This window comes from Neophocaena asiaeorientalis, unplaced genomic scaffold (assembly GCF_003031525.2).
Source record: "Neophocaena asiaeorientalis asiaeorientalis breed wild unplaced genomic scaffold, Neophocaena_asiaeorientalis_V1.1 scaffold293, whole genome shotgun sequence".
Taxonomy (NCBI): domain Eukaryota; kingdom Metazoa; phylum Chordata; class Mammalia; order Artiodactyla; family Phocoenidae; genus Neophocaena; species Neophocaena asiaeorientalis.
Window position 1 is genome coordinate 2,518,021 of NW_020173920.1, and position 61,273 is coordinate 2,579,293.

Below are 61,273 nucleotides of genomic sequence, written 5' to 3' on the forward strand. Positions count from 1 at the left end.
CTTATCCCCCCACCCCCCCATCACTGGCCCTCTTCCCCTTCCTCAGCCTCTCATAGTGTTTTATGTTTCAAGGCAGGGCAACGTGATCCTTTTTCATATGCACCTGCATGCACACAGAGTCGCCCGTCCTAGACTGGAGGCCGAAGGCAGGCACTGTGCCCGGCCAGTGCTAGAATCTGCACGGAGCCCGGCACAGAGCGGAACCGGCACAAGCTTGGTGAATGTATTATGAGTGGGCACGCTGGTGCCAAGGCACCAAAGCTGTGAGTAGGATAAGCATCGTCTTTGAAAGTCTCCTTGAAATAGAAGACAGATCCGCCTCTGAACAATTCCGAAAAGAACATTCCTCCTCTGGGCAGCCTCGAGCAGCTGAGAGCATCTTACATCACCCCTGATGCAAGCATTTCCCTTTGGGACAAGGGTCCGAGCACACTGTTGCCCCTTCTCAGGCAAGTCCCAGTCCCACATACTTAAGGCTACTCAACCCATCTCAGTTACTTCCAGCGCCTGCTCGGCCTGAGGCAGCCCAGGTGCTTCTCTTGGAGCCCCTGGACTGGCACACTGAGTATCACTGTCCATCCCCAAAGCCCCGCCCCCTCCCCTCCCTGACCTCGGCCCATGCTGCCCTTTCACCTGGAATGCCCTTCCTTGCGGTCCCAGTTCCGACGTCACATCCTTCTCTGACACCTGCAGCCCCTCCCCTCCTCTGGTTGCCCATTGTGTGCCCACACCCCCTTACTAGCAGCGCTAACTACCTTTTAGGCCCCTGACTCCCCGCTCTGGGTGAAACCAAGGAGCTCGCCCATTCGTCTGTATTTGGCAGGGTCCAGGCTCGGGCGTGACAGGGAGAGGCACTCAGCACACTGATGGATGAAATGAGTGGATGGGTGAAGACAGGAACAGATGGCAGCACACTTACCTGAACTGGACTTGACTTTGGAGCTGCAGACTGGGAAGAGAATGGACACGAAGCTCACCAGGTCAACAGCTGCTAGGTAGACACCAGTGAAGACCTGGGAGCAAAGGAAAGAGGGTCTTGGTGTTCAAACACCTTTCAGCAACTGTAGCACCGCTCATTCTGGCTCTCCTCTACCACGTGTGTTCCACTGATGTAGGGCTTCCAGGGACACCTCCGACCCCAGGAAAGGTTGGTTATCACCTCCATTTGACTAACGAGGAGATGGGGTGCTTAAGTAACCAATCCCATTATGCAGACGCCCATCAGAGAGATGGGATAAGAACTCAGCCCGCCCCACTTTCCACTGGACAGCATGGTCTCTGCTGTGCAACTTTGGCCCAGCCACTGAACTTCCCTGGGCCTCGGTTTCCTCATCTAGAAAGCAGGGATAATAACAGTGCCTCCCTCATTGTTAAGTAGATTGTATGGGCCGATACATGGGAAGTTGCTTAGGCCAGCGACTGGACGAAAGTAAAATGCACCCACCCATACATGCACTAGCTACTGACAGTATAGTTGACACTTGATTTGAACTCAGGGGTTGGGGCACCAACTCCTCTGAAGTGGAGATTCCAAGTATAATTTTACAGTCAGCCCTCTGTATCCGAGGTTCTGCATCCATGGATTCAACCAGCTGTGGATCCTGTAGTGCCGTAGTGTGTATTTATTGAAAAAAATCCATGTATACGTGGACACACACAGTTCAAACCCATGTTGTTCAAGGGTCCACTGTACTTAGTGCTTACGAGCATGCATTCTGGGGTTTGAATCCTGACTCTGTACTTACTAGAGGGTGACTTTAGCAAGGTTATTTAACCTCGCTATGCCTCAGTTTCCCCATGTATAAAACAGGGATAATGAGAGCACCCACGTCATAGGTCGATTTGAGGATGAAATGAGTTAATACATGAAAAGCCCTTAATGTCAAGTACATAGTTAAGTATTTAATAAATACCAGCTATTATTATTGGACTTGAGCTAGGCCTCATTATAGTCTATCGGCTAATGACAATGGGCTCCCAGAAGGAAAGGTGATTTGTTTCTGATAGAATGCTGCTCACAGCAGGGTCTAGAACTCTCCAAACCTGTGTCCAACCACTAGGCTCCCCTCCTTCACATCTACCTGGATGGCAAAAGGCCAGGATCAGCCCGCTGAAGTGGGACCCACAGGTCCTCCTTGGGATATGTGTTTTGGGATAAGCCCCTTCTACACAGATATGTTTGAGGGCCTAGACTTTGGAAAAACTTGAAACTGCTTCTCCCTTGCTCCAAAGCCCACATCACTACCTGGGAAAGGATTCAGACACCCCTGCCTGAGCTGCGGCTGGGCCCTGGGCTCTAAAAACAATAACAGCAACAATCCCTTTTTACTGGATATCTACTATGTGTCAGCTGGTGTTTTAAGTGATGGGGATATGGTAGCGAATAAAAATTTTTGCCCTTATGGAGCTGACATTCTAGTAGGGGTTAACATACAATAAGCCATAAACATAATGAATAAGTAAAGTCGATGGTATATTAGGGAAAACTAGAGCAAGATAAGGTTGTCTGGAGCACCTGTGGTAGAGGCAGGGCACACTTTTAAACAGGTGATCAGGGAGGCCTTATTGAGAAGGAGATAATCTGAGCAAAGACTTAAAGGAGGTGAGCAGCGAGCCACGTGGGTATTGGAGGAGCAGGAAGGCCAGCAGGGGCACAAGCCCTGAGGCGAAACTGCCTCCCATGGGGAAGGAACGAGACAGAAACCACTGTCACCTGTGGGCCCAACACACCTGGATGGTGAGCTGTTTGGCCAGAATCGCCCCGATGGTGTCACACAGGCTGGTCAGGAGGCAGCAGGCAGCACACAGCGCCGACTGGTCCCGTCCGGATTTCTTCCCACATCTCAGATAGAGAAGCCTGCGGGGACAGACAGGCGTGTGGGCAGAACACGGAGACGTGAGTTTGGGTTCCCAAAGCAGGTGTCTGAAAAGGGCAATTGTGACTTTAGGTCCCTCGGAATCACTTTCTTCCCGATATTCAGCAGGTGGTTTTGACCTTAGTTCACAGGTGGTTAAAGAAAGGATGGAAAGCCTCTGAGCCGCTGACCAACAAGCCCATGGCAGGAGGCAGACCTCGTGAAAGGATGAAAGAAATTCCTCCTACAGATCTGGCTGCCTCAAGTTCATGACCCACCCCTCAGTGCTGACAAATGAGCTGTCAGCTTTTATGTTTTGAAAGGAAACAGGAGGGTTATAAAAGTAACCCAATCATTGCAGTTTAACTGCAGAGCAGAGTTAATTGCCTGGATTAAAAAGGCAACTTGCTTCTTTGAAATTAAAATGAAATCCTTCTAATCCATCTGTGCAGTGAAATGGCCTGGCTTCTGCCAGCTGCATCCAAACTGATTTCATTTTGGGTGCATGTTCCTCACACACCGGGGGAGACTCCTCTAAGCTGCGATGGCACTTTGGGCTGACCTCCCCCTAGGGGCCCCACTGCTGGCTTCTCTCCCTTACTGCCCGCTTTCCACCCCCAGGAACAAGCGCGGGAAGGCAGGACAGACCGGAAGGGGCCAGGTGTCTCTCTGTCAGCATCATTGATCGGATCTTGGAAATACTTTATTCTAGATGTTTCCCTGCTCCATTTCTGTGGAGAAACTGAGGCATGATTGCAGCTCTGTTTTCACTTCATTTAACCACAGGGTGGTACTCACTCTACATCATTAGGACCATATGGCTGGTTCTGAGCATCAGCCCTTGGGACTAATGAATGAGGACAGAAGGCCATTGGGCTCCCAAACATTCCCCAACCAGCCTGCCGAAGCCCAAAGCTCACAGTGGGAATACCAACTGTTAATTTGGGTCCTGAAACTGTTTCAAGGTCCAGGAGTGAAGACTCCTACATTAGAGACTCTCTGAGTTGGACCCAAATTAGAAATAATTCATTTAGGGCTTCCCTGGTGGCGCAGTGGTTAAGAATCCGCCTGCCAATGCAGGGGACACGGGCTCGAGCCCTGGTCTGGGAAGATCCCACATGCCGCGGAGCGACTAAGCCCATGCGCCACAACTACTAAGCCAGAGCTCTAGAGCCCGCGAGTCACAACTACTGAGCCCGTGTGCCACAACTACTGAGGCCTGCGCGCCTGGAGTCCGTGCTCTGCAACAAGAGAAGCCACCGCCATGAGAAGCCTGTGCACCGCAACAACGAAGAGTAGCCCCCGCTCGCCGCAACCAGAGAAAGCCCGCACGCAGCAACCAAGACCCAACACAGCCAAAAAAATAAAACAAACAAATAAATAAATAAATTGATTTTAAAAAAGAAACAATTCATTTCAACCCTCCCATTTGAGAAAGGAGAAAACTGAGGCCTATGGTGAAAGGTGAGTTAACGGCAGGCCTCTGCTTCACGTGTGGCGGCTCTGCGTGTGCCCTGCGGCTCTCCGGCCACTTCCCCAGCTCTTAGGGGTCAGGTATCCCGGGCTGACTCTGACCCAGTCCCCACACAGCTGAGGCAAGGCGAAAAGGCAGAGGCTGTGCTCTCAGCCTGGCCACTGGGCATTCTCGAGGGAGCACCTTAACCTCTCCAAGCCTTAGTTCCTAGAGGGTAAGACGTCTAATAATACTGGCTTTAGAGGGTAGCGGTGAGGGACAAGTGAGATAATGCACAAAAAGTGCCTTGTTAGTTCCCATCCTCTGATCTGGGTAGTTTACCTCACAAGCCTGGCCCTTTCTAGTAGGTTCTGGGATTTCGGTTCTCCCTATTTACTCAGGCAAGTTAGTTAACCTCTCAGCAGCTCAGGCTTCTCATCTAAGCGGGGTCAATGACAGTCCCTACCCCATGGGGCTGTGGCAGGGATCAGTGAGTTAACGCAGCACTAGGCCCTCAGTAACTGTTCTAAGTGTCTTCTTATTCATATTCCAGGGACTGGGCAGGGGGGCTGCAGAATCTCTCCACCAGCGTCAAATGCCTGAGGGGAACACGATTGCCTGTCAAAGGTGAGCCGGTGTCAGCCTCCCTCAGGGGTGGTCCTTCTCCCCTGCCAGGGAATACGTGGGTGGCACCATCCTCCAGAGCTTGGGACAGGGTGGCAGAAGATCTGGAGACCATCTTTAGCCAGACTTCACCCTTAGAACCCAGGTTATGGGGACCACTTGGCCAAAACACTCCAGGTGTCGGACAGACCAGGGCAAAGTCTGTGGCCAGAGTCGGATACTAGCCTCCCCTCTTCTCAGCTAAGAGGGCCAGTAAATTGAGGCCAGAAACATTGAGAGACTTGTCCAAGGCCCTTGCCCTCCGCCAAGGGTTGATGGCAGTGTTGGAGCAATAATAATGCTGTTTAATGAGCATTTAGTAAGAGCTTTACCAGTACTATTTGATCCTCCCAGCCGTCCTATGTGCTATCATCCCCATTTACGTGAGTAAAACGAGCCCCAGGGATCTTATAGCTCGCCCAGCTCACACGGCCAGTGAACGGGGAAAGGCTGACACTAGAACCCAGGACTGGCTGCTTCCAGTCCACGGCCCCGTCCACTGCACCACCCAGCCTCCTCCTGCTGGCTCCCAGCCCAGCCTCCTGTGCGTGGAATCCGGAAAGAAGTATCTGATTTCAGTCTACAGCAAAATGCTCCTCTCGATCCTGCAATTGTGCTGCCTCCTGCATCCTCCCTTTCTGCCCCCTTCCCTCTAGGTTTCCAAGCGCGAGTTGGCAGGGGGCAGCGCCCCATTTCCCCCCGCGGCCGCCCCGGTCCCCGCCCTGGCGCCGCCCGGCCCCAGTCCCCATTACAGCGCGTGGACGGCGATCCAGCAGGAGAAGGCGCAGATCCACAGGCCGAAGGAGATGCAGACACGGTGGCGGGCGAAGCAGTGGTCCAGGTAGTCCCAGTCCCAGAGCGCGGGCGCGGGGCTGGGCGCCTCCCCCATGGCTGTCTCGGCTCCGCCTGGCCCGGTGCCCGCGCCTCCGCCTGGCCGGGGACCCGCGCGCAGCCTCCCCCCGCTGCCCGCCGCCCCGAGCGCTGCCTCCCCGCGCGTCTCCTTCTCCGGTTCTGTTCCTTCGCAGCGGCCCCAGCCGAGCGCGCCGACCGCAGGCCGAGATAGGCGCGCCCAGCTCCGCGCTCCAGGGGGCGGGCGGCGGCGGTCAAGACTCGAGGGAAAAGTTTCCGGGAACGCGCGGCTCCCCACCCCTCGCGCTATTGTCGGGGGTCGGCGGGCGGGAGGCCGCCCCCCAGTGGCGGAAGCCGGGAGCAGCCTCTGAACAAAGGCTGCGCCCCACGCCCCCCAGACAGCGGCAGCACGGCTCCCGCGGACCCCTTCGCTGTCACGCACCCCCAAACCCGGCCGCCAGAGCGGAATACAGTGACCTGCCGGCGCACTGTGAGGCACCTCGTCCGTTCATTAACCCACCATATTTCCTGAGTCAAACAATACATACTTGGTGCCTGGGGAGCTTGCTTGGGCGCTGGGGATCCCGCGATGAGTGGGGCTTGGTCCAGATCATTAAAATGGCACAATACAAAGTGTGCTATGGGAGGCCAAGAAAGAGGAATCAAACGCGCCCCTCTGCATCCTCCCTCACTCTTTTCTGAGGCTGGAGCCGCACCCTGTGTCCCTGTTCCGTTGCCCAAGCGGGGCTCTGGAGGCGAAGTCCTCTTACCCCGCGACCCGCCGCAGCCAGGGAGCCCTGTGATTTTTGCAATCTGTCCCCTCCCATCCAGCCACACTGCCGTCAGTTCAAGTACACAGGGCTATTGTTCTTGAAAACAAACTATTATTATGATTTTAAATTTTCATTGTTGATTTTAATAACTTTTCTTAAAGGACATGACTATATCATTTCTTTTTTTTTATTTTTAAAAATAGCTTTACTGAGATCCCATTCATATATCATAAAATTCACCCATTTAAAGTGTACAATTCAGTGGTTTTTAATATATCCGCAGAGTTGTGCGACCACCACCATTATCTAATTTTAGAACATTTTCATTACCTGCCAAAAAACCTAGTGCCTACTGGCAGTTACTCTCCACCCCTCTCAAGCACTCCCAGCCCTAGGCAACCACACATCTACCTCTGTCTCTATGGAGCTGCCTATGCTGGACATTCCTTATAAATGGAATCATCCAATAGTGACTTTTTGTGACTGACTTAGCGTAATGTTTTTAAGCGTCATCCATGTTGTAGCATGTATCCGTATGTTACTTCTTTTTATGGCTGAAAAATAATCCATTGTATGATTGTACCAGATTTATTTATCTTTTCATCAGTTGATGGACATTTGGGTTGTTTCCACTTTTTGGCTGTTATGAATAATGCACTGTGAACATTTGTCTACAAGTTTTTGTGTGGACATAGGTTTTCAGTCCTCTTGGTCACATACCTAGGAGTAGAATTGCTGGGTCCCATGGTAACTCTGTGTTTCAAGTTTCGAGGAACTACTGGACTGTTTTCCAAAGTGGCTACACTATTTTATTGGTTCATTCATTTTAAAAAAAGTTATGACCACACACGGGAGAAATAAAACACTGTCAGGCATTGTGCTAGGAGCAGGGGACACATTGTTGAGAAAAACAGATGTTTTTCTACCTCAGTGGAATTTACAGTCCAGTAGAAAAGATAGAGATAGTAAACAGGCAATCGAGCAAATAAAGATAAAATTAAAATATGTTATTAAGCAAAAGGGGCCAAAATTCAAATAGTAACATGATTAAGATGAATTGATATAAAATTCATGCCAACTAAGACAAGATTAAAGGGTTAAATTTAAAATATATGTAACCCAAGTTTCTCATAGTGTATAAACAAAAAATGCTCCTAGTCTGAAACCTCTGCCTTCTGATTCTTTTTTTTTTTTTTCTTCTTCATCTTTTTTTTTCTTCTTTGTTTTTGCCTTCTTGTTCTTTTCGGGCTCTTCCGGTGTTTGTTCTCTGTGCTTACAAATGGTCATCTCTACCTTGCTCTCCTGTGGGTGCTGACCAGTGACTGCCTAGATCCTGGGTTCCTCTAGTGATGCTGTCTACTTACTGCTCCCAAAGGCAGATCTATCCAAAGATAATCTATTCCACTAATTATCTCACTGAAGTGAGGACACAGCCCACAGTTTTGTGTCACTCTCTCACCAGGCCCTAAGGTTGCCTTATGCTCTCAGTTTTGTTTTGACTTGAAGATACCACTATTTAATTTGATTCAATCTTTGTTATGGTTTCCTTCTCTCTCAGGCTCAGCATAGACCCCGGGGAGGTGGGCCTAATTTAAAAGTTGCGGGGACTTCCCTGGCTGTCCAGTGGTTAAGGCCCCGTGCTTCCAATGCTGGGGGCACGGGTTCGATCCCTGGTCGGGGAACTGAGATCCCACAAGCTGCATGGTGCGGCCAAAAAATAAAAAATAAAAGTTGCTTCAGGGAATCCCCTGGTGGTCCAGTGGTTAGAACTCGGCGCCTTCACTGCCGTGGCCCCGGTTTGATCCCTGGTCGGGGAACTAAGAACCCTGCTTGGCCAATCCTCCTCACCCACGTTGGACCAGGTTTACACACATTAACGTCTTTTTCTTAAATTAGTAGTTAATTCTCCACCTTTTCTGTGACTCCTCTGAGAATCTGAAGAAAACCTCATCCCTGAAAAATATGAACTTGTGTGCATACCCACACACAGTTTGTCGTATAATCTTAAGGAATTTATGGAACGCCTGAAATTCAACTATGGATTCCATAGCAGAATAGACGCAGACTAAACGTCCCTAGTTGAAGGGTTTAAGTCCTACAGGTACCCTGCCCTGAGCAGCCGAGGCAGTGTGGCCCACAGATTGTCGGTATCAGAATCACTCTGGCTGCCGGTCAAAAAGCAGACCTACTAAATCCAACTCCCTGGGCATGTGTCCTTGGAATCTGCATGGATTCGTTTCCTGGAATTGCTGAAACAAATCACCACAAACGCAGTGGTTTAAAGAAACAAAAATGTATTCCCTCAGTTCTGGAGGCCAAAAGTCTGAAATCAGTTTTCACTGGACCAAAATCAAGGTGTTGGCTGGGCTGCCTCTCCATGGCAGCTCTACGGGGAAGCTGTTTCTTGTCCTGCCTCTTCCAGCTTCTGGTGGTTGCCAGCGTTCCTTGCCTTATGGCTGCATTCCTCTGATCAGTCTCAGCCTCCTGCCTCCGTGGCTATATTGCCTTCTCCTCTTCTGTGTGTTAAATCTCCCTCTGCCTTTCTCTTATAAAGACACTGTGATTACATTTGTGGCCTACTCAGGTAATCCACGATAATCTTCTTGTCTCAAGTTCTTTAACTTAATCACGTCTGCAAAGACCCATTTTCCACATAAGGTAACATTTACAGGTTCCAAGGATTAGGACTTGAAATCTTTGGGGACCATTATTTAGTCAACTACACTGCTTTGCACAAGCTTCTTAGGAGATTCTTTTTTTTTTTTTTAATTTATTTATTTTTGGCTGCGTTGGATCTTCATTGCTGCATGCGGGCTTTCTCTAGTTGTGGCGAACGGGGGCTACTCTTCGTTGCAGCGTGCGGGCTTCTTATTGCGGTGGCTTCTCTTGTTGCGGAGCACAGGCTCTAGGCGCGCAGGCTTCAGTAGTTGTGGCATGCGGGCTCAGGAGTTGTGGCTCGCGGGCTCTAGGGCGTAGGCTCAGTAGTTGTGGTGCACGGGTTTAGTTGCTCCACGGCATGTGGGATCTTCCTGGACCAGGGCTCGAACCCATGTGCCCTGCATTAGCAGGCAGATTCTTAACCACTGTGCCACCAGGGAAGTCCCTTCTTAGGAGATTCTTATGAGACACACTAGGTTATGAGATGGCCCTCAGTGGGGCTGGAGAGGCTGCGGGGAGCTGTTCCCAGTCTCTGGATATCTTGGCTCATTGGATGTTGCAGTGGGAAGACGTGGGCTTTGGAGAATCTTGACTGGAATTCTCACTCTGCATCCTTGCAGGTGTGATTGGGGTGAAGCACTGATTCTCTCTGCACGGGAGTATTTTTACCTGTAAACTGAGAATAGGAGTACCTATCATAGAGTTACTGTGATTATTAGACATCCTGCAGATAAAGCATCTGGCACATGTCAACAGTGGCAATTATTATTGTTATTGTCCTTCCTAGGAAGAACCTCAGATCCACTAAAAAAAAAGAGGTATAGGGCTTCCCTTGTGGCGCAGTGGTTGAGAGTCCCCCTGCCGATGCAGGGGACGTGGGTTCATACCCCGGTCCGGGAAGATCCCACATGCCGCGGAGCGGCTGGGCCCGTGAGCCATGGCCGCTGAGCCTGCGCGTCCGGAGTCTGCTCTGCAACGGCAGAGGCCACAACAGTGAGAGGCCCGCGTACCGCCAAAAAAAAAAAAAAAAAAAAAGATATAAAGAATATGTGAAAAGGAAGATCAACAATGGAGGGAGACACAGAGCTCAGTTCTTCCCTTCCCCACCACGTTCCAGGAGCATCTGTCTTCTGTGCTTGTGCCTCCCAAGTGAGTTATCCGCAGCTCGGAGCTCCCAAACTTTAGACTCACACATGCAACTGCCTATGCGTGACCTGTCTTGCATGTCTTAATTGAGCGCGTCTAAAACCAAACCGGGTGGTTTTCCTTCCCAAAGCTGCTCCACCGGTGGTCTTCCCTACAAAGGTGATTGGGCGTCCTGGTCCTGAGGGGGTAGGTGCCTGCTCTCCTCCTCTGTTAGGGTGCCTCTCAAGCACGATGAGTGTTGTCTTTCTACCAGGCTGTGAGCACCTTGCAGCTGGGGTTGATTAGTTCCTACCTGTCTCCCCAGCTCAGTGCCTGGCACATACTTAGAAAAATATTTACGGAGTGAAAATATTGATTTTTAAACAGGCCAGAGAAATGTGATATGTACTTAAGAACATATTGAAAATGCTTTGGGTAGTATAGTCACTTTCACAATGTTGATTCTTCCAATCCAAAATGGTTCTGATGAACCTAGGGGCAGGACAGGAATAAAGACACAGATGTAGAGAATGGACTTGAGGACACGGGGAAAGAGAAGGGTAAGCTGGGATGAAGTGAGAGAGTGGCATGGACATATATACTCTACCAAATGTAAAATAGATAACTAGTGGGAAGCAGCCGCATGGCACAGGGAGATCAGCTCGGTGCATTGTGACCACCTAGAGGCGTGGAATAGGGAGGGTGGGAGGGTGGGAGGGAGGGAGACGCAAGAGGGATGAGATAATGGGAACATATGTATATATATATAACTGATTCATTTCGTTATAAAGCAGAAACTAACACACCATTATAAAGCAATTATACTCCAATAAAGATGTTAAAAAAAAAAAAAAGAATGCTTAGGTGATACCTAACATTGCATGTGTGGGTACATTGGGGAAGGCTTTCAAGAAACGCATGAGCTGGGCTCTGGAGAATGTTTGCTTTTGATGGCAAGGTCATAGCACCAGTCCTGCAAATGTGCTCCTGGAGGTGGTAAGAGCTTGTCCATGGGAACAGGAAACAGCAGAGGTTCTGCAGCGAGGGGAGATGGGCGAGAGGGGCAGATGGTCCGGTCCTGAAGGAGCCAGGACTTCATCTTGTAGGGAACACTTAGGATGCTGCATTCTAACCAACTCCCTCCCTGCCATTAGGACCCCTCCCAAATTCTTCCAGTACCTTCCATAGGGCTCTCTACCTGATCCGCCCTCAGGAAGTGTCTCAGTTCCTTTACCAGGCTTCCCCAAGGCCCAGAAGCGAGTGTTTTTCTGGCCATGGTCCAGAGTTTGCCAGAAAGAAAAACTAACAAGAGGACCATAGCACACGTCCTCCCTCACAGCTCGTAAACTTGTCCTGTTGGTAGAGGCACTGTGCCCATCGGCATTATCCTGACGCAGGAAGGGCTGCAGTGCGCTGAGCATTTCTGAGGAATGGGTGGCCAATCGGGCTGTAAATCCCAGCAGCTTGTGGTGGTGGGTGGGACAGGCTAGCCGCTCAACAGCTTTTCTCTTCTGAGGATACATTGCCTCCTGCCAGTGTTCTTTAAAATGCATTATTGAGAGGAAGGGCTTGGGGCTACTCCTCAAACAACATTTAAAAAAAATTCTGCATCGGTTTGTTTTACCTGCTATAAATACAGAGAAGCTAATTCTAAGAGAATGCAATACTGACCCTTCCAAATCTTTTAAAAAATTTTTATTGAAATAGAGTTGATTTACAACGTTGTGTTAATTTCTACTGTACAGCAAAGTGATTCAGTTGTACATATATATTCTTTTTCATATTCTTTTCCATTGTGGTTTCACAGGATATTGAATCTAGTTCCCTGTGCTAGACAGTAGGACCTTGTTGTTTATCCTGGCCTTTCCAAATCTTAATCAGTCCCGTTGTGGACAAGTTGGAGTGCTGTGATTGAAGCAGGTGGTAGGACTGTTGGGGTCCTGGGTTCTATTTAAAACTCTGTCATCAACACACTGTAGGATCTTGTGAGGGTTTCTTCACCTTTTTCCCCTCAAGTTCCTTGTAACATCTGATTGTTGAAAGTCACTTTCTGCATGTCACTCAGAAGCTAGGCAAGGGCTAATGGAACGGACAGATGTTGAGACGTTACATCAAGGAAAGTCCTTTTTTAAAGGGACGTTAAAGCAAGGCAACTCACCTTTTTTAAAAGAATTAATTAATTAATGTATTTATTTTTGGCTGCGTTGGGTCTTCGTTGCTGCAAGGGCTTTCTCTAGTTGCAGTGAGCAGGGCCTACACTTTGTTGCGGTGTGCTGGCTTCTCACTGCAGTGGCTTCTCTTTCTGTGGAATGTGGGCTCTAGGGGCGCGGGATCAGTAGTTGTGGCGCACAGGCTTAGCTGCTCAGCGGCATGTGGGATCTTCCCGGGCCAGGGCTGGAACCCGTGTCCCCTGCACTGGCAGGTGGATTCTTAACCACTGCGCCATGAGGGAAGTCCGGCAACTCACCTCTTAAAGCGAATTGAGTACTTGAATATTTGCATTGAGATAATTATTTAAAAGAAATGTAAGTTCTCACTGCCGTTTGCAATTCAGAAAGCAACCAGCATCCAGCTAAGTTCCTACATGCCAGTATGGGAGCTGGATAACCAGCCTGCCTAAAAGCCAGCAAAGGCCAAGAGTAAAGACAGAAGCTCTGCGTGTATCTGTTAATCGTGGTAACTGTTTGATTCTGTAGTCTTCTGGTACAATTTTGTCTGTGCTTCTGAATGGCTCCTGAGCCCTTATGGTATTTAACTGTCAACTCTTACAACACCTCACTCCCCGATTTTTTATTTTGAAAAATTTCAAAACTACAGAAAGGTGAAAGAATACCTACCTAGGGGGCTTCCCTGGTGGCACAGTGGTTGGGAGTCCGCCTGCCGATGCAGGGGACGCGGGTTCTGTGCCCTGGTCCGGGAAGATCCCACATGCGGCCGAGTGGCTGGGCCCGTGAGCCATGGCCGCTGAGCCTGCGTGTCTGGAGCCTGTGCTCTGCAACGGGAGAGGCCACAACAGTGAGAGGCCCGCGTACTGCAAAAAAAAAACAAAAACAAAAAGAATACCTACCTAGATTCACCAACTGTTAACATTTTGCCACATTTGTTTTGTCTCTCTGTCTCCACTCGGAACCATTTGAAATTGCAGGTATCGTGACATTTTACCCTTAACATGCATCAGCATGTTTCTCCAAGGACAGTCTCCTCAGAACCACACTTCTATTGCACTGATACAATAATCTTATCTAATATGTAATCCGGGGATGGGGCGGGGGAGGGGAAGTGGATGAAGGTGGTCGAAAAGTACCAACTTCCTGTTATAAGATACATAAGTACTAGGGGTGTGATGTACAACACGATGAATATAGTGAACACTGCTGTGTGTTATATATGAAAATTGTTAAGAGTAAATCATAAGAATTCTCATCACAAGGAAAACAATTTTTTCTATTTCTTTAATTTTTTCTATTTAATTTTATAGCTATATGAGGTGATGGATGTTCACTAAACTTACTGTGAGAACCACTTCGTGATGCATGTAAATCAGATCATTATGCTGTACACCTTAAACTTACATAGTGCTGTATGTCAATTATATCTCAATAAAACTGGAAGAAAAAAATGTAATCCATATTAAAATTTGCTCAGTTGTTCCGATAACGTCCAGTAATGTAGTTGATTTTTTTTTTTTTCGGTTTAGGATTCACTCATTTAGCTGTGTGTCTCTTTAGCCCAGGTCCCTTGTTTTATAGATTGTCCCAAATGTGGGATTCATCTAGTTGTTTCCTCGTGATTATATTGAGGTTAAGTGCTTTTGCAAAAGCAGTACAAGGTGATGTCATGCTGGCGACATGCCAGGCTGGCGTTCCACGGGTGATGCTGAGTTTGATCACTTGTTTAACGTAGTGGCTGCCAGGTTGCTCCCTTGTAGAAAGCACTTTCCCTTTGAATTTAATAAGTAAGGGTGGGTGATACTTAGAGGGGTGTGACTATCCAGTTCCACGACGACCTTTCACTCAGTGCTTTCAGTATCCGTTGGTGATCTTGCCTGAATCCTTGATTTCGTTGATGGTTACAAAATGACGATCCTATCATTCCTTCTACATTTTCTCCCTGGGGTTCTTTTGTAAAAAAAGTTTCCCTTCCTCTCCCTTTTTTGAAAATTACTATGGATTCAAAAATCCTTTTTAAAAAAGCTCAATGGTTTATAATCCAAAAGATTATAAGTGTTTTAATACTGTGTTGCCTACTTTAGAAGTAGACAAGATGTATAAATTATAAATGTGAAATTTACCCCTATTCTCCCCCAACCCTGAAAAAAAATCTCATCATACTGACCTTTGATTGTTGGGTCAGGCAGGAGTTAACAGTCATTGCCTTTAGCAGTTAACTTCTGATGATGTCACTAGCCACATTTTAAGTGCTGAATAGTCACATATGGCTGTAGTTACGTACTGGAGAGCACCGATCATGGAACATTTCCATTATACCAGAAAGTTCTGTTGAACAGCACTGTGTTACAACATCCACGGCAGCACTATTTTAAAAAACCAAAACCCATTGGGTGATAAGGATGTGTTACTGTAGCTTCCTCCGTTGTAACGAACGAGCCACATGGTAGGGGATGTTGACAGTAGGGGAGGCTCTGTGTGTGTGGGGACTGGGGATAAATGGGAACTCTCTGAACTTTCTGCATAATTTTGCTGTGAGCCTAAAACTGGTCTAAATAATAAAGTTTATTAATTGAAAAACTTAAAAAAAACCCCAAACCTGAGAAACCTCTACAAGTCCACCAATAATAAAACAGATAAATTGTGATATATTCACACCACAGAATACTATTTGGCAATGAGAATGAACAATGTACGATTACACGTGAGAATATGGACGAATCTCACAGACCCTGATTAAAAAAGTGAGATACGTAAGGGTACACACCGTTGATTCTGTTTCTACATAATATAAAGTGAGGCGAAAAGGTTAGAACAGCGGTTAGGTGGGCGCTGCTCATGCTCTGTGCCTGCATCGGGGTGCTGGCTGCATCAGTGTGTTGCTTGTGGAAATTCAGCTATCTGTACACTTACGCTCGTGCACTTTCTGTATACATATTGCACTTCAATAAAACATTAAAAAATCTTATTGAGGGTCTACGTTTTGCTAACATAATGCCTTTTGTTTTTAAATTGTTCAAAATGGTTGTTGTTTCCTCTTTATACTGGAGATTTTTTAAAAAAAATAGTTATTTGGCCGCATCGTTGCAGCGCATGGGCTCTAGAGCACGCAAGCTTAGCTGCAGCATGCATGTGGGATCTTCGTTCCCCGAACAGGGATCGAACCTGCGTCCCCTGCGTTGGAAGGCGGATTCTCAACCACTGGACCACCAGGGAAGTCCCTATACTGGAAACTTTTGAAAGCACCATTTTTCCTTTCTGTAGGGCCTCTCACCTTCACCTGGTATACAGTACGTTGAACACAACAGACAACAAATGGTTGTTAAGGGTGGAAATTTAAAACGATTTTCCTCACTTCTCCACAAAGACCGAAGTGAAAAGGCTGGTAAAACAAGGTGGGAGTTAAGTAGATTTCTGGCTTGCTGCCAAATTTTTCCTGGTTCCCCACCAAGAAAACATATGCTGCTATTGGTTTCTTGAGAGAAACCACACTTCCTACTAATTTCCTGAAAAGTAAACAGATGACAGATGTATAGCAGGTTCTACTTGAAAAGGGTGGCATAGTCCTTGTATTTAAATATTGGAAAAAAATTTCGAAACAAAAAATTTGATAGTGGGATAATGACTGCACTTCGTAAATTGAAGTACTAACCTGTAAAACAAGGGTGAGAATACTTAAAAAAAAAAAAAATTGCGAGGATGCTTAACGAGACATGTTCTGGGCAGAAGCAAAGGTGAAAACAGAAATTCCCTTTTCGTGGTGTCCTAGTTTGGGTTCCTCAGACTGTAAGCAAAGACTTAGGTTCAGTTAGTTTATTTGGGTGGCACTTCCGTGAAGCAGAAATGAGGAAGAGGGGAGTGAGACCGGGAAGGGAGAAAAGGAAAGGTGAGTTAATGAGACAGTTTTAGCCGTGGGCAAGTGGGGCTCAGTTCCACTGAGGAAGAACATGTAGAATGTACACACTGGGTGAAAGGGAAGCTGGGGTGCTTACCAACTGGCCCCCATTCCTTACTGGTTGGGGGTTACCCCAGGGAGTGTTGAGCCCCCAGCCCTTCTAGACTGCCCTGTGTGCAGGCTGAGCAAGCTCCTGGGGTGCAGGAAAAGCCCTCAGGTGGGAAAGCAGAAAACACAGGGCTTGTGGAAAGCTGTGGGCCTGCACAGGAACCGTGTATTGGGCTGCAGGCGAACTCCAATTAGTCTAAGGGATGTGGAGTGGGTGGGGCATCTGCACAGACATCATCTCTTACCAGCAGTACATGCTAGGAAATCGAGTCAGATACTCTTCACAATTGTTACACACCCATGAATGTTAAATATCAAAGGCATACATCAAGAAATAAGCCCTCACATTTACGTTCGACTTTTTTTTTTTTTTTTTTTTATTTATTTATATTTTTGGCTGCACTGGGTCTTTGTTGTGGTGCGTGGGCCTCTCACTGCGGTGGCTTCTCTTGTTGTGGAGCACGGGCTCTTGACGCATGGGCTTCAGTAGTTGTGGCTCACGGGGTCTAGAGCGCAGGCTCAGTAGTTGTGGCACACGGGCTTAGTAGCTCGACGGCATGTGGGATCCTCCCAGACTAGGGCTCGAACCCGAGTCCCCCACATTGGCAGGTGGACTCCCAACAACTGCGCCACCAGGGAAGTCCCCTACGTTCGACTTTTGACAGGGGTATCAAAATAGTTCAATGGGGAAAGGCTAGTCTTTTCAACAAATGGTGTTGGGACTACTGGATATCCACATGCAAAAGAATGAAGTTGGTTTGTCCCCTACCTCACACCATATACAAAAATCAACTCTGGCCCAAAGACCTAAATTTAAGACCTAAAACCCTAAAACTCTTGGGAAAAAACACAGGAGTAAATCTTAGTAACCTTTTATTTGCCAATACTTTCTTAATTATAATACCAAAAGCACAAGCAACCACGGCAAAAAAAGATAAATTTGGACTTCATGAAAATTAAAATTTGGTCAATGAATACTTATTAATGAACAAAAATTTTTAATTTCCCATATATAACAATTTTCAAATATACCAAATACATTATGGTCAGTTAAAGGCAAGCCTTCTTTTAAAGAAAAATTTTTTTAAATAAGAAATATTTTTTTAACACCTTTTTTTTTGGCCACACCTCATGGCTTGTGGGATCTTAGTTCCCCCACCAGGGATAGAACCCAGGCCCTTGGCAGTGAAAGCAGAGTCCTAACCACTGGACCACCAGGGAATTCCCAAGGCAAGGCTTCTTAACAGTGAATTCATGAACTCTGGGGACCTGTGAATGTTCTGATACATTTTTCAAAACTGTGTAGGTGGGAACGTGCATTTTTCTGGAGAAAGCATTTATAACTTCCATTAGATTTCCAAAAATATCTGACACAGAACAAGGTAAGGATCTGAATTAAGGGAATAATGAGGCTCAGAGAAAAAGAGAGACAAAAATAAAGAAGTGAGAGGCTGAAGCAGCCATAGTGTATTACAAAGGTGATTGTAAAAGGTCAACTGCCCTTGTAGGTCAACTACTCCTGATGGTCCTAAGTGCTAAGGACGTCAAGGATCCCTACACCTAAAACAAGAACCAGCTGCTTAGCTGCCACTCTCCTCACTCGCTGTGGGTCTGGCTATAGAAAAATCCACGCTCCCCTCTGGGGAAGAGACTCACGGCGACTTTCAACAGAGGATTATGCTCTTCAAGGGCTTTTAAAAATCACCTGTGCTAGCCCCATTCCAAGATCTGATATGCCTTCTGCCATATTAGGGGTGTGTGTTGGGTATATGTGTGAGATGGAGAAGCACAAATCTCATAATGTACTCAAAAATCCATCTAAAATCCCACCATGTTTTAGCAGATTAAAATTGTCTAAATAATGTGAAATATCCAAATTGCAGTGTAGCTACACGAACAAATAAAAAATCCACGTGGCAATTTAATTTTAGTATCTCTTCAAAAAATTCCCAGATTACAAATTACTATGCATTTGTATATATGTTTACACAAATAAACATACATCATTGATTCCCTCATCTCAGATTCAGCCTCCTACAGGAACAGGTTTCTGGGGCTCCAAGACGACCCTGTTAACTGGAGTTGGTGCTCTGAGGAGCCCCTCGGTCTGGATATCAGCTGTTGGGTGTGGATCACAAGGGCAGGGTCCACCCTATAGCACCACAGATGCACAGTGCGGATATGCTACTTCTGCTGTAGCCCAAGTTCATGTATCCAGGTGCTTATAGAGTCTACGACTTTTCTCTTTTTTATTTCTGTTGCCATGTTTTTTCCAGGGCTTCCCAGCCCCCATCTCAGAGCTGCTCACAGTAGCTGCCGTCACCAGGCCACTCCCAGGCTTGTAGCCCATCACAGCCTGGACGCCTTTGGTCAAAGCTCTCAAATTTTCCTGGGAAATAAGAGAAAATATCATTGGCGATGTCAGCAGTCTCCTTTACAGGATATGCACAGGATTGCTTATGGAGAACTCCAAGAGAGTGGACTTCCATCTCTCACTGGTCCTCTTTCTCTCCCCATTCCTTAAATAAGTTTCTCAGTGTTTTGTCTTCACTCCATTCTCTTTGTCCTCAACTTTGTTTAGTCCGTGGCTTCAAACAACATCTATAACTAGGCTCAATACCAGCTATTTTCTGGACATCTCTATCTTGATACCAAACTTCAACCGGCCGCAACCCAAAGTTAGTTAGAAGCTGACTCTCCATTCTTTATTTCGGCCAGTGGTGTAAGAATCTGCCCAGCCCCGAAGATGGCACACGCTCTGTCCTCCTTATCTATCACACACAGCCAGGCACTAAGTTCTGTGGATTCCACTCTCAAGGACTTTGTTCATCTTTCTCCCTCTTCTCCGTCCCCACTGCTCTAACCCAGGTGTTCATCGGCTTTCACTGAACTTTCACTTTCACTGCAAGACTCCTCAAATCCCGTGTGCACATTTCTATCAGAGTGCTCTATTCTGTATCTCTCTAGTCCTGTCCTCACAGATCTCTGATGGCCGCCTGTGGCCTGGGGAATCAAGTTCATATTCCCTCACGTGGCACACAAGGCCACCTACAAACATAGGCTCTTTACTGAAAAAATCCACACTCTCACATCTTTTTGCCTTTGTTCATGCTACTCCTTCTGCATGGAAATCTGGCCCTCACCGCTTCTTCCAACTGACACATTTTTATCTGTTCCTCAAAGTTCAGCTTAAATATCACTTCTTTTCTGTAGTTTAGCAAGGATGTGGAGAAAGTAGAAACCTCATAGTTGCTGCTGGGGATGGAAAATGGTGCAGCCACTTTTGGGAAGTTTGGCAGTACCTCAACTGTTAAACTTAGAGTTTCCACATGACCCAGCAATCCCGCTCCTAATGTATATACCCAAGAGAAATGAAATATATGTCCACACAAACACGTGCACATGAATGTTCATAGCAGCATTATTCATAATAGACAAAAGTGGAAACAACCCAAATGTCCAACAACTGATAAATGGATAAACAGTGTGGTCTATCCATTCAATGGAATATTATTTGGCAGTAAAAAGGAATACAGCACTGATACATGGGTGAACCTTGAAGCCATCAGGCTAAAGAAGCCAGTCACAAAGGACCACAGAGCATATGATTCCATTTACATGAAACGTCCAGAATAGACAAATCTTTATATAGAGAAAGTAGCTTAGTGGTGGGCAGGGGCTGGGGGGAAGAGGGGAGTGGAGAGTGAATGCTAATGGGTACAGGGTTTCTTTTCGGAGTGAGTGGTGATGGTTACATAACTCTGCAGATATCCTATAACCTACTGAACCGTATATTTTAGAAGTGTGAATTTTATGGTATGTGAATGTTATTTCAATAAAGCTGTTACACAAAATGTACTGGATCAGAAGTTAAAAAGAAACTTTAAAACTTACCTGATGGAAAAAAGTTTTGTCCACTACATTTTCAATCTGATTTGCTTTTTTATTTCTGCGTGGCTGCATTTTTATCTCCCCACCATTCGCTTTCTTCTCTAGGAGTCGCTGGTGTTGATACTGAAAGGTCAGAGGATCTCTTCCAGGAGGAGGATGACAGTACAGGAGTTTACCCTGCAAAGACAACATGCATGGCAACAGCACATCCTCAGGGCCATCCGTGTGAGAGCCCACACAGGAGGCCTCTCCACGGTGCACACTCTGATGGAACTTTCGGCCATTTGACAGCTGAGCTGAGTTTTGGTCACTGCAACCGGAGAGTCCCAACTTACACCCTGATGATGATCCTTAGTGTTCTAGAGGCCTACCTCTTCCCACAGCTCCCACACAAGAACGAAATCTTCCCTGTGCCCCCTTTTCACCTTGTTTACCGTACTCTTCAGTACATGTATATGAGTATACTTAAGAGAATATTTTCCAGAACAAAAGCCAGGACGTAGGTGGACAGTGTGGCTGTACTGATGGGGACACTGGGCCTGCTGCTGTTGTCCACTGGGTGCCAAGTTTCCTCTTTCCACCATAAACACTCTAAAAACTGTGGTTGTTTTTAACTCATCTCCCCCACCCTCCATAGTTTTACAAATGGTAAATGAATGAATAATTCATCTATACAAGTATTCTATTAACTGTTTTCCTACCGAATTAAAAAAAAAGAGAATATGGCTGCCCTCTTTTATTTCTATGCTCCAAGCTCCGCTGATGGTCTATTGAGAAGAGGAGGGAATAAAGTGAAATCCTCACAACCAATTAAGCCCCTGGAATGCTTTTTTGTGGAAAGAAGTAGCTTAATAAATAAAAACTATTGGGCCTAATTAAGTGCCAGGCACTGAGCTTAGTGATGTGCGTGTGTGTGTGTGTGTGTGTGTGTATGTCTCCACACACATACACTGTTCTCATTTATTTCCCATAATAATCTCATGGGATAGGTACTATTAATTCCTATTTTACTGATGAAGAAAACCCAAAACTTAGCATGTCCTCACTTGTGATTGGAGAATAATACCTCACAGACTTACATTTTTTTTTTTTTTGGCAGTACGCGGGCCTCTCACTGTTGTGGCCTCTCCCGTTGCAGAGCACAGGCTCCGGACACACAGGCTCAGTGGCCATGGCTCACGGGCCCAGCTGCTCTCGGGCATGTGGGATCTTCCCGGACCGGGGCACGAACCCATGTCCCCTGCATCGGCAGGCGGACTCTCAACCACTGCGCCACCAGGGAAGCCCCTTACGTATTTTTAATGAGATGACAAACATAAAATATTTAGAACTATTCCTAGCAGGGCTAGCTTTGAATAAATGTTAGCTATGATTATTACTGTTACTGGACAAGTGTTGGAAGACAGGTATATAAACAGCTACACTACAAGGAATACTGGGATATAGCTGCAGTAGAAACACCCAAGGGCTGGAGGAGATGGAAAAACTGGAGACATAAATTTATCACCTTCACTGCAAATAGGTATTCAGAGATCTTCCTCTCTTTCATATTATGTCAGTCACTTCTATGATTTATATGATGCTAGCTCTCCTGGATCAAGAATATAATTCCAGTTATGGCACAATATCAATGAGAAGATATCTCCTTTATAACCCAGCTGGTTGCCATTACCCTAAACATACGCTGTGGAGAAAGAAGACCTACTTATTCCAGAGGAACGAGAAGCAGGGTTCACTTACATTGACATAATCCTTCAGGATGTAGCGTGCAGATCGAGGTTGGTCTGGCTGTCCATGTGCTGTCATGAATCCTCGCATACCTGTGAGGAGAAATGAATTTTGCAAAAACGTTAGAAAACATCACAACAAAAGACAACTGAGGTGATGGAAATCTAGCTTTTTCTGTTATTACACTGTGCATTCTTACTTAACCTTAAAAAAAAACAAATCAATTAATAATGTAGAAAATATTTTGGTTAGCATTACAAAAACATCTGATAATCCAGGAGAACAGACTATATTGTTACATCTGATCTTCTGACAACCACCTAGCAACATGCTGTGACACATTCAATCTCTCTCTACTCCAGTCATTTCTTCTATCTCTGATTTTAATTATTGATTCAAGGAGGCTACTTGTACAATGCTATGTTGTCAATATTATTAGCAAAACCCAAAGCAACAGAGCAAGTTTTCTTATTTAATGATATGTCTACACCTTTTTCAGTTTCCCAAACATACAACGAAGATCCCTTTAATACTAACTCAATTAGAAGGGAGTAGCAGAGCACAGTGGGAAAGAACACAAGCTTTGGCTGACAGGTTCAAAACTCAGTTCCCTCCCATACTAGCTGTATGTTGGCTCCTTCAGTTTAGAAGAAAGTATCAATACTTAGAACCGTACAAAAAAAAACATTTAGGAAAAGAAAAAAAAAATCTAAAGATTAAAAAAAAAAGGATTACAGTAAAATGGTTTTTCCCAAGTAAAACACCGAACCCAACAAAACTAAGAAGGAAAAACATTGTTGGGCTTCCCTGGTGGCACAGTGGTTAAGAATCCACCTGCCAATGCAGGGTACATGGGTTTGAGCCCTGGTCCCAGAAGATCCCACATGCCGTGGAGCAACTAAGACCGTGCGCCACAACTACTGAGCCTGCACTCTAGAGCCCACGAGCCACAACTACTGAGCCCGCGCGCTGCAGCTACTGAAGACCGTGCCCGTGTTCCACAAGAGAAGCCACCACAACAAGAAGCCCGCGCACTGCAATGAAGAGTAGCCCGCGCTCGCCTCAACCACAGAAAAGCCTGCGCGCAGCAGCAAAGACCCAATGCAGCCAAAGACACCCCCCCAAAAAACAAAAAAAAACAACATTGTTTATTCAAGTCGTTAACTTCTACAGGGCTAAAGAAACCATAAATAGACACTGGGAAAAACATTTGCAGCACAGGTAGCAAAGAACTCCTACAGATCATTATGACAAAAACAAATGATGCACAGAAAAAAGTGATTCTCAGAAGACAAAATGGCTAACAAATATATGGACAGATGTTGAATTTCACTAATATTTTAAGAATGTTCAGTCATCTGTTTTTACAAACTGGTTTTGTCCTCACTCTCTTTGATTTCATCAGAGAGAATCAGATGAAAAATCATAAAAGACTGACATTTCTTTCAGTTTTATCTGGAAATCAAACCAGATGCAAAGTTTAGTGCAAAGTCTACCTTTCCCCATCTTTCAGGTTAGCACACTGGAGAGGTCTAGATTAGGAAATCTGGGTTCTCACTGAGGCTATGCCCCTGACCAGACACCACCTTGGGCAAGTCATTTCATGCTCTGATTTCAGGTTACTTGTCTTAAGAAAAGGGGGATGAGAGGTGGGGGAATCTTTAAGGCCCCTTCTTGTCCTATGATTTTGTGACTATAGCAGTCTTGCAACAAGTGCTTAGTATTCATCCTCTTTAAAGTCGCTCAATTAAAGTAAATTCAAGGTCTGATTTTAACCATATAAGTGTGGTTTATATCAAATCACCTTTCTCTGCCAGTAAATACTCAAATAACCTGAACTCCTTCCCGGCTGGGGGCAATTCCTTACAAGGCAAGCCACACATGCATGGAAATTTTTTTAACACCGCTTTTTCTTTAGGTAGATACGCGTCTTTCCAGATTACCTTTAAAGCTTGTGTTTAAGGTAAATAAATCACAGTGAATTGGAGAAATGACAGACAAAGATAATTCCCATACAGAAAAGGAAAAAGCCAACATAGCCTTAGATCAGAAGCCCTGTGTCTACGCTTGGGTCCTAGGCCTCCCATAGGAAAGGGCCTGAGAGAGCCTGGGAAGATGTGTCTCCCAGGCACTTGATGTCTATGATGAAGACCTGGGGAAGAGGCAAAGGATACAGAGCAGCTCCTTCTCTAACTCTAAAAAGCACTTAACACTGAAGTAAAATACCACTCAGGTAGTGGCCGGCTCTCCCTCCTTTACTGCTGGACCAAGTCAGCTACCTGGAGGCCACCTGGTGGGCAAGACCAACAGGACAACAAAAATATCAAGCCTGAAAGGTGACATGACAAATGCTAAGGAAAACTTCTGAACTTGTACCTTTGCAGAGTATTCCTCTTAGTAGCTATACTATTATTTTTTGTTCATGTTTTAAAATAAATCACAACTCACATCCATAAGCCGTCAATAGTTCTTCTGACGTTGGAGGTCGCTGGGGATCTTCATCTTCTCTAGGTTTTATGATGTCAATGCCATACGTAGCTTCTAAAACATGTCTTGGAATATTCTGGCAAATGTAAGATTGTCAAGGAATCCATTTCTTTGAACTGACCCCTTCCTCCTCCCCACGGTGTCTTCCAAGAACATGGTATTTCAGCACCTCTGTGACAAAAAAACTTTTCACCTCTCCAAAGAAGTACGGTTATTCGTTAATTTAAAAGACTTTTCTCCCCTCTTTTATTTTGTATTATTATTATTATTATTTTGCGGTACACGGGCCTCTCACTGTTGTGGCCTCTCCCGTTGCAGAGCACAGGCTCCGGACGCGCAGGTTCAGCGGCCACGGCTCACGGGCCCAGCCGCTCCGCGGCATGTGGGATCTTCCCGGACCGGGGCACAAACCCGTGTCCCCTGCATCGGCAGGCGGACTCTCAACCACTGCGCCACCAGGAAAGCCCCTCTCCCCTCTTTTAAACAAAGCCTTATGCACAATGATCACTTCCAAATGTATCCTTTAAAAATATTATCTCTGAAAACAGACCTTAAAGATGACACATTTTTATGTAAATACACTATAGATTTGTGAGATGACCCTAATTCAGACATAAAGCACCGAGTCTTTGTTTCTAATCCTTACAACTATGTAAGGAGTGATTATTTTTTCCTCCCCTGTCTATTGCCCAGATTTTTCTTAAGCCCTAATATACGCATAACAACCAAAATTTTGGCACAGCATAGAGGATATTAGTGATATAGGTGGGAGGTGATCTCTCATCTGGTCAATCGGGAGGATTCCACTGCAAATCATCTCAGCTTTGGTAGAGACAAAGGACGGCATCACCAGGCCTGGGCAGTCACATAAGCAGAGGCCAGGTTCCACATAGAGAGTCTGAAAGACACGTAAGAGGTTTATGCTGGGCATACAGCACAGGAAGGGAAAGGAGAGCAGCAGCACACGAGTGGCAAAGAACTTCAGAAAACACCCAGAGGGAGGAACTGGCGGAGAAGGAAACACAGAGGCCGATGCTGTAGAAATACCTGAAAATGCTTGGTGTGACCGGGCGTGGCAGACACAGACACCTTCTTGTTGCCCATGATGGTGTTGATTGTTGAACTCTTACCAACGTTTGGGTAGCCCACCTAGAAGGGTGTCAGAAGGAACGTTTACAGTATAAGTTGGCAAGGATCACAGGATGCCGAAAGCCTACCCTATGTAAAAAGCCTATCTAAAGCTAAGAACATTGGACTGGAAGTCTGAAGACAACCCTGAAAGCTCCCATTCTAGTATCTCTTGTAAGTGACGTGACAGGTAGGGATGAACTGGGAGATTGTAGAAGATAATTAATATGAACAGTGGTGTGACCAATATAAGCCTTGAGAAAGTTCATTCTTTGAGTTGGGCTTTGCCTGTCACCCAGTCTGCTCCCAAGATGCCCGTGGGCAAGAAGAGGGCATCGATGTTCCCTATGACGCCGGGGCCTGATCTCTAGAGTTCCAGTGTAGCTACTAAAGGATGGGGAATACAGACCCTCACGGAACAACTTTATGATATATTTCATCTTACCAGTCCGACAGTAAGTTGTCCGTTCTTCACCTTCTTTCCAGAGTGTAGCTGTTTAAAGATCTCCAGTAATTCCTGCTTTGACACCAGGTGGCTAAAATTGTGTATCTGCCTCTGCTGGGGGGTCTTCCTTCCTTGCGCCTCAGAACGCACAGTACAGCGCTCCTTCCAATCCTGGCCGCAGGCCTGCTCGTCGGGGCCGCTGCCCTCTTCCGAACACGTCTGCCAGTCCTCCTCCTCCTGCCAGCAGTCCTCATACTCACTGTCATCTTCATCACTCCTGGCAACTTCATTAACTGAAAGATGTTCAGTCTCTTTGTGTAGAGTTTCAGCTTCGTCACAACTGGAGTTTTCAAACTCAGCTGTGATGGCTTCTGCACTGTCTCCATTTACTTCTTCCTGATGAAATAACAGAAACCACAAAAGTTCAGAAGTGTGTAACAACTGCACTCTTCACTCTGGTGAACAACATTCAGAGCTGGTTACCTAAGATGAACAGAGGACAAGGAAAGTTACGAAGGAGAAAGAGAAAGGTGAATAGAGGGAGAAGATAGCATGAGGATATAACCAAACTATCAGCAGTGGTGTCCTCTGGAGGGGTGGACCTTCACTTTACACAGTTTTGTATTATTTGAACTCTGTACAAATAACATGCATTACTTTTCTAGTAGATAACTCTTTTACCTATTAAAAGAAAGCAAGGGTTTAGAAAAACCTGTATCAAGCTGAACTCCTCGGCAGTACACTGTTTTTGCAATGGGCTGTAGAATAAAACAAAGCATTTCTCATGAACGATAAAACATTTAACATTCTCTTCGCTGCACAAAGCAAGAAGGGTATAATTTGTAATCTGAGCTTCACTGTATATTTGCATTTTCAAAGACAGTGGTTTGCATAGTTAAGGAGACTGCTATTCTTTTATAACTGCCTTTAATAAATCATAGCACCATGGAGCACAGGTCCCTGTGTGTGAAGTATGAGAGCAATAAAACTCAACTCTGCGCGTGGAAATTATTCACCAACCAACGATTTCCTTTGGAAAGAGAAAGGTAAAAATCATTTACGATTCATGGGTGTGTTAATCCTTCTGAATTCCTATGGATAGCAAAGCAGAAATATGACAAATTTATAGCATTACCAAGCAGTATCAACAAGGGAGAATTGATTCAGATTTAGAAGTGATGGAAACCTATCATTTCCAAATAGTCTAGCATTACAATGAGTAGCCACCACAGGAGAGGGCATGATGAACTCAGTTAAACAGGCATCCTACATTTTAGGAAAGAGATATTAAAAAAAATGTCAGGGAAAAAAGGTACGATTTCATTGTCATTCCTGGCAACTCAAAAAGAAATATGGAATTGGAAGCAATTTCTATGATAAATGAGCAATAAATGTAAAGAAGTCACTGTGTGCTCTTCTGCAGACACAAGAATGTAAACTGAGCATGAATGTGTATTAGGAAAACTAAGGCTAGAAGCAGTTTTGGTTCAGGAAAAATGATAAAGGCAACAAAAGGACTTTGCAGTGGTTACATCAAAAATAGAAAGAAAGAAGGGAAAAGTCAGTCTTTTGGGGGAACACAGTGCAATTTAAGAGATGGCCAAGAGAAAACCAAAGTACTCAATTCAAAAATATGTCCTATTTTTTTAAAATAAGAAAGGTTAAGCAACCATAGAGAAAGAACCAAACTTCAGATAGGTGAGAAAACAGTGAATATCTATTTTTAGTAAGTTCATGTTTGACACTCAAATGACAGATGTGATTAGATATATCACAATGGTAGCTGGCTACTTGACTTGGAAAATCATGAATAACAGATTTCAGAAGACCTGGAAGGAATAAATAGGGTTCAACTTTTAAAAAGGAAGAAAGAATGTCTTCCATAAATCATGCACTGTTAATCCAGAGTCTGACAGGGAAGCAATTCCTCAAGTTAGGAAATTCCTCCAAACAATTCCTCCCCTGACAGTAATGGGAGGCAACAACGGTTCCCTGAGAACAGATGGTGCAAACAAATCCCACTTCCCTTTGCAACTTGGATACTGAGCGCTTATTAAGTCCACAAAAGTTCACAGAGCTCTATCCTTGGCTCCGGTCTACTCAACAGCGTTATCGATGACCAGAGAGAATACACAGAAGGGCCAATACAAAAGCTGCAGATGACTCAAAGCTGGAAGAAGAGAAAAGCAAATGACACATGCAAAATGAATTCTACCTTGTTCCCAAATCACTAATATTTAAGAGGAACAGCATGATCCTAAGCTGAGCTAAAACCAAAACGAAGACCTTTTCCCACATGTAAAGACAGGATGAGATCTGCTTAGTAAGTTTTGTCTTTTAAATATGTGAGGGATGTGGCTGTTCACAGGTTCAATGAGCCAAGAGCATAAGCTCCTTTGAAAGGGCGTGAATTAAAAAAAACTCTGAATTACTGGGAGTACCCTGATCCCAAGAAATAAGAGTACATGTCCTGGGCAAACCACACCTGGAATACTGTACTCAACCAGCTGCCACCCACTTTAGGTGTCTGACACAGGCAGACAGGCGCTCAGGGTGAGGAGTGCTCTGGAGGTCATGTCAATATAAGGAGCAGGAAAGCAGACAACGTCTCTTCTGCAGAAGAGGGAACACGGGGAGAGAGGAAGAGGCCTCAGATCAAAGGTAGGGAAGCTGACTGAGCTTCACTGGACTAAACAACTTTCTAACCTTGGAGATAAAAAGGAATGAGACACCTGGTGTCTGCCATTTAAAGGAGTCACAGAGACAGCATGTGACTGCCAGCGAGGTGAAGGGAAGAACTCCTTCACAGAGTTAGAGCTCACTAGCTTGTGAGCTCACCAAGGGAGGGTGCTGTATTCATAGCACCCTAACCAGTTAGCAAATAGTTGATAAATAGAGGTGAGAGGAAAGGAGGTGGATAGGAAAAGATATGACTTTAAGTCTCTTCCAGCTCTAAGATTCTATTACTAATTTCTTTTCATAGCTGGTTACCATTAATTTTTACTAGAAAATAACTCCTAAACTGTTTCTGCAAAAAGTGGATTAAAAGATACAGAAAATAACATGGTATATCTTAATTTAGGACTATTTCATTTCTTTGTTTTCAAAACAAAGTCAAAAGAGAGTCTAATCAAGTCCAGAGAAGTTACTACATTCAGTTGTATCTGACTTTTTGTTCTGACTTCTCTTAAAAGCAATTACATACAAGGGCTGTATGAAACTTCCTATACAATTTTCTGCCTAAAATTTTTAAAAATTAAAAATTATAGCTACTATCAGTGTGTATCATAGACCCCTGGGATAGCAGACTATTTAAAAACCAGAGAAAGCAACCTCGTGGCTTACTTTTCTATAGATCACCCGACTATCTCAGCACTTAGGGAAAAAAGAAACAAATAAAACCCCACACATCAACAATAAACAAACAAACAAACAAAAAAAAACAGAGCACACTTAACAGAAGCCAAAATCCTCCTCCTTGAAACCCAACCTGAAAAAGTCCCCCAGGTTACCTTAGAGTCATCAATCAGTTGAATGGCTTCCGACAAAGCCGACCAGAAAATGACCTTCACATTTTCCTTTTCGAAGAACTCAGCCCAGGCACTCCGCTGCTCGGCAGTCATCAAGTCAGCCTTATTTATCAGAATAACATTCTCCTTGTTGTCATCAACTGTTTTCACATAACATTCCTATGCAAGATAAAGATATTTAGATATTTCTCCAAAAGGGGGGAAATTAGGCTAATTATACTGAAGATCCCCAGCTATGACTAAAAGTTTTTACTGCCCCCAGTTTTAAATCATTCCTAATTTAAAGATTTTTAATCGTGATACATTCTATGGATCCTTTCAGCAAGCTCTGAAAAGAAGTTAGGTCATCTATACTTAGAAAAAATACTCTTCACATAAGAAACTGGAAAGGGTAAAAAGAAAGGGTAAAAAGAAATGCTTTCCTGCCCAGTTTAAGTAAAACAGGTTCTTATTTCTTTAAATTATATAGTTCCTCTCTTTAATCATCTTGAATTCTTTCTTTTAAGCAAAGTTAAAGAACTGTATAACTAGATTTGTCGGCCAGCAGGGACTATCTTCAATCCAAGTGACGATAGCTAATAATAATCTTACCTATTAATATAAAAAAATATTTTTGAAGGCTAAAAGGAAAACAAGACCCAGTGATTAAATTAATTCCCAAGCACAGGTCTCCATTAGGAAATAGACCAGAAGTATGAAAGCTGAATTAATAAGAGTTTCCCCATTAAGACTGTTATTCACCAGTGGATTTTAAAATAATCAGTACTATTCCTACTCTGGTCCTCAAACAAATATAGGAATACTTCATGTGTGTTCAGTGTCTTATTAATTGAAAGCCTGTATCACATTATTTCTTGTGATCCTCACACCTTAATGATTACCCCCTGTGGTGTTTTACAAACTTAGTTCATTTGTAAAATACCACAGGAGGTAATAAGTACGGTGTGAGAAGAGAAAGCTTAGTGGGATGGGTAAGTGAAGGGACTAGGCATATGCTAAAGTAAGCAAAATGCTATTTCAACTAGAGTCTCTTAAAAAATGAGAAACACTGGCAAATGCCTATTAACAAAGTGGCTTCGAAACTAAAAGTAGGAAGTTCAAGTGTTTGTGCCTTCCTGCAGATGCAAACAACTGTTTGAAGAAAACACCTATCTAAACAGTCCCAAAATGCAAACTCCTGACCTTGGGAGGAGCAGGACGCCAGATTAAACAAAGCTAGAGGAGGGTGCAAAGGCCTGCCTAGGCTCACTGCTATCGGTGATGCTGTCCTCCCACTGCTGCCCAAGGACTTAAAGTTTGAATCATATCACATTTTACTTACCAAATCCTCACACCTAAATAGGAGTGGATTTCGAGCATCTACTATCTGGACCACGATATCACTGAAAAACAAATGTGAGACACACCAATCACTGTGAAGCGAAAGGAAATAGTAGCAAACACTTTCGACATATTAAGCACTGGTATATTTAACTTTTTAAGGTGCAATTATCCCCAGTTTATATACGAAGAGACTGAAGTTTAGAACAGCTAAGTGGCTTGTTCAAGGTCACCAGCTACTAAGTGAAGGAGCTGGAATGAGAACTCAAGCACTCTGGACCAGAGCTTGTAGTCTCTGATGATGTTTCATTGTTAAAACTTTTACTTGTATCTTCTAGTAAACTCTCCTGGAGAGATCAAAGAGTATTCCGAAGACTTCAATCCAAGGTGAGGTCTACTGTATACTCAGTGCCTAGTTTACACTTGTGTTAAGTAAGGCCTCAAAAACCCCTCAAAAATCACCTGCTCACAGCTGCCACCATCAAAGCGTATATCTTATTTAAAGACATGTGTACATGTAGCAAATCATCACCCACCAGTTCCAAGAATGTGTTTAAATGGCAAAAATACAAAACAGCAAAATATCAACTTAAGTTGCCATAATGAAGCAGGAATGATGAGTCCGACGCCTTCCATCACATGTAAGATGACGTAGCAATACGAAAACTTTCTGCAGCTGACAGCAAGGCCCTCGCATCCCTCACAATGTAGTGGGGAACGACAGCAGCTGAGCACTGTAGGAGTAAATACTGCACTTCTCCGGCAGAGTCCTCCCTCCCTTCAGACCCTGTGGCTAGGAAAGCTGCTGTAAGGGCCAGCTGTGACTGCCACTGGAGGGAAACAAGCTGTGGATGTGCTACCACCTTCCACCAGCCTCCCGCAAATCCGTATCTGGTCAGCTTTTCCTCAGGTAACTCCTATGCAACTGAAGGAAATGTATTACATCAAGGTTACCATTTAGGGCAGAGCTTTTGACAAAGTGCATTTTCCTTCAGAAGAGTTAAATTTCCAGCATGATCTTGTGAGTCAAAGAAACTCACAGAGCTGATAATTTATGACAAATTGCTTCTAAGTTCTCTAGTTAAGTGGGTCCTAGTATTTCCTTCTTTAAGGTAATATCTACCACTTTCCAACTGTGAGGATTTAACAGTAAATGCAAAAATGACTGCAAAACATGGACAAAGCCTAATGAACTAAAATTACAAGATCCACACACATTATGTCTACCTACCAAACAGGTAGAAAGAATAACCAGCTTAGACACACCAGGAAGAAAAGAAGAAAAGTTTAAGGCAGCTTGCTTCGTGTGCTGAATTAGGATGCCTAGAAAAGTGCCAGCTATGTACTGGGAAGGCTGATGCAACACAGTGGAAGCGCCTCGTCTTCCTGGGATATGGCGTTCTGCCCTCCGTGCCTCGGCAGTGTCCGCCATTTCAATGACATAGTATACATCAAATCTTTGCTCATAGCTACTCTTGAAATTAAAGAGGCAGATGGCGTAGCTAGCCTGTTACCAAACAGGAGACATCTGCTGTACAGAACATGTCAATAAATATTTCCTATTAAAAGACACAGCAGTAGTCACTTTATTGATGTTTCTATGTGACTCAGATCCACTTCTGTGCGACATAAACTATATTCCCTGAGTCAGGAACATGTTCTCTCTTGTAAAAACACAGAGAAATATCACAAAAAAGTAAAAGAGCAAGTAATGCTGTAATGCAATAGAAGCTAGAAGTTTCAATAGTACAGGCTCACTCTGGGGAAACAAATTGCTTATTTAGGGGCATGAAAAGCAAGGGAAGGGCCTTGCTGTTGCTGAACCTGGAGGAACACATATGGCTACCTCTGTTCCCTCTCAAAGCCTGCAAAACATGAAAGCAAAGACTGGGACTCATCAGGACAAAGAGAAAGAAAGAACAGCAACTAAGAAATGTCAGCCCAATGAGAAATGAGCCTGTTCATGCCCCAGAGCCCCGAGAAAGCTCAGGATTAGAAGCATCACGTCTAGCTTTCATGGTAAGAGTGAGGTATAGGACTGAAATCATTCTCAGCAGGGAGCAATTAGGTCCACGGCCCTGTTCCATTCAGCCAGGCAGCCACACGTCACCCCACAGCCCCTGTGGAGAAAATGAACCCTGGAGAAAATGAACTTGAGAGGCTCCTGAACTGGGACCTCAAGCACAGGAGAAGGTGGGAAAGAGGTGCTATACTGAAGAGAGGAGGATTAAACATAAGTCTATACCCCAAATGATGGAAATGCCCAGCTCCCTTGTATTACACCACCACCTTTAGCCCCGCTCCTGGCAGGAGATAGTCCTCCTCTTTAAGAAACTGACCGATCCTAGGGAAAACACCCATAGATACTGTAAAATAAAATTGACCCCTGCTCAGTTACTGTACAGTCAAGTTCACCAGTGGGCAAACTCCACCCAAACAAAAGTCCTGTCAATCAGCTTTGTAATGCTTTGATCTTAAATATGAACAGACAACAAACATCATTTGACATTGGAGGAAGGCCTCTTACATAAAAGTCAGAAACCAGAATAAGTAGGAAAAAAAAGAAGAATGCAGAGGGAAGACAGACAATAAAGGAAGTAGGAGAAAATCTAGAATTAAATAGTAAACTATAAGCGTGCAAATGGGGGCATTCCCTCAAGGGTGAGGTTTCAATATTTCACATTGTTACCACTTATCTTTGGAAATTCGAAAACAGACATTTTCAGCAGTATACATCCCAAATGCTAATGAGGCCCTGATGGAGAAATTAGCTCACTCTGTTCCCTGGGAGAACCATACTGGGTCTTCCCAAGCCCCATTCAAGCCTGCATGGAGCCCGCGATCAGGAGCTAGCTTCCCCTTTCTTCAGGCTTAGCGATTTGCCTAGCTACTCTGGCCTCCTCACATCCCAGGCCAACAGCCCTCTCTGCCCCTGAGGAAGCAAGAAGCGGGGGTGGGGGGGGAGTATATAAGTGACTTAAAAAAAGAGAGAGAGAGATAATTCACATATCATAAGTTCCATCTCTTAAAAAATGTACAGTTCAGTGGTTTTTCGTATATTCACAAAGTGGTGCAACCATCACCACTATCTAATTCCAGATCATTTTCATCACTCTAAAAAGAAATGTAAATAACTTCTACAAATTTAATCCAAGCCCTTTTTCTTAGTAACAGTGCTAAATGCGCTAATATTCTTTCCTGAGAATCCCAGTTAAAGCACCCTGTTTCCTAATGTTCTTATTGGGTATATTCTATGGACTAAACAAACAAACAAACCCACATCCTAAGGGCTCCTTGTTAAAAGCATCATTTCAAATATAAGGTTCATTTATGATCTCCAAAATTTACAAGCTGCTCATGCAGCTCAGTATCAAAAAAACAAACAACCCAGTCCAAACATGGGCAGAAGACCTAAATGGACATTTCTCCAAAGAAGATATACAGATTGCCAACAAACACATGAAAGGATGCTCAACATCATTAATCATTAGAGAAATGCAAATCAAAACTACAATGAGATATCATCTCATACCAGTCAGAATGGCCATCATCAAAACATCTACAAACAATAAATGCTGGAGAGGGTGTGGAGAAAAGGGAACCCTCTTGCACTGTTGGTGAGAATGTAAATTGATACAGATACTATGGAGAACAGCATGGAGGTTCCTTAAAAAACTAAAAATAGAACTACCATATGACCCGGCAATCCCACTACTGGGCATATACCCTGAGAAAACCATAATTCAAAAAGAGTCATGTACCACAATGTTCATTGCGGCTCTATTTACAATAGCCAGGACATGGAAGCCACCTAAGTGTCCATCAACAGACGAATGGATAAAGAAGATGTGGCACATATATACAATGGAATATTACTCAGCCATAAAAAGAAACGAAATTGAGTTATTTGTAGTGAGGTGGATGGACCTAGAGTCTGTCATACAGAGTGAATTCAGAAAGAGAAAAACAAATACTGTATGCTAATACATATACATGGAATCTAAAGAAAAAAAAAAAAAGGCAATGAAAAACCTAGGGGCAGGATGGGAATAAAGACGCAGACCTACTAGAGAATGGACTTGAGGACACAGGGAGGGGGAAGGGTAAGCTGGGACAAAGTGAGAGAGTGGCATGGACATATATACACTACCAAATGTAAAATAGCTAGCTAGTGGGAAGCAGCCACATAGCACAGGGAGATCAGCATGGTGCCTTGTGACCACCTAGAGGGGTGGGATAGGGAGGGTGGGAGGGAGAAGCAAGAGGGAGGAGATATGGGGATATGTGTATATGTATAACTGATTCACTTTGTTATAAGGCAGAAACTAACACACCATTGTAAAGCAATTATACTCCGATAAAGATGTTTTAAAAAAAAGGTTTATTTATGGAATCCTTATAAATAATTCATACACTCTTTGACAAAAATAAAAACCTTTTAGCTATCAGGATATGGAAAAGACTTAAAACATCTCCCAGTCTCAACTTATCAAAGGCATTCTCTTCTTTTCAAAGCCCAATTAAAACAAATCACTCCTTAATTTCCCCCAATACTACTAACTGCTCCTTCCTCTGCTCTGACTCAGCCCACTACCCTCTCTCTAATACAATAGGAATCACACTCCAGTTTGTATTTTACTAATACCTTAGTGCAACGATCGCGTTTCATCCATCTGTGTGCCCCCGGTGCTTGGCCCTTTGCTTGGCCTCCCCCATAACATATTTGCTCTTTGCAAGCAGACACCTCCCAGCCGTATTTTCCGTATTACCGGTAGGAACTCATATACATTTGCTGAAACAACTACAGGTGCTTCAGAACTCATCTTACAGAAAATAGTCACCACTCTTGCAAGTTTATCAATGTGTTTATCTAATAACAAAAAACCCTTATATTTAAAAAGAAATATAGTATCCTACTTTCAGGTTTTATAATAATTCTCAGTAGCACTGTGCCTGATTTGATCCTGTCCCCTCAGCCCCTCCCTGGGCTCACAAACATATATAACTTCCCAGTCTAAGATACCGCCACCACCACATACTCCTTACACAAAGAGAAAACGGTAACCTACCTTCTTTCAATCACCCTCCAGAGCTGGCGCCAAAAATCCAAATTTCTTTCAAATGGAGTCAATATCAGGTTTTGTTCCTCTTCCAGCCTGATTTTAGAATGAGAAGTTTATACCTCTGCCCGATTATAATAGTAGGGTTCAAGTAGTATAAACACCCAAATTCACTGCATTAAAAAAAAATAAGTACACAACTATTAACTGTCAAATGATTTTTATATACTTTCTGCTGAGTCAATATGCAAATCAAATGCAAATTTTATACTTAAGCTTTTTAAGGCCTGAAAGTTTATTTAACACACAAAGTGACATTTCTCCCGGACATCTCTTCTTGGAAGAATGCTCCAGAGAGCAGTGATCAACTCCGGGGTTACTAATGGCTAGAGAAGGGTATGAAAAGGAGAAAAGGCCAGGAATGGAGCAATCAACTCACCATCTTTGTGCAAGGACACACGTGCACAAAGCAATGCGGTTTGCACACACACCAATTTCCACTTATAAGATGAAATCTACCATTTCCCTTTTAAAAGAACAAAGCCTTCAAAATGCAAATAGCAATGCAAGCACACTAAAATGCCTAACTCAGAATTTCAAGGCAAATCTTCCTGTAGACTAACACTCACCGGACAAGTTGACGTCTCCATTCTAGAAAGTTATCTTTCTCTGCCTGTTTGAGTTCTTCTGCACTAGTTTTTTGGTCCCACTTTGGTCTGCAACAATCATGAAGGAAAAAAAAATTCCACACGAGTTACCAAAATAATATAGGAGATTGGGATTTAATAATAGCAGCTGAGAAAAGAAAGCAGAAAAACGTGAACACCAAATAAAAAATTTTATATTTAGTTGCCTTGTTACGCCTTTTAATGTCCTATATTTTTATTCAACTCACCTCCTTGGGATACACAAGAACTGTTTGTTTTCTTCATGGAGTTTCTTAATTCTCTGGTTCTCCTCAAAAGACAGTAGTCCAGTTCTAGCCTCAGGAGGCACAAATTTTATATTAAGCTTCTCTGTTTGTAGGAAAACAAAAGTACTGTTATTTAAGAGGAAGTATAGAGAGTGAATGTTGGTCATTACTTAGAAAACTAAAAATAGGAGCACTTAAAACAGAATTTAAGCTTTCCCGATTTAGATAGATTCCCCTAGCCTTGAATTAATTATAATTTCTAAAGAAAGTTTTCTAGCCACCCCACAAAAAAGAATACAAGAACAGATCTTTACTAAAACTTTCAAAAGGTCAACCACTTTTTCAAGTACTGATTTTATAAAACTCCACATGCTAAATGCATTTCATGGAAACAGAAGCAATAAGAGTGGGAAGGGATTGTAAACATTCATTACAACCAATCTCCTCATTTTACATGTGGAGAATAATTGTAAGCCAATGGGAGTGAGGGGGGAAGCAAAGATTCAGCAAGGAGACTCACTCCAGTTAGAACTGGTAAATTACTACACAGCTATAATTTATATGAAATGTTTATGAACATCCACAATTAAGCTATATAAGAATTCAAAGGAATAAAAAAACGCCCAGTCTATGTATGAACCAGAGACCTCTGCTCTAGGGCTCTATCCCCCTCAAGTTGCTCCAGGCCCCTCCACTGTACCACACATGGCCACCTAGTCTCCTGGGCAGGTGACTCCACCGAGATAAGCACCTGAGAAGCCAGCTAAGCTTCTTACCAAAATGCCAAGGGGAGGTCCTATCCAAGGATAACAGGACATCTTCAGCAATGTGCCTCTTAACCTTTAGGCAAAGGCCGCAATCTGCTACCCCCGTTGGACCACCAATACTGCATGGTCCAGTCACCTAGAGCAGCAGTCCCCAGCCTTTCTGGCACCAGGGACCAGTTTCACGGAAGACAATTTTTCCACGGACTGGCGGGGGGTGGGGGTGGGTGGGATGCTTCAGGTGGTAATGCGAGCCATGGGGAGCGGCAGATGAAGCTTAGCTCGCTGGCCCACCGTTCACCTCCTGCTGTGCGGCCCGGTTCCTAACAGGCCGTGGACTGGTATCTAGGTTGGGGACCCCTGACCTAGAGTACAGCCAATTCAGTCACCATTCTCATTCATGTCATCCTCAACCAACAGTCAGAATACACATCCCTTTAGCCCCATACTGGATAATTCTTTCACATTAATTCCTCCTTCCAATGGTGATCTCCCACCCAGTGTTCCCACTTTGTTTGGGCCAACCTGTGTAAACGTCTCCCGCCCCTTGATTCTTTCCTCTTCTCCCAGTGTACCACCCAGCCTGTAGCTTCACTTCTTCCCTATTTGGCTAAAACCATATGGTCCATCCACTCCCCCACTCTCCGACCACACATCAAATTCCTTAGCCCACTGCACCGAGCCAACTGTCCATTCTCGTTCTCATTTCAGTAACGATGCTGAGCTCTGCTGCAGGTGATCACACAATAACGCAGCCACCCATCTCTGGACTGCTTTTACTACCAACACTTCTGACACCGAAGGCGTGGGTTTTCCCACACCAACAGCCGGTTCTCCAACTCTCCAGACACCAACTGGGTGTCCTACAATTCAATTCTATTCTGACACTAATTATCAAGTGACTTCCCCACTTCAGATGCCAAATCTCTGAATGTATTTTTATGGAGGCCCCACAGATTAAATCATTGGCCACTGGTGATTAACTCAATCTCCAGGACAACTCCGCTCCCCGGTGGTTGAGGGAGGAGTTTCTGAAAGTCCCAACCCTCAAATCCCAGGGTTGGTTTCTGTGGCAATCAGCCCCCAGAAAGAAGTTACCTAGGGGCCCACCGGTCACCTCATTAGCATAAACTCTAGTAAGGTTGCAAGGGGCTTATTATGAACAACAAAAGACACTCCTCTCACCCCTACCACTCAAGAAATTACAAGGGTTTTAGAAGCTCTTGTATCAAGGAACCAGAGATGAAGACCAAATATAAATGTATTTCTTATTATATCACAATATCACATCTTCCTCTTACTTGCTGAACATAAGAAGTGAGTACGGCCTGTGCCATCTTTTAAAGGTAAAGAGTTCCCAGTGAACACCTAGCATTTCTCATTGTTTTGCTCTCCTTTGCAAGGTCAGGGATCCATGTGAGAACCGGCTTAAAAACCATGGACCTAATTTGATTCAAAACGCACTATGTACACACACACACACACACGTCCAATTTTGCCTGCAATCTGAGGGGCTCACAGCTGAAACTTGTAGCCTCCAGGTTTAATCCCTGTCCCTGTGTATCCAGGAGACAAGTGCTGTCTGAAGGTCATAGAGAGTTGAGACAAAATTCTATCACTTCTACATTATTAAGGAAAAGGGAAAAAGGCATGAAATTAATTTCAATGAGGAATTCTTACCGATTTTTGAAAGGCTTATGGAAACTTCATTATGTAGGTATGACTGCTCAAGTCATTGGTCATTAGTGATTAATCTCCAGCTCCTCTCCTCTCCCCAGTGGGGCTAAAAATTCCAACCTTCTAATTATCCTTACAATGCTCACAAGACCAACCCCCATCCTGAAGCTATTTAGGGGTCCTCATTAAAATGCAAAAAGACACTCCTCACTCTTCACTTACTCCACCCCCTCCACAAAGTCTGCTTTATTCTAGCTCACTAAAAATCTTGTTCCTATTCTTTTCTCCATTCTTCTACTCCTACTATTTCAGTTCTAGCCTGATTCTTTTGCTGTACTAAAGCAATAGTTTCCTGACTACTCTTTCTTCCTCAAAATCCATCAGTGATCTTTCAAAAAATGTTTCCTACTTGCTTACATCCCTCTAAAGACTCCTTTCAAGCCCTTATTCTCTCCTGGCCCTGGCCCTCCTCCCTAGTGTTTGTGCATCACATCCTGCCCCCATGTACTTTAAGCACCAACAGGGCGAAGCTCCTAACCGTTTTCTTTTTTTTTGCACATTATTTTATTTTTGTTTTATTTTTTGGGGGGGGATTTTGTTTTTAATCAAACTGAAAGTCACAAAAGTTATAATCATCCTCATCGGTTCACTCAGTCCGTTTTCTGAACAAAGTAGACTGCTGCTCAGATCTTAGCTTGAAGTGCTCTGCCTGCCTGTGCATAATGTCCTGGGTCATCTCACCTGTCCTGCTAACATCTACTCATCTTTTAAGACTCAGCCCCAGGGTAAAGCTTGCCCTGACTGGCCCTAGTTTTCCTTCAGATAGAAATGAACACCAACTCCATCTTTTATGACCCTATTCTCTGCTACAGAATTCTTTTATAGCACCTTAGACAAAATTCTGCAGAGACAAAATTTGTCTTAGTCAACACCATACTTTCAGGAGCCAGTACAATACCTGAGAGTAGCTGGGGCTCAATAAAAGCATTTTGAACAAATGAATGAATTTGCTAAACAACATAATAACACTTATAATAAGAGAAGAGCAATAGAAATGGTAGTTTATCATGCTGTCTCTGTGCCAGGTAGTTTTCTAAGTGCTTAGAAAAAACAAAAAACAAAAAAAGGGAAAGCAGTGACTAAAACAAATTACATGCATGGAAAAATTCACTATAATGTGTTAACAAGTGCTTTAAAATACAATTCAAATTGCCTACGTTACAGCAGCAGGCCCAGGATTTTGCTTCTAACCACGGTATCAGAAAATATTTTCTGGAAAATGCTGGTATTGTCCACTGTAATGTTGACTGGTCTCTTTCCTTGTGAGAGACTGAGGTTCTTGAATTTGATATGAGTATGGATAACCTGAAGTGTTTTTTAGAGCTGAATTTGAAAACTGTGGCACATTCTGTACCTCCCAGTTGAGTTCATCTCGACCTTCCCACACTGCTTCTGGGATATCTGCCTTTGGATTAAAGACAGCTCCTTTATGAGTTTGGTAGGATTGGCAAAACATTTCCGAGCAGACTTATTTGTATATAGTCAGCAAAGACACAAATGTGCTGTAGGCACTCAGCAACAACTTACCAGCTACAAACTCTGTTCCTGCAAGTTCTGCAGTGGCAAGGAAGTCATCCAGGGAGCTCTGTTCAGTCACAGACTGAAGATTAAGACGACCCCAATCATAGCCATCATTGAGTTCACTTGTGTGCAACTATGAATAAAACACAAGGTGGTAATACAGCTGCTCTCTTCTGTTCTTAACATCCAAACTAACTCCCAAGTAACAATTCTATGGTCTTAAGAGTGGTATCAGCCCCTTTAGAGTCAATATTAATAACAGTTAACATTTAAATGAGCACTTTCTTACCTCACTTTCTCATCCATCTTACAGATGGATAGTTACTCTCCATTTATTTTCTCATTTTATTTTCAAAATCTTTTAAGATAAATTTTATTGTATCTCTATTTTACTGATGAGGAAACAGGATTAAATTAGATAAAACAGCTTGCCTACAGTGGCAAGCTAATACGTGGTAGAGGTAAGAACCTGAACCCATATACCATATACTCTGGTCCTGGCAGCCACTGTTAGTCAAATTTTTTTGACGGAGACCCACAGTAAGAAATACATTTCACATAGTGACCCAAATGCTGTGAGAAACTTAGTGATACAACTGTGTACCATTCAGTATAGTAAAATGGAAACAAAAGAATCCTGAAACAAAGTTACTTTATTACATGCCACACAGACTGGTATTTTCTTGAATTCTATTCTGTAGGTTGAAAAACCTGGCTAGTCGAGAGTTACTGAACTGATTTCCAGACACAACCCATAGTTTGAAAAGATAAACACCATCCTAAGCTCTACACTCTGTACAGGTGCAAGTAAATGAAAAAATTAAAGGTTAAAAGGCTAGGTGGTTTGCCCAAGGCCACAGAATCAGCAAAAATCAGCATAAGGATTAGAATCCAGTTCTTTAGAGCTCATAATCGAATCTTCCCACTACTTCCTAATGGGTACATTAAAAACAGGTTGCTTCAAAATCAATTAAAATTACTGGTAATCTAATGTCCAGAGTAACTCTGACCTGATGAATATTGATGAGCTCTGTATGCTGTTTACTCTGCAGATTACACAGATGGAAGTTAGATGGTGTGAAGTGCACATGGATAATCAGAGACACCTTTGACTTTGCACAGATTCTTCCAGAGAACTTCGTGAGTTCTCAAATACATGAGGGAATGAATGTCAAAATGACAAACACAAGTCAAACTACTTAATCCGCTTTTCAAGGATCCTAAAAATTATGATCGTTCCCAGGCCCAGGGAACTATTAGGCCCGCCAAACTTTGGAGATAAGTTGTTCATCTTTGAGTGAAACCACTAGGGAATAAAAAGGGTGAAGCAGGAATCTGAGTTATTTTGTACTTCTAGAACCAACCAGCGGCTCTTGGAGGGTCAATTCTTTGAACAAATGAATACGAAAAGTCGTTTTTATGTCTTTCCTGTACAGAAACTTCCAAACGCTTCCATGGCTTACAGGGCAAAGACCAAACTTTTATCCTGGCACTCAAGATCTCACTGCAACTTCATCACCACATTAGCCTCCACCTCTGGGCCCTGTGCCTTGCTAGAAGGAGGGCCTGTTTATCTGCCTGGTAGGCTCTACTGCATTGTGGTATCCGCGGGGAGTTGGGGGGCCCCAAACCGATCCCCGCGGTTAACGGGGGACGACTGTACTCATCCTTAGAAACCCTATTTTGGCATCATTTCCTCTGGAAAATTTCCCTGTGACCTCTTACCCCAAGCTTCGCAGCTTTCAGAATCTCATAACTAGACAGACTGGGAAAGATGACAAGGTCTTACCCAGGAGTCGGTGTGACGATGGCTACGGCTCCGCTGAACTTGCTGGCGGATAAGAGCCCGACCGAGGGTCCCAGCCTCCGGCGCTCTCCTCCGACCCATATCTGCCCCGTCTGCACACGAATCTTGCTTGCCGTACCCGCTCCTGTTTTTTGGATAGTTAGCCGATAGATCTCCGGAAGTGACGTATGAGCTAGCCCAAGTAGTTAAGGCCCGAGGTTGAAGGGAAACACAATAATTGTTTCAAATCACCACTTATATATCTCATATTTGCCACTATGATGGGAAATAAATGTAAAGTGGTCTGAGGACTTAAGTTTCAATATATTTCCTATGAATATCTCAAATTTTGATAAGTTGATTAAATTAAAAGAATGGTACCTTCCAAACTTGTGCGTCGGTCTTTAGCGTCCGGTGTAGAACTAGGAGACGTGGAAAACGTGGCCGTTCATATTGATACTAGCCCCGCCTCCCGGCTACTTTCGTCAGAAGGAGGCGGAGACCCGGGTGAAGGGTGTTCCTGCAGCGCTAGGTGGCGTTGCTTCCTGGCGCTAGTTTTCGGCCGGTGTTCTAAGGTGTGGCCTCGCTGCTGTCACGCCCGGCAACTAAACAGCTTTTTGTATACTTGTTCATCCGGAGCTGTGAATTGGTGAGAAGAGTCCCAGCCTTGATGGTAGTTGGGAATGGAAAGAGCTTGGCAAGGTTGCAAGGAAAGCCAAATGGATCTGACTTAAATGCTTTTGTTTTCAAATAATTTTTAAAAAAACGTTTAAAAGTTCCACCTAGAATTGTATTTAAATTTTCCTATAAATTAAAATGAAGTGAAAAACAGTGACCCCGCTCCACTCTTTTCGGCCTGGATTTTGTTTCTCACTTTATCGTTAGAAAAGTCGGGTCAGAATTGTGTGGGTGTTGGGCGTTTAAGCTCCATTCTCCTTAATCAGGAGAAACACCCCAATGTTGTGATGCTCCGGAGAGGAAGCAGCTTGTCCAAGTCAGAGATGAACTATATTCGGAGTCAGGCATCAAACCCAGGTCTCCTCACTATTTTATTCGTTCCTGGGGCAAGGGGAGAATGACGGTTGTTAGTGTATATTTCAGAATCCAGTTCTCAAACTTTGATGTGCATGTGAACCCCCTGGGAATCTTGTTAACGTGCAGATTCTGATTGATAAGGTCTGGGGGGGCCGGCACTCTGTACTTCCAGGAGATGCTGCTGATGCTGGTCTGGGCCACAGGCCACTCTGAGTAGCAAGAGAAGTCCACTCCCTCCTAGTGAAGATACTGAAGTGGACTGGCTAAAAGTCAGTCACAGCAAGTTTGGGTCAGGAAAAGCTGGGACCTTGACCGTTCTGTGCTACACCTCACTGCTGACTCTTACTGAATTGGAGTGAACTTTGGGAAATACCCAAAGGGCTGCTGACAAGCCATGTAGTAGCTGGCAAGGCTTTGGGAAGGCAGTGCTCACAGATCAGTAAAGGAATACATTAGAACATGGTTTCTCCCATTTCTCAACTTAGAAACAGTGTATCTTTAAAAAACCTGAACATCATTTCCAGAAGTAAGATATGGAGAAGACCCATGGAAGAGAATTAGCAGTTTCTGGCATTCTCTTGGAGCTGAGTGGTTAAAGATAAAACTAACTCATACAGTAAGAGTCAATGAACTTTATGTTCTAGTGACAATAATAACAATATATGACATATATACATACCAAACGTAAAATAGATAGCTAGTGGGAAGCAGCCACATAGCGCAGGGAGATCAGCTCAGTGCTTTGTGACCACCTAGAGGGGTGGGATAGGGAGGGTGGGAGGGAGGGAGATGCAAGAGGGAAGAGATATAGGGACATATGTATATGTATAACTGATTCGCTTTGTTATAAAGCAGAAACTGACACACCATTGTAAAGCAATTATACTCTAATAAAGATGTTAAAATAATAATAGATGATATAAAGAAACCTGCCACCTCATTCCTAGAGCTCAATCAGAAACTCGGGACTTCACCCTCATTTCCTCTTCCAGATTTTGTCACCTTCAGAGATTTAAGGAAAGCAAACACTTTTGGTTTCTATTGTCATTCCTCTTATGGGCTCCAAAAAATCTTGACCAAATAAAGTGATAATTTAATCAAGATGGGTGGGGCGTCAAAGACACTGACATTATAAAATTAAAATAGCAGCAACTATTCCTGGCTGACCAATAAGTAAGTCAAAAATAAAAATAATTCTATCGCCCCAAGATGCTCCTCAAATCTACCATTGAAAAAGAACTAACCGAGCCTCAGTTTTCTTATGTGGTTCATGGGGATAATAATAATTCCTGTCAGGCAGAGGTAGCAAATGAGATAATACTGCAAGTTCGTTGCCTGGTATTTTGTGGGGTACCCATTTTCACAACTGAACAACTTTTTCCCCAGAAGTGGACAATGCAGGTGAGAATCCAGATGTATAATTGGTCCATGTTGAGGGATTATGACGCTAGTTCAGTGAGAAGGGCAAGGAGGGAGGGGACCTGAGGATGCTGATGAGACATGATTATGGGATCCAGATTCAGAGAAACCAAGTGAGATGAGGAGGGAGTGATGATGGTGGTGGTGAAGGGTGGGGAAGGTGTTGGCTGCTGCTCCCGAGTGAGGGGGTTGCAAAGATGAATCAGCCCGGTCCCTGCCCTCTAACTACAGAAGCCATTCCACCCACACACTTAAGGGAACAACACAACCCAGCCAAACTGCCCTCATCCCTTTGTCACGACAGTGGAACTGTTTCTGTCTGGAAGACTGGTCAGATCCTCCTGAATGCCCATAAAGCTTAGACTTTCTGTTGAAGCCAAGACTTTCTGAATAGCTGACCCTTGGAGAAAGTTGCATTGATTTTGAGATTGGAAGCCTCGTATCCAGTTTCCAAATAGCAATACGGAGTGTTCCTCATTCATGATGTTGCATACTACTCGATTTACTGTGATTCAACAAATGTAGTTCCAAGCGCCGCAAACCCACACCCAGGAACAAACCTTGGTGTAGCTTTCTGCTCTCCAACTCTGCACTGTTCTGCCTCTGGGCTCCACCTCTCTCTGGGAATGGAGAGGGGTGAGTAGGTGGGTTTCTGTTTTGGTTTTCTTTTCACCCCTTGGCCAACAATGTGTCACTGGTAGAAAAATTGTTCCCAGGCAAGCTTGCAAGCCTGCCCCTCCCTCTCTCCCATTCTCTACACCAACTACTTCCACAAGGACATTAAAGCAGTTTGCATAAGGCTGAGAGTTGTGAAAATAGAAGTCTGGCAGTCTCTGCAGAGTCACTGAATCAGTAGGGAAACTCCTTTCGGTTATCTGCGATTCTCAATTTATCCCTGTTGAAAATGAGTGGATTCTTACACATAATCAAGTTTCAGTAGTTCAGCAACCCTTTGTGGTTATTATAAATGATTAATTTGAGTCACTTCAAACATCGATTTCCTGCTTGTGCAAGTCATTGTGTGTGCAACGAAACGTGTAAATGACCTCTCGTTTTGGTGTGTAGGCTACAAGATCCTACGTGTACTGTATTTGAACCTGTGGACTTTTTCCCCAACTCTTGTAGTTACATGTGGAATTTCTGGGGTCTTTTATTCACAGATGACTTTGTCATTCTTTTTTCCCTCACAACAGACAAGTGAGAAAGGGCACTGTTGTTTTTCTGAACTTTTAGTTGTAGAAATTGAGACCCAGTAAAGTTCAGTGAAGTAATACGAAGTAAAGAAGGCTCCAAGTAGAATGAATAATCACCAACTCTAGGGCTTCCCTGGTGGTGCAGTGGTTGAGAGCCCGCCTGCAGGGTACACAGGTGCGTGCCCCGGTCAGGGAAGATCCCGCATGCCGTGGAGCGGCTGGGCCCGTGAGCCATGGCCGCTGAGCCTGTGTGTCCGGAGCCTGTGCTCCGCAACGGAAGAGGCCACAACAGTGAGAGGCCCGCGTACCATCAAAAGAAAAAAGAAAAAAAAAAAGAAAAAGAATCACCAACTCTAAAATCTGCAGATGGAAAGTGCCAGGTTTCTCTTGTTCATTCATTCATTCATTCATCTCTAGGCTCTGGGGATTCAGCATTGGACAAACTCCTTGCCCCTATGAGCTTGTATTTTAGTGGTGATCAGCCTGACAGAGGGACTCATCCAAGGTTAAATAGCTCAAGTCGCTGGTGGAGCCACAAACTATACCACCAGGTAGACCCTAATCCACTGGGACAACGGGAGAGGCCACAACAGTGAGAGGCCCGCATACCACCAAAAGAAAAAAGAAAAAAAAAAAAGAAAAAGAATCACCAACTCTAAAATCTGCAGATGGAAAGTGCCAGGTTTCTCTTGTTCATTCATTCATTCATTCATCTCTAGGCTCTGGGGGAGAAGCATTGGACAAACTCCTTGCCCCTATGAGCTTGTATTTTAGTGGTGATCAGCCTGACAGAGGGACTCATCCAAGGTTAAATAGCTCAAGTCGCTGGTGGAGCCACAAACTATACCACCAGGTAGACCCTAATCCACTGGGAAAGTCTTCTGACTACTGGGATTTTACTTTTTGTGTCTAACTGTGGGGCCTCCCCTAAGTCACTTTAATAGATTAATAGATACATTGATAATGTTAGCAGGTACACTTGCATGGTGAGGGAATGAGGAAAAGGTGGAGGAAGTATGGCTAGTCTCAGGAGAAGGTATAATGGGCCATTTCTCTTTATGTGAAGGACTACCCTAGGACAGGAGAGAAGAGTGTTCTGAGTAGACATGAGGCAAGCAGAACTAGAACAAATAGGGTGAAGCTGCAGAGTTGCCACTGCCATCTGTTTCCACCTACTTACAATTGGAATGGTTCAAAGATGGAATGGATAGCTTCGAGAGGTACTGAGCTCTCTGCCACTGGAGGTGTTTAAGCAAAGGCTAAATAACCAGGCATCAGGATGTTCTCAAGTAGGTTCATACTTCAAAGTGGGTGTTGGAATACATAATCACTAAGGTGCTTAACAGACTCCTTACCTCAATGGGTTCCCTTCTGCTTCACGCTACCCTTTGTTTCACCCCAGTCTCTGAAATAACAGGGGCACAACGACGGTCTCAGAAAAGGTGCCCAGGCTGTCAATAGCAGGGTGGTTCCTTCACCATATAACCCAGGGAAAAGACAACATTGCACCCTCTTTGTCATGTGAGGGTTGAGGGCACCATGAACCAACCATCTAGCAAATGCGGTCATCATTAGTTAAAGTACTGTTAGCACAAACAGAAAAGTGAAGATACAAGGTTTCAGTTTTAAAGGGAACCATGCAGGCATAGCAATTTCTCTGCCCTCTGCTTTTGGAGGGGACAAACTTGGCCTTCCTTGCCTCTGGTGGCACTGATGAGAAAGGCTCACTGCAAGGCTCACCGTTCTTCTCTTGATTGCCCCCTTACGCCTTTGCATTTCTGCCTGGCCCTTGTCCAGGTGGTAAATATTCCACGCAAGCAGCGCATGAAAGGAGGGGCTTCAGGGCAAACAAGGTCATGGTGAGAACATCTCTGGGGGCTTCAGACACAGGGTGGCCTTCAGAGTTTATAGACATCTAACTTGTCTATTTTCTTCTCTTACCCCTGCAATTTCCTATCATGGCCTCTGCTTTGAGTTGAATGGTGTCTCTCAAGAACAGAGGTTCCGGTCTTAACCTGGATGTGATGTTATTTGGAAATAAAATCTTTGTAGATGTAGTCAAGTGAAGACGAGGTCATATGTGATTAGAGTGGGCCCTACTGTAATGATGTCGTTATAAGAAGACACAAATTTGGGCACACACAGAAAAGACACAGGGGGTGAACACCATCAGAGGATGGAGATAGAGACTGGAACGATATGTCTACAAGCCAAGGAACACCAAGGATTGTGGAAACAGGAAGAGGCAAGGAAGGATGCTTTCTTCTTCCAGCCTCAGGACCTGTGAGAGAAAAAATGTCTATTGTTTGAAGCCACCCTGTTTATGGTAATTTGTTATGGCAGCCCTAGAAAACCAACACAGCCTCCTGTGATCTTAGAACCAGAGGGGAGTTCGCTCAGCTCACAAGCAGGAAGGTGAGGGCCAGAAAGGGGCAACATCTTGCTCTGGAACCCTCACTGAGTGAGAGCTGGGATGTGGGTGTCTGAGCCCCGGCTCTGATCAAGGCACGTCCCTACTCAAATGCCTCCAATGACTCGCCCAGTTTGTGAGATGCCTCCACCTGCTATTCAAGGTCCTCCAGAGTCAGGCCTGACTTGACTCAACACAAAAAGCATAGGCTTTGTATAGACTGGGAGAAAAGACTTGCAAATGATGTAACTGACAAGGGCTTAATTTCCAAAATATACAAGCAGCTCATAAAACTCAATAACAAAAAACCAAACAACCCAATTGAAAAATGGACAGAAGACCTAAATAGACATTTCGCCAAAGAAGACATACAGATGGCCAACAGGCACATGAGAAGATGCTCAACATCACTAATTATTAGAGAAATGCAGATCAAAACTATAATGAGGTACCACCTCACACAGGTCAGAATGTCCGTCATTAAAAAGTCTACAAATAACAAGTGCTGGAGAGGGTGTGGAGAAAAGGGAACCCTCCTACACTGTTGGTGGGAATGTAAATTGGTCCAGCCACTCTGGAGAACAGTATGGAGGAGCCTCAAAAAACTAAAAATAGAATTACCATATGATCCAACAATCCTACTCCTGTGCGTATATCCAGACAAAACTATAATTCAGAAAGATACACGTACTCTTATGTTCATAGCATCACTATTCACAATAGCCAAGACGTGGAAACAATCAACAGATGAATGGATAAAGAAGATGTGGTACATATATACAATGGAATACTACTCAGCCACGAAAAAGAATGAAATAATGCCATTTGCAGCAACATGGATGGACCTAGAGATTATCATACTAAATGAAGTAAGTCAGAAAGAGAAACACAAATATCATATGACATCCCTTATATGTGGAATCTGAAATATGACACAAATAAACTTATCTACGAAACAGAAACAGACTCAAAGACATAGAGAACAGATGTGGTTGCCAAGGGGGAGGAGGGATGGGGGAGGGATGGCTTGGGAGTTTGGGATTAGCAGATGCAAACTAGTATATATAGAATGGACAAACAACAAGGTCCTACTATATGGCACAGGGAACTATATTCAATATCCTGTGATAAACCATAATGGAAAAAATATGAAAAAGAATGTATACATATATATGTATAACTGAATCACTTTGCTGTACAGCAGAAACTAACACAACATTGTAAATCAACTCTACTAGAATAAAATAAATTTTAAAATTAAAAGAGCATAGGCTTTGGAAATCTTTGGCAGGTTTCTTTTTTTTTTTAATTGAAGTATAGTTGATTTACAATATATTAATTTCAGGTGTACAGCCTAGTGATTCAGTGTTTTTGTAGATTATACTCCATTTTAGGTTATTACAAGATAATGGTTGTAATTCCCTGTGCTATACAGTATGTCCTTATCTCTCTCTTTTTTTTTTTTTTCAGTACGCGGGCCTCTCACTGTTGTGGCCTCTCCCGTCGCGGAGCACAGGCTCCGGACGTGCAGGCTCAGCGGCCATGGCTCACGGGCCCAGCCGCTCCGCGGCACGTGGGATCTTCCCAGACCGGGGCACAAACCCGCGTCCCCTGCATCGGCAGGCGGACCCTCAACCACTGCGCCACCAGGGAAGCCCAGTATGTGACCTTTTGTGTCTTCTTTCACTTTAGCATAATGTTTTTGAGGTCTCCACTTTCACTTTTAAGGGCCTTGGTGATTACATTGAGCCCAACTGCATAATTCAGATTATTCTCCCTTTTTAAGGTCAGCTAGTTAGCAACCTTAATTCTATCTACCTTTCTACCTACCCATTCTACCTTAATTGTAGAATCTTCCTTCCCCTTTGCCATGTGCTGTAACATAATCACGAGTTCTGGAGATTAGGACATAGACATCTTAGGGGGGGATCATTATTCTGCCTACCATAGGAGGGGTCAGAATGGGTTGAGGCACTGCCCCAACAGCTGAGGGATTCTTCTCAGCATTATAGCTCCAGAAGCAGAGCACAGTGATTGTGGTAGTGGTCCAGGGATGGGGTGGGTGCAGTGCACAGAAATTGTGGACCCGATGCTCATCCAGAAAGTCTTGGATGGGGAGGAAGGCAAGGATAAGAGGCTAGGAAGGAGTTGATAGTGGGAAAAATGAAGTGGGCTAGGACAGGGCTCACTAAACTTGAGTAACTGTTCTATCATGGAGGAGTTTCAGCATGTATACTCCCAGTCCCTAACTCCAGAAATTCCCATTTAAGGGTGGGATCCAGGACTTGTCCCAGGGAATTCTGATGCAGCCAGTGGGTGAGTCTACTTGTGAGGAATGCTGATGTAGATCCTGGAGGTCTTGAGAAGGTTAAAGAACTGATGTGATAGAGTAAGGAATGAAGAGGGCTGGAAGGGTAAGAGGCTGTGATCACACAGTGGGATTTTGAAGCCAGAGAGTCCTTGAACCCACTGGAAACATTCCCACCTTGGGGACTTCGTACTGGGTGTGCCCTTTGCCTAGCGCAAAGCTATATGTATAGTTTTAAATGTTCTAGCAGCCACATAAAAGAAGTAAAAGGAAACAGGCAAAATTAATTTTAATAGTATATTCTATTACCTCAAAATATTATCATTCGATATGTAATTACTATCAAATTATTGAGATATTTTACATCCTCCTTATCTTACTAAGTCTTTAAAATCCAGAGTGTATTTCATGTTTGCATCACATCTCAATTTGGACCAAGTACACGTCAAGTGTTCATTAGCCGCACGTGGCCAGTGACTACCACTTCGGCCAACACGGGTTGGAATGTTCTCCCTCCATATCTTTGCCTGGCTGGCTCCATCTCATCCAGGTCTCTGCCCAGAGATACCTTCCCTGGCTCTGCTGTCTAAGCCAGCTACTTTCTACTCCTAACACTGTTTTCTTTTCCTCGGAGACTTATCACTAACTGATACTTTATTAGTTATTTGTTTGCTGATTATCTGCCTCCCCGTAGGATATAAATCCCACGAGGGCAGAGACCCGTCTGTCTGCTTTGGGGCAGTATCCCCAGCAACAACATCACATCCACAGTATATCCACAAATCACATCCACAAATATTTGTTGAATGACTTTGAAGATCCCAGGCACGTCATGTATCGTCTCTGAAGCCCATGTTCATTCAGTGGGGTGTAGCGGGAGGGGGACCAAGAGGCAGGAGCGTTATGCAAGAAATAAGGTGGGAGAAAACCAGCCTGAAAGCTTCCTGCGCGCTAAAAGGCTGACTCTTACATGTTACGTTAGAGGCTGGGTTTCTTTCCAGCTGTGACTTGGCTGTGTATTGATTCAACCACTGGCTTATCCAGTTCTATGAGAAACCATCTCATCAAGTGTCACTTCTGCCTGGCACCAGTAGATGGGGCAGTGTCATAAAAAACAAGTGCAGTCTGCGGTCCTGTGCAGTTTCTAAGCCGTTTCCGGCTGACTTTGCTGAGGTCTCTTCTGGAACTGCTCTGTGTCTCAAATCTGCACAGAGCGGGACTCACATGTCAGAGTGTTGACATTTGCCTAGAATTTCTCTGTCCTCCCCAGGTTGAAAACAGGCTTATTAAGAAGATAGCCCAGGAGCAGCTCTGTGGGCCTGTGCATCTGGGTCTGACACTCTGGCTCCACTGGAAAGCCCTGGCCCGCCAGTGGAGTCCTCCCTGCTGCTGTGGTCCACTGGTTTCCCTGCCACCGCATGAAGCCCAAAGAGGTGCCTCTTGCGGAGGCTGAGACCAGCCTTAGCTCCCACCACTGGTCCCTTCTCTTCCTGCTCAAACACTTCTGGTCCCTGGACCTCTGAGTAATTTGGAAATGTTAACTGCTTGAATATGATGCCTGCTTTTGTAGAGTCTAGACTTCAAGATTATGGACCAGCTAAAGGTCACTCAGCACAGGTTAATTTGGTGGGTTTTTTATCGGAATTTTTTGTTTGGAGCACATACCATCTACTTCATTGCCACTGCAAGATATTCCAGAAATGTGAACAGAAGAGGAATTAACCTTGGTTTAAATGGCTTATTATAGTCCTAACCAGCTCATTCCAACACCGTACCTCCATTAACCCATCAGTGTAGCTGAGGAGTAAGGCATTAGAGCTTTGGTCTAATGACATTCTGGGACCAGCCAGCCATGAAAAGGCCATTCCTTCCCTCAGAGACTAGGAGGGCACGAGCAGGAGACTTCCTTGTTTGATCAGGAAATTTTCTTCTTTCATTGTCACAATTGTCAAATGCCATCCTCAACTACACATGTGCACGCATTTTTATGTTCTATAATTTTGCTGTTCTCTATATCTGGAAAGCCCTTTAATTCTTCCCTCCGTGGCAAAATCCTGTCCATATTTCACACTTCACCACCTCCGTGGAACCTCTTCTGATTTTCCTAGTCACAAAGAACATTTTCTTCCAGCTTCTCAGAGTACTTTGGGTCTTGTCTCAGGGCATTTAGTTCCCTCTGTCTTCTTGTTTACATGCATATGTCATTCATTCATTCAACAATTAAGTAGTGTCAGGCACTGGAGGGAGATAGGGTGCTCTCACAGAACTTACATTCCAGAAGAAGCCCAGAGGTGGGTGAAGTTTACATCCTTCACTGGACTGGGAGCTTCTTGGAGACAGGAATTAGGTCTGTTCCCAGCTCAGGGCCTGGTACCAGAAGGTACTCAGGAAAGTTAGTTAAATTGAAACGCAGCACCAGTGACTCTAGAAAATTGGGTTAGAGTTCAAAGAAAGGTTAAAAGTTAGTAAAGGTAGAGGGCCAGAGAATTTCCATGAGGAGTTACAGTTGTTTTGAAATCAGAACCTGGTATGGAAGCCAGAGACATCTAGATCCCCAGTAGACTGGGCCTGGGGAGTGGGAGGGCCTACTCTCCTCCTCTGGGATGAGCTTGGGAGTTTGATGTAGGGTCACCTGCACATTCCAGCTAGAAGTGGTTTTGCTTTGATTGAGCAGACCGTAGAGGCAAGCCCGTTGTTTCGAGGGCCCAGAAATGAGTTACTAGCCAAGGGACAAGCCGGCCAGATGATTAAAGCGACGTTATCCAGCTGGCACAAGAGAAAAGAATGATTAATGTTAATCATTCTCTGTGGAGGGTGGCCGGGCATTATTTGACACAAATAAAAAACATCATTTGAATTTTTACTAGGAATTCTCATCCATAATGTGACAATGATGTAATAAAACTGAATGACTGGCCTGCCAAATTATAAACTGAGTTCTAACCACACACAAGCATCACTTAGAAATTGAGTATATCTCAGAAAACTGCTCTACTCTGAGGCCTGACAGAAGGAGGGGGCACTGCTGGGGGTTAGAAGCTGGAAGCACCTTATTTACCAAACACATACTATAGTGTTCACTCTAACCATCCCATTACCACTCATCTCTTTTCACTATCTGCTCTTTGCCTGTGGAGAAAGGGCTCCAAGATGGTGAAAGATAAGTCCCAGCGTTTTCTTTGCCCCTCTTTATTTTCTTTAATAGAATAAAATTTTGGAAAAAAAAAATTAAACAGCACCCAGTCAATTTCAGAAAGCTATTACACACGGAAAGAATCACTATTTCCCCAACCTTTTTGTATTTTATAGTGTAAATCCCACCCTCCACCACCTCCCCCAGAAGTTCCGATGGAGACACACATCAGTGAGTTGCAATTCAGGCTGGGGGTGGAGTGTCAGAATTCAAGTTGCTTTTCTTGCGGGGTAACCAAAGGTCTTGGCGATTTCTGTAGATAAATTCTACAGAATTTCTGCTGGTAAACTTGGGATTTAATTGCCAGGTTGGCCCGTTCTCCCCTTTCCCTCAACCAATGGCTGCAACCAGGTCCCTTTAAGAGACCAGGAACCCGCCGACCTTCCAAGCCCGAAACAGATCCTCTTCTCCGCTCCTCCCCTGTCCCCGCGCGGCGAATGGTTCGCGCCGGCCTATATTTACCCGAGATCTTCCTCCCAGACGGCTAGGATATGAGGCTGGCGAGGCAGCTACCGCTCGCGACACCGGAGGGGGCGCGCTGCAAAGGCGGGCAGCCGAGCCAGGGGATCCCGGGAGCGCAGTCGGACACCCTCCGGAGAGAAGAAATGAGGTAGCGACCATCCCCGGAGCCGACCATGCGCACGCCCCGCCCTCGGAGGCCGGCGCTGCCCTGGCGGAGCCAGCTCGGACAGTGAGCCGGCGAAGCCAGAGTCCCCGGCGTCCTGCGGGAGAGAAAATGCAGTGAGCCACGGCGGGACTGCTGCGCTGGGCCCGCCGCGGCCAGCTGGACCCACCATCTGAGCGCACTCGGGGCAAGCAGCTGATTCTGGGACCCGCTCAGCCGAGGGGCTCTCTGCCTACAGCACCTCTTGGGGGTGGGGATCACCGACCCCTGGGCACACTCGCGGTTGAGTTTCCGCGGTTTCTGGCCCTAGCCCTGGGGATTGTGTGTGTGAGAGGGGGCCCCTTTTCACCTTCGCCGAGGAGTTCCTGCGTATTCTCGCACCATCCCGGCTGCTTTTGCTGCACGCACGCATCCCTTTTTTCTAAAGACATTTTCTGCTCCACTCTCGTGCTTTCTCTCATTTTGCTTGCCCAAGACTCTTTGCCCTGGTCCTGCCCAGGCTGGGGTAAATCTGTGTGCTCCTACCCACCCCCTCTCCTTGCAGTTAAATCCTCTTTAAAAAAATTCTACCCCTACCTCTTTCGGCGGGGCTCTCGAACATCTCCCCCGCCCCCACTCCCTCCGACTGGGCCACTCCCAGCAGAGTTTTATTTTTCGGTCTTGCCCCGGCCGAGCCCGGCCGGGGCGGGTGGCTCAGCCGGGCTCTCAATCGGCGCTCCGCCGCCGCCGCCCAGCTGCGCTGGGGCGCCCTCCGGAGATGCTGCCGTGGAAGAAGCACAAGTTCGAGCTGCTGGCCGAGGCGCCGCCACGGCAGGCGTCCAAACCCAAGGGCTACGCGGTGAGCCTGCACTACTCGGCGCTCAGCTCTCTGGCACGGGCGTGCCCCGAAGGCGCGCTCAGCCGGGTGGGCAGCATGTTCCGCTCCAAGCGCAAGAAGCTGCACATCACCAGCGAGGACCCAACTTACACCGTGCTCTACTTGGGCAATGCCACCACCATCCAGGCGCGCGGCGACGGCTGCACCGACCTAGCGGTGGGCAAGATCTGGAGCAAGAGCGAGGCGGGCCGTCAGGGCACCAAGATGAAGCTGACAGTGAGTGCGCAGGGTATCCGCATGGTGCACGCCGAGGAGCGTGCGCTGCGCCGCCCGGGCCACCTCTACCTGCTGCATCGCGTTACCTACTGCGTGGCGGACGCGCGACTGCCCAAGGTCTTCGCCTGGGTGTACCGGCACGAGCTCAAACACAAGGCGGTAATGCTGCGCTGCCACGCGGTGCTGGTGTCCAAGCCCGAGAAGGCGCAGGCCATGGCCCTGCTGCTCTACCAGACGTCAGCCAACGCTCTGGCGGAATTTAAACGGCTCAAGCGGCGGGACGACGCGCGTCACCAACAGCAGGAGCTGGTGGGCGCGCACACCATCCCGCTAGTGCCCCTGCGCAAGCTGCTCCTGCACGGACCCTGCTGCTACAAGCCGCCGGTGGAGCGCAGCCGCAGCGCGCCCAAGCTCGGCTCCATCACCGAGGATCTGCTCGGCGAACAGCAGGAGCAGGAGCTGCAGGAGGAAGAGAGAGGGGTGCACACGGAGGGCTGCCCGGAGGAGGAGGAGGGGGAGGAGGAGGAGGATCGAGCCGGGGAGGGAGACCCGGCAGAGCAAGAGGCCGAGGCGCAGCGGGCGCTGGTGGTGGCCATGCACTTCGAATGCGGGGACTTGCTAGACACGCTGGAGAGTGGCCGCGAAGAGGTGCTGGGGGGCGGCGGGGTCTCGCCGGGTCCTGAGGCTGGGTCGCCGTCTCTGCTGCTGGGCAGCACCTCCGACATGAAGGCCGAGCTGTCCCAGCTTATTAATGATCTGGGAGAGCTCAGCTTCGGCAACGACGTGCGCAGCCTGCAGGCCGACTTGCGGGTGACGCGCCTGCTGTCGGGTGAGAGCACGGGTAGCGAGAGCTCCATCGAAGGAGGGGGCCCGGAAGCTACCACTACCACCGCCGGGGACCAGTCCAACCCCGCCGACTGCGCCAGACCAGACGAGCCCCACTCGGGCTGAGCTCCCAGCAATGTCCTGTGCGCGCCCCTGTTGCCGCATCGTGACACCCCACCCCCGTCTCTCCACCACTTCCTTACCTTCCCGACCCCCCCCCCCAAGAAAGGGGAAAGGGGACACTTGAGGCCCAGACCCTCCCCCACCCCCATACGTTTGGCTCTGTTTGAAGCAGGGCTCAGATTGCACGTGGAGATATGGGGGAGGGAAACCCTACAAGGAAGGGGAGAGAGGCAGCCCTCTGGGGTCTGGGGAGGGGAAGGGCAGCTGGTGTTAGCAAAGCCCCGCAGGCGCGAGGTGCCTGCTGGCCGTTTTCCTGTTTGTGGGCAGCTGGGGCCTGAGGAGGAGGGGTTAACTTCCTCCACCAGCCCCCAACTGGGAGCGGCCTGACGCTGTCACTGACATGTCCTTAAAAAAAAAAAAAAAAAAAGGATTTGCTCTCAAAGTTTGAGGCTTTAGTGCCACCTCCTTGCCCCCAGTCTTTTTGGTGCGAGAGCTTGGGTTGTTTACCTCAGACTCAGACCCTTGAAATTCTGCCAAATTCCTCAAATAACTGGTGGGGAAGGGAGGGGGGGAGAAAGAAAGTTGCATTTTGTTTACAGTTAAAGACATCTAATATCTAAAAAAGGAGTTTTCCTTTAGAAACACACACACCTTGCTTCTGCTCAAAAGATCTCACTCCATGATACTGTGTAAAATATTTTTGCACTGTTGTGAAGTATTTTTGACATTTTTTTTTGTACATAACTGTTCTCAGAGTCCGATGTTTATATCTTTTGCTGTGCAAAAGGAACATGTAAAATGTTGTTCAGTTGTATATACAGAAATGTGTATAAAACATTTTGTTATTTTTAAAGAGTAGCACTGCTCTAGTTCTGTTTGCCCGCCAGTGGGGAGAGAATAAAGAGGAAAATTTAACAGAACAGGTGAGTGTCTAGACCTGCTTCAGAAAATGCTTGGCTGTGGGGCTGGGCGGCAGAGGGTGTGACCATGGCTGGGATGGAGTGGGAGGACAGTCATTGTCCTTTGCGGGGCTTGGAGGTAATTAGGGAAGAGGAACCCACTTTATGAGTAGCCTGGGGCCTTTCTGGTCCTCTGTAGCTCTGTGTGCTGCAGCTGGGGCCGTGTTCTTCACTTATTATTAGTTGTGTGAGCGTAGGCTTTTTCTGACTTCTTTGAGGCAATTCTTGGAGATGCCGGGTGAGTTCTGTTCCTCATTGCCAGACCTGTGAGGTTATTTAGGGAGGGGTGACTTTCAAGGTCTTCTGAGGTTTTACCACCTCCTGTGGTTCACCTTTTCAACGGCTCAAGGAGCTTTGAAGGTGTGAATTAGAGAACTAAGGAAAGTCCCCACGATGCTCTCAGGAGTGGGAGCATCTCTGTTTTTCCTGGGAGGAAAGTCAAGGAGAGAGGAAAGTGGAGAGGTTCCAGTCATGGCTTGAATGAGTCATGGTGCACGTGGGGTGGGGTCGGGGCAGGGGCAGGTGGAAGAGCCTATTTCCTCTCCTTCTACAACCCAGCATGACCCAGTGGGAGAACGGTTTGGAGGTCAAGGCGGAGAAGAACTGCTAGAGCTTGTTCTGTGTGTGTGTCTTAGCGTTTTCATGCTTTCCGTGTGTTTGTTTCTGTTGTAAACTCCAAACAGATGTCTCTAGTTTGGCTACACCCGATCAGCTGGAAGCTGTAATAAGATTCTACCAAAACTGTGCATTCTGCAAACTATTTTTTCCCTTTGCCCCTATGGGCCCCTTTTTCTATGTTGCAGAAATTGATCGCTCTCCTGGCCTTCCCTCGTGTAGCGTCCTGAGGCCCCTGGTTTTGTTTTCATCATAAATATGTTCCGAGCAGCTAGACCCAGTGATCCTAAGGAGTCTGGAATTCACTGGAGCCATAGAGGAAGGGAGGTGGTAGATTTTCTCCCGAATTAACAGGAGTGGTTCAGGTATAAGATGATCTTTAGAAAAGCAAAGTGTGGGTGGGTGTGTGGGAAATTGAAAAATATTCAGAGTCACTTTCTGAGGGCATTAGAACAAGGCCTAGCTTATATTTCTCTTCTGTTATATTTTGGTTTGGTTGAGAGTCCCTATCCCTTTTGCTGAATACCTCAGCTACACATTATTGGATGATGTTTTCAAACCCTCAGGTAGAGAGAGGGCAGGAAAGTCAGCTGTGGGTCATCGCTAGTTTGCACGGTTCGATTTCACATTTCAGTAATTTCACATTTCAGGTTATTTCCATGCACTGCCATTTCCTTTGCTGTTTGAAACTGATGAGAACATTAATCACGGTGAAGATCATTTGATGGATACTTGGGGGTGGCGCAGGGTCTTCATGTCTTCCTTCTTAATCCAATTGATGTGCCCAGTGAGAATGCCAAGGTGGCTTTCGTCTGTGACTGATGGGGGTATGGTGATTGGTCAGAAAGTTCAGACAAGTGACATTTACACCAACACCATCAATAAATATAAGGCAACTGTCTCTTTAAAGTCTGATTTTTCCTGTTATCTGATTTATAAATAGGGAAGGGGTGTTTAGGGGTTGAGGAAGGAGAAAGAAGAAAATAAGCAGACTGCAAAAGAACCGGCTCTCTCTTTCCCTCACCCCACCGGCACCCTCCCTTTCCCTCTTTCCTCCCCTCTACTTTTTGGCTTTTATCCCCACTGCACCCCAGGGCTCTGGCTGATGTAATTCTAGAAGAGATGCGAAGGTGATACATGATTCACCTCTTCTTACATCTCAGTCTTCCAGGGGTGACATCACTAGCGTAAGGAGAGATGTTTTAAATGAAAAAACAAAACAAAACAAAACCGGAAAACCGATTTACTCTTGACACTCAGAGGGAAAAGCGTGGTGTGACAAAAGCACAGCGAAGTAGTGGGAATACATGTTCCAGAAAGCACCTGAGGTCTGGTTTATTCATCAAATTTAGCTTTTCCGTCTCGCAAGGTGAGGCTCACGTTTCTCCTTTACTACCCGATGGTACTTTAAATGCAGTGAGACTCTTGCCACAGTCTTCCCCAGACTAAGTAATCCTCGGTGTCCAACACTGCAGCCTTGACTGCACGAAACACGGAGTTACTTCTGGCTGAAAGAGAGATGGTTGCAGGGGTGGCCGCATGCGTCCACGGAGGAGGTGTTTCTCCACCTCTCTCGGCACAAACATCCCCTGTTTGTACAATTTTTGTGTGTGTTGAGGCAGGAGAGAGGAGTAGGGCAGAGTAAAATAAACAATGGTATTACATAGCCTCTCAACTATTACAGTGTCAGACAACACCCACTCTACACACACGCATGCTCCCCCCTAAAGAAAACCTTCCCCCTCACTGCCCCTCAGTCAGCAGAAGAGTAGATTTTAAACAAATCAGAAAGGCTCTGTTATACTGAGAAAGCACAATGCCCTCCCAGGGACAGAGTTGCTTTTAAGGGTTCTACTTGTGAAAGGAGAAAGAAATGGCCGGTAGAATCCACCCCTAGCACCACACTGGAGATTAGAAAACCGCATGGGAGTCACCAAGAACCATGAGAAACGTAACAATTCTATTAGGAGCTCGTTGCCCTCATTTCTAAAGGGTTTAGTCATGTAATAAGAAGAACTCTTTCCTCTGTGTGGTATGCAACCGTAGCCTTAGCATCTGCTGGTAAGTGATGCATGACAGAGCTAGCAATGTGCGTAGACTGTTGGTGCTAGGAGCCTTGCCTAACACGTGGGAAACTACTCAGGGCTCCAGGCGGGCAGGAGGCCCCTAGGGCTAGGGCGCTCTATACTCTTGGCACCAGGTTTTTCTGTACTTGGCCACGTCTGTCTCTAGGTATTTTTTGATTTCCTCTTTGATTTCTTCAGGGATCCATTGGCTGTTTAGTAGCATATTGTGTAGCCTCCACGTGTTTGCGTTTCTTGCAGTGTTTTTCTTATAGTTGATGTCTAGCCTCGTAGTGTTGTACTTGCAAAAGATGCTTGTTATGATTTCAGTTTTCTGAAGTCTACTGAGGCTTGCTTTGTGACCCAGCATGTGAACTACCCTGGAGAATGTTCCATGTGCTCGGCCCCATCTGGATCTGGCTTTATGGTTAGCTGGGGCCTTTCCTGCTCCTGCTAGCTCATCCATGTTCACAATGTGCCTGGGACCAGCCCCACTTCCGGCCCTCGCCCCCCCCCCCCCCCCCCCCCCCCCCCCCCCCCCCTCGCCCACCACAA

The 61,273-nt window shown here is 45.3% G+C and overlaps 3 protein-coding genes across 3 annotated transcripts in view; 1 reads left to right on the forward strand and 2 right to left on the reverse strand.

Annotated features, from left to right (window-relative positions):
• TMEM44 (transmembrane protein 44) overlaps positions 1 to 5,880 on the reverse strand; it is a 33,826-nt gene extending 27,946 nt beyond the window's left edge. The window contains exons 1-3 of the mRNA XM_024752103.1: positions 5,724 to 5,880; positions 2,731 to 2,857; positions 920 to 1,013 (exon numbers count right to left, since the gene is read on the reverse strand). Of these exons, the coding sequence (XP_024607871.1) occupies positions 920 to 1,013; positions 2,731 to 2,857; positions 5,724 to 5,860 (358 nt within the window). The 5' untranslated portion in view covers positions 5,861 to 5,880. The remainder of the gene's footprint in view (positions 1 to 919; positions 1,014 to 2,730; positions 2,858 to 5,723) is intronic.
• A 12,568-nt stretch (positions 5,881 to 18,448) lies between these two features.
• Positions 18,449 to 43,001, reverse strand: LSG1 (large 60S subunit nuclear export GTPase 1). Its single transcript, XM_024752138.1, has 14 exons — positions 42,861 to 43,001; positions 41,078 to 41,204; positions 37,032 to 37,152; positions 36,766 to 36,852; positions 36,146 to 36,232; positions 31,078 to 31,138; positions 29,739 to 29,915; positions 26,227 to 26,622; positions 25,701 to 25,802; positions 25,408 to 25,551; positions 24,615 to 24,738; positions 22,179 to 22,258; positions 20,442 to 20,615; positions 18,449 to 18,936 (listed from the first exon to the last, which is right to left on the reverse strand). The coding sequence occupies exons 1-14, from the start codon at positions 42,957 to 42,959 to the stop codon at positions 18,754 to 18,756; spliced, it is 1,962 nt and encodes a 653-aa protein (XP_024607906.1). The 5' UTR covers positions 42,960 to 43,001; the 3' UTR covers positions 18,449 to 18,753.
• An 11,865-nt stretch (positions 43,002 to 54,866) lies between these two features.
• FAM43A (family with sequence similarity 43 member A) lies at positions 54,867 to 59,556 on the forward strand. The gene is made up of 2 exons (XM_024752139.1): positions 54,867 to 58,004; positions 59,306 to 59,556. The coding sequence occupies exon 1, from the start codon at positions 55,798 to 55,800 to the stop codon at positions 57,082 to 57,084; it is 1,287 nt and encodes a 428-aa protein (XP_024607907.1). The 5' UTR covers positions 54,867 to 55,797; the 3' UTR covers positions 57,085 to 58,004; positions 59,306 to 59,556.
• Positions 59,557 to 61,273: the final 1,717 nt, after the last annotated feature.

Bases quoted from the DNA above. Each gene is read 5' to 3' on its own strand.
- LSG1 (XM_024752138.1), bottom strand. From the start codon at position 42,959: ATGGGTCGGAGGAGAGCGCCGGAGGCTGGGACCCTCGGTCGGGCTCTT. The intron at 36,853-37,031 runs GTGAGTTGAATA...TGATTGTTGCAG, and splicing joins TTCTTGTGTATCCCAAGGAG to ACCAAAGTGGGACCAAAAAA. The intron at 31,139-36,145 runs GTAGGTTACCGT...TTTGTTTTTCAG, and splicing joins TGGAGGGTGATTGAAAGAAG to TGATATCGTGGTCCAGATAG.
- FAM43A (XM_024752139.1), top strand. From the start codon at position 55,798: ATGCTGCCGTGGAAGAAGCACAAGTTCGAGCTGCTGGCCGAGGCGCCG.